The 65,921-nt window shown below is 39.3% G+C and overlaps 3 protein-coding genes and 1 pseudogene across 5 annotated transcripts; 1 reads left to right on the plus strand and 3 right to left on the minus strand.

Moving 5' to 3' along the window:
• Positions 1–17,239: 17,239 nt before the first annotated feature.
• On the minus strand, positions 17,240–35,806 carry YEATS4 (YEATS domain containing 4). Of its 3 annotated transcripts, none has more exons than XM_020910073.2 (7): positions 35,521–35,806; positions 32,558–32,677; positions 30,154–30,220; positions 29,957–30,051; positions 25,834–25,926; positions 25,657–25,744; positions 17,240–17,887 (listed from the first exon to the last, which is right to left on the minus strand). In XM_020910073.2, exons 1-7 carry the CDS (start codon positions 35,569–35,571, stop codon positions 17,718–17,720), a joined length of 684 nt encoding a protein of 227 aa, XP_020765732.1. In that variant the 5' UTR covers positions 35,572–35,806; the 3' UTR covers positions 17,240–17,717. The 3 variants fall into 3 exon arrangements, with proteins under 3 accessions (XP_020765732.1, XP_020765730.2, XP_070310718.1); XM_020910071.2 differs by lacking the exon at positions 35,521–35,806 and adding an exon at positions 33,977–35,180; XM_070454617.1 differs by lacking the exons at positions 25,834–25,926; positions 35,521–35,806 and adding an exon at positions 33,977–35,408.
• Positions 35,807–45,653: 9,847 nt separating this feature from the next.
• LOC110148163 (lysozyme C, milk isozyme) lies at positions 45,654–50,605 on the minus strand. Its single transcript, XM_020910074.2, has 4 exons — positions 50,470–50,605; positions 48,854–49,018; positions 46,768–46,846; positions 45,654–45,789 (listed from the first exon to the last, which is right to left on the minus strand). Exons 1-4 carry the CDS (start codon positions 50,603–50,605, stop codon positions 45,723–45,725), a joined length of 447 nt encoding a protein of 148 aa, XP_020765733.2. The 3' UTR covers positions 45,654–45,722.
• A 3,341-nt stretch (positions 50,606–53,946) lies between these two features.
• LOC139030977 (U5 spliceosomal RNA) lies at positions 53,947–54,052 on the plus strand (annotated as a pseudogene).
• A 5,019-nt stretch (positions 54,053–59,071) lies between these two features.
• On the minus strand, positions 59,072–59,908 carry LOC139030894 (pituitary tumor-transforming gene 1 protein-interacting protein-like). The gene has a single exon (XM_070454852.1). It carries the CDS (start codon positions 59,906–59,908, stop codon positions 59,243–59,245), a length of 666 nt encoding a protein of 221 aa, XP_070310953.1. The 3' UTR covers positions 59,072–59,242.
• Positions 59,909–65,921: the final 6,013 nt, after the last annotated feature.

Consider the following 65,921-nt stretch of genomic DNA (forward strand, 5'->3'; position numbering starts at 1 on the left):
TTTAAAATTTAAACATAAAATTAATATTAAAATTTAAAACTTGGACCTAGCAATGTTATTTCTAACAATTTTACTTTGTCCCATAGAAATACATATATATGCAAAGATGTTCATAATAGCACTAATTGTAGTAGCAAAAAATTGAGCATTCAAAAAGTGAAACAAAGGTAGCCCTCAAAGTAAATGATTTAGAGTTCTATGTCCTTATTTGCAGAGATATTTACATTAGTTTTAAGGTACAGGCAGGAGCACAAAAGGTCACCTTAGATAACTCAATAGAGGGAATTTAACATAAGAATTAACTGCAAAATCAAGATTCAGTTCAGTTGAGTTCAGTCACTTAGTCAGGTCCGACTCTTTGCAACCCCATGGACTGCAGTACGCCAGGCTTCTCTGTCCATTACGAACTCCCGGAGCTTACTCAAACTCATGTCCATTGAGTTCGGGATGCCATCCAACCATCTCTTCCTCTGTTGTCCCCTTCTCCTGCCTTCAATCTTTCCCAACATCAGGGTCTTTTCAAATGAGTCAGCTCTTCGCATCAGGTGGCCAAAGTATTGGAGTCTCAGCTTCAGCATCAGTCCTTCCAATGAATATTCAGGACTGATTTCCTTTAGGATGGACTGGTTGGATCTCCTTGCAGTCCAAGGGACTCTCAAGAGTCTTCTCCAGCACCACAGTTCAAAAGCATCAATTCTTCAACACTCAGTTTTCTTTATAGTCCAACTCTCACAAACATACATGACTACTGGAAAAACTATAGCTTTGACTAGACGGACCATTATCAGCAAAGTAATATCTCTGCTTTTTAATATGTTATCTAGGTTGGTCATAGCTTTTCTTTCAAGGAGCAAGTGTCTTTTAATCTCATGACTGCAGTCACCATCTGCAGTGATTTTGGAGCCCAAAAAAAGGAGTCTGTCACTGTTTCCATTGTTTCCCCTTCTGTTGCCATGAAGTGATGGAACCGGATGCCATGATCTTGGCTTTCAGAATGCTGAGTTTTAAGCCAACTTTTTCACTCTCACTTTCATGAAGAGGCTCTTTAGTTCTTCTTCACTTTCTGCCATAAGTGTGGTGTCATCTCCATATTTGTGGTTATTGATATTTCTCCCGGCAATCTTGATTCCAGCTTGTGCTTCATCCAGTCCAGTGTTTCTGATGATGTACTCTGCATAAAAGTTAAATAAGCAGGGTGACAATATACAGCCTTGATGTACTCTTTTCCTGACTTGGAACCAGTCTGTTGTTTCATGTCCAGTTCTAACCGTTGCTTCTTGACATGAATATAGATTTCTCAGGAGGCAGGTCAGGGGGTCTGATATTCCCATCTCTTTCAGATTTTTCCAGTTTCTTGTGATCCACACAGTCAAAGGCTTTGGCATAGTCAATAAAACAGAAGTAGATGTTTTTCTGGAACTCTTGCTTTTTTAATGATCCAGCGGATGTTGGCAATTTGATCTCTGGTTCCTCTGCCTTTTCTATCTAGCTTGAACATCTGGAAGTTCTCAGTTCACATACTGTTGTAGCCTGGCTTGGAGAATTTTGAACATTACTTTACTAGCTTGTGAGATGAGTGCAATTGTGTGGTAGTTTGAGTATTCTTTGGCATTGCCTTTCTTTGGGATTGGAATGAAAACTGACCTTTTCCAGTCCTGTGGCCACTGCTGAGTTTTCCAAATTTGCTGGCATATTGAGTGCAGCACTTTCACAGCATCATCTTTCAGGATTTGAAATAGCTCAACTGGAATTCCATCACTTCCACTAGCTTTGTTCATAGTGATGCTTCCTAAGGCCCACTTGACTTCACATTCCAGGATGTCTGACTCTAGGTGAGTGATCATACCATCGTGATTATGTGGGTCATGAAGATCTTTTTTGTATAGTTCTTCTGTGTATTCTTGCCACCTCTTCTTAATATCTTCTGCTTCTGTTAGGTCCATACCATTTTTGTTCTTTATTGTGCCCATCTTTCCATGAAATATTCCCTTGGTATCTCTAATTTTCTTGAAGAGATCTCTAGTCTTTCCATTCTATTGTTTTCCTCTATTTCTTTGCACTGATCACTAAGGAGGGCTTTTTTATCTCTCCTTGTATTCTTGGAACTCTGCATTCAAATGGATATATCTTTCCTTATCTCATTTGCCTTTTGCTTCTCTTCTTTTCACAGCTATTTGTGAGGCCTCCTCAGACAAGCATTTTGCCGCCTTCTACTTGTTTTCCTTTGGGATGGTCTTGATCAAATCAAGAATATCTAAGCCATTTCTCCTACTCTTTCTGCTTTCCTTTGTGTATCAACTTCAACTTCTCTCTATAGACCAACTTTCAAATTCCTCTCCTTGCACATAGATGCACCAGCTATAGTTCAAGCACCAGTTAATGGTTGAAGATAATCCCAGAAGATAATCTGAGTCAGATAAAACCAATCATTTCTAGCCAGGGGCAAGGGCCACAGGACTCACCTCTGTAGTTCTCAACAGAGGAACCTGTCATGGGAAAAGCCTGTGTACCCTTAACAACATGGGAGACTAGACTGGTACTTAGGCTATCTATCAAAGCAGGGAATTCATGACGGGGTGAAGACCAGGATGGAAGGTGATAACTTCAATTTTGGACATGCTCAATAGAGGTGCTCACAGAACATCCAAATATACTTTAGGAAATAAATGAATGTAAAGTCTGGAGTTCAGCATGAGAATTTGGACTAGAAATCCAGGCTTAAGACAGTCAGCATAAAAAGTGTTTGAAGCCATGGGTAAGTGAGAAAAAAAAATGACTCTTTCAAGACAGAACTCCAGAGAATAGAAAATACAGAATAAACACAGTAAGAGGAAACTCTAAAAGAGACTGAAGCGCACTGCTGAAAGGGCTGGTGAAAAAAAAAGAAACAACACAGTAAAAATCGTGAAAGGAGAAAGATGTTTCAAGGAAAATAAAGTGGTCAATTCTACTGGACAAGATCAACTCTGAAAATCTCCCAGTTTGTTATGGCCCCAAGGCTCTGATGATGGACATCAGAGTGAAGGAAAACTCGAAATGACAATGAATTTAGGAGGTTAGGAAATGAATTCCTCATGATTTAATACCTCTGTAGCCACTCACGAAACAGCAAGGTGACAAGCATTGGTGAAAATAAATGGAAGGAACAAGTTCACATGCTTTTGCTTCACAATTCTTCCGCAAATCTGTACTGTATAGAGTACCTTGGACTAACTTAGTTAACTGGGGACATTTATAAAGGCCCAATCTCAGGTTTTTACTCTGAATTCGCAGAGCAAATCCTAGAGCTCCCTCTTGGGGTTGGCAACTCTTGTATATTCCTCATCTTGGAAATATTAAAAGGATCAGCAAACTGTGGCCCTGTGGCTGCATCTTTTCGTATAACCTGTGAACTAAGGATATTTTTTTCACATTTTTCAATGTTTGGGGGAAAAAAGGAAAGAATTCTGTGACATAAAATTTATATGACATTCAAATTTCAATGTCTTTCAACACATTTTCGTTGGAAGACAGTGCTCATCTGTTTCAAAATAAATGCTTTCATGCTACAACAGCAGACTGAGCAGCAGTGACAGAGGGTATATAGCCTGCAAAGCTTAAAATATTTACATCTCGTCTTTTTTAGAAAACATTGTGGAACCCTGTTCTAGAAGATTGGACAGGGTGGTCCTGGGACTTCATATTGCTCTTTAGAGATACAAAGATAGCTTAGTTTTTGGTCACCAAACCTCAATAAAAACATTGTATAAATTTGTCTAATCTTCAAAAGTTGTAAATATAGGAACAACCCTACCATAAGTGGACCCATGTAAATGTCTCCATGATATTATTTGTACTTTGTGAAATCTGGAAACAGAGCTGGGCAAGACTCTGTGCCTAGGCCTGGGACAGGCTAGAGTGAAAGTGAAAGTCGCTTAGTCGTGTCCAACTCTTTGCCACCCCATGGACAGTCCATGGAATTCTCCAGGCCAGAATACTGGAGTGGGTAGCCATTCCCTCCTCCAGGGGATCTTCCCAATCTGGGGATCAAACCCAGGTCTTCTGCGTTGCAACTGGATTCTTCACCAGCTGAGCCACAAAGGAAGCCCAAGAGTATTGGAGTGGGTAGCCTATCCCTTCTCCAGGGGGTCTCCCCAACCCAGGAACAGAACCGGGGTCTCCTGCATTGCAGGCAATTCTTTACCAGCTGAGCTATCAGGGAAACACCAGGACAGTTTAGAGTAGATGAAGGGAAAGCCAGGATCTGCAGTTAGACTTGTGCTTTAATGGGGGACAGATCCCATGCAGGCGCTGGAAATTAAGTGGAGACAGCAATAAAATGCCAGCAACCATGTATCGAGCACTTTCTGTACGGTAGTCACCCCAAGTGTTTTACATTCTGTTATCAAGACAAACAAAACTAACTGCCCCCCTCCCACTTTTTTTTTTAACCAGGAGTGAAGTCTGCAGGATGGTGATATAAGTATAGGGTTAACATGGAAACTACATATATATATATGTATATATATAGTTACATATATGTGTAGCAGGACCCAGGTGTTCATCAATTTCAGTTTTCCCTTTTCAGGGATATGAACTACAACACGAAAGAGAAGCAAGCAAGATGCTTATGGTAGTTCAGAGGAAGGTGAACTTACTTGAGAGTGGGAAAAGGAAATTTAAGTCTAGAAGAAAGAAAATATTTTAACAAAGGAAGATGGAGAGGGTGAAAGACAGAAGAGTGCAAGGTACATTTAAGGAACTGCACGAAGATCCTACAGGTTGAAAAGGAAGGTTTTTAGAAACTAACTTTTTAACTTACAAATTTATTTCCAATTTGCATACAGGCCCTTCCAACCATGCCCAACTGGTGAGGGCTGGAGGGGAGCAGTCTCCTTAGGTTCAACCACACATTAACTCAGAACTCGACTGTAAACCACTCCTGGATACTCCAAAAGGTAAAGTGCAGGAACCACCGATCGCAGAGTCCTGAGTGTGCGGCTTAGGTTCAGGGAAGCGAGCGTGGAAGCTGCCTTGGTTTATAGGCTTCACTCTCTACAGTAGCTGACATCTCTTCTAACAACTTCACAGGCATAGCTTCCAGCTTCCTAATTACCAGAGTCACATCACACAGGGAAACCCAAATATAGGAATTCCTACTAGGGATGGAGAAGTTCTCTCACTCCGGATGCAGTTTACCAAACAGGAGTCATTCATTTATCCTACATGCAGTGTTGCCCAGCAGCATGGCTGATACATTATCCTTATCAAGTTGCCCGAGAAATAGAAATAGAAAGCTAACCAAGGGTCTAATTGTTAATCAGGAAGAGGAAAGATTTTGTTAACCCATCTTCCCCAACACCGAATCCAAAAGTAACTCCTGTTAATAACTTTTCTAAGAATTAACATGAAATTGTGTACATATATGTTGGCATTTCAGGCTTTCCTGGTGGCTTAGATAGTAAAGAACCCGCCTGTCAATGCAGGAGACATAAGGAGACATAAAGACATAAAGATCTTCCCTCGCTAGGGAAGATCCCCCGGAGATCTACTTAGCAAATAAAATGGCTTATTTGTTAAGTTAAACATTGGCTACCTACTCTGGTATTCTTGCATGGAGAATTCCATGGACAGAGGAGCCTGGTGGGCTACAATCCATGGGTGGCAAAGAATCAGGCACAACTCTGCAACTAACACTTTCCCTTTTTGGGAAGGCATTTAGTTTACATCCAATTTTTCACTATAAAAAGCAATGAATATCTTTATGTACATATGACAGTTTTTAGCAATGAAATTATTCAATTAAATGATAAAGCTAAAGTTCCTAATAGATTAAATTGTGGTTAATTTTACTGTATACCAAAATATCAACAACGTATACAATGTACTTTGCCAACAAAAGTCCATCTAGTCAAAGCTATGGTTTTTCCAGTAGTTCTGTATGGATGTAAAAGCTGGACTATAAAGAAAACTGAGCGCTGAAGAATTGATGCTTTTGAACTGTGGGGTTGGAGAAGACTCTTGAGAGTCCTTTGGACTTCAAGGAGATCCAACCAGTCCATCCTAAAGGAAATCAGTCCTGAATATTCATTGGAAGGACTGATGCTGAAGTTGAAACTCCCAATATTTTGGCCACCTGATGCAAAGAACTGACTCATTGGAAAAAACCCTGATACTGGGAAAGAGTGAAGGCAGGAGGAGAAGTGGACGACAGAAGATGGTTGGATGGCATCACTGACTCAATGGACATGAGTTTGAGTAAGCTCTGGGAGTCGGTGATGGACAGGGAAGCCTGGCGTGCTGCAGTCCATGGGGTTGCAAAGAGTGGGACATGACTGAGCAACTGAACTGAACTGAACTGAACTGAACAATGTATGAATACCAATTTCCCTTCATTCTCTGTGATATTGTATATTAAAAATCTTTAAATGTTGTCATTATAATAAAGGAGAACAATCTTAAATTAATCTGTATTTCTCTGAATACTAATGAGTTCACACATCTTTTCAAATGTTTAACCACCATTTGCACTTTTCCTTTTGTGAATTACTTGATCAGATTTTTTGCCCATTTTTCTATTGCATTGACTTGATTTTTTAAGATTGATTTGTGGGTAATAAATATTATATTATTATATAACATATATTATATACTACATATCAATATATACCTCATATAGTATAACAGTATACATGTTATTGCATATATATACTATCTCTATATTACTGCATATTTTCTATATATTGGTATGGCATATATCTACTGAAGTAATGTTTACATATATGCACACATATAAATATTCTCTTTGAGTATTATCCAATATGTAACAGGAACTATTTTTTTTTTTTTTGGTGAGTCACTGATTTTATTCGTTCCTTGTAATTATTTTTTTTTTAACTTTTTATTTTGTGTTGGGGTACAGCGAATTAACAATGTTGTGATAGTTTCAGGTGGAGAGTGAAGGGACTCAGCCACACTTATACATGTATCTATTCTCCTCCAAACTCCCTTCCCCTCCAGGCTGCCACTTGAGCAGAATTCTGTAATGGGAACTATTAATCTTTGCTTAGGGCAGCCTTGTGTTGGGTCTTCGGAATTAGACTTGAGTCTCGGCTCAGATCTCTCAGCTCAGGTGCTTCCTTGGCAAAGCACTTAATCTCCTTGAACTTAGGTTTTCTTATTAAGTAGGAACAAAGACATGCACTCACTAGGTTGTCTTCAGCTAAGTGTGGGGCCCTGAAGCATTCAGTAAGTGGTAACACTTAGCATTATTAGTTTTTTAAATTGAGATATAATTCACATACCATAAAGTGTACAGGTCAGTAGCTTTTATTCACAAGGTTGTACAACCATCACCATGATCTAATACCAGAACAGTTTCATCATCCCCAAAAGAAATCCTTTCTCTATCACTCCCCACTTCCCATACCCCTTCCCCTGGTAACCCCTAATCACTTTCTACTTCTGTGGATTTGCCTATTTTGGACATTTCATATAAGTGGAGTGGAGTGGTACAATATGATACAATATGTGGCCTGTGCCTGACATCTTTCATTTAGCATAATGTTAACAAGGTTCATCCATACTATAGAAGGTTTCAGCATTTTATTCATTTTTATTCTGAATAATAACCCATTATATTGATATACCACATTTGATTCATTCATTCATTAGCTGATAGACATTTGGGATGTTTCCACTTTTGGCTATTATGAATCATGCTGCTATAAATAATCAGGTTCAAGTTTTTGTGTGGACCTGTATTTACAATTCTTTTAGGTATATACCAAGGAGTAGAACTGCTAGGTCATATAGGAACACTATGTTTAATTTTCTGGAACTCCCAAAGTGTTTTCCTGAGCAGCTGCACCATTTAACATTCTCATCAACGGTATATGAGTGTTTCAATTTCTTCACATCCTTGCAAACACTTGTTGTTGCCTGCTTTTTTATTACAGTGATTCTAGTGACTATGAACTGATATATCATCTTGATTCTGATTTCCCTAATGATAAATGATTAATATATATTATCCACAAAAGCACACCTTTTCATGTGCTTATTGGCCATCTATATTTCTTCTTTAGAGATATGCCTATTCAAATATTTTTCCCAATCTTTAATTGGTGTCTTTTTCAGATATATAGTTTGCAAGTATTTTCTCCCAGAAAAGAGTTGTCTTTTTATTTTCTTGATAGTGTCCTTTAAAGTATAGAAGTTTTTAATGATACAGTCCAATCGATCTATTTTTTTTTCTTTAGTTAGTTAAGCTTTAGGTATCATATTCCTAAGTGTTTCAATCTTTTTGATGCTATTATAAATGGAATTGTTTTCTTAATTTTATTTCCAGTTCATCACTAGTATATCGAAATATAACTGATTTTTGTATATTGATCTTGTGTTTTGCAACCTTGCTAAACCCATTTACTAGCTCTAATACCATGTGTGTATGTGTATTTCTTAGGATTTTCTAGGTACGAGAACATGTTATCTGCAGATAGAGGTAGCTTTACCTCTTCCTTTCTCATCTAGATGCCTATTCTTTCATTTTCTTACCTGACTGCCTCAGCTAGAATCTCCAGTAGTACAATGTTGCAGGGATATGGGGAAAGCAAAGATCATTGTTTTGATTCTGATCTTACGGGGAAAGCATCCAGTCTTTCACAATGATTTATAATATTAACTGTGGTTTTTTTCATACATTTCCTTTATCAGGTTGAGGAACTTTTCTTATATCCTTAGTTTGCTGAAAGTTTTTATCTTAGGAAGGTATTTTATTTTGTCAAATGCTCCTTCTGCATCTATAGAGATGATCATATGTGGCTTTTGTCTTTTATTTTATTAATATGCTGTATATATTAGTTGGCTAGGGCTGCCATAACAAATTACCATGGACTGAGGGACTTACAAAACAGAAATTTTTCTCATACTTCTGGAGGCTAGGCATCTGAGACCAAGGTGTTGACAGGGTTGGTTTCTTCTGAGGCTTCTCTCCCTGGCTTGCAGATGGTCATCTTCTCCCTGTGTCTTCACATGGTCTTCCTAATCTCTTTATACAAGAACCCAGTCATATTGGATTAGGATCCGACCTAATCACCTTATTTTAATTTAATTACCCCACTCAGAGACCTGATCTCCAAATACAGTCACATACTGAAGTCCTAGGGGTTAAGACTTCAATATATGAACTTCGAGTTCATATACCATTCAACCCATAACAGTGTATTACACAGACTGACTTTTTTGGGGAGGAGGGGGTTAAGGTTTTTTTCTTTCTCTAAACAGCCTGGTCCCTGATGGGGGCCTCTCCATCTCCCCTCTCCAGTTTGGCTACAGTTCTGAACATCGCTGGATTTTGAGCAGCTCCACCTGGAACATCAAGGTTGCACCACTTGGAATCTTTGGGGGAGCTCCCCATGCTCCATACCCCAGCTCTGACGGAATCACCAGCTTCTGCTTTCCCCCTCACACATCCCTAGCAGCCCCTGGTCCCAGCCCGTGATGAGCTGGCCCGTGCCCAGAGAGAAGGCAAACGGCTGGTTCTGGGGCAGGGTGCTGTCCGACTCCGTTCCGTCTTCTAGCTTCCCCGTGCAGTGCCTGTGCAGGACATACCCTCTGCGCTGCTTGATGCGACAGTGGTCTACTCGATTCTTGACTCTGATCTGCAGCTTCTGGGGTGCGGCCACCTCAGCCGGGGTGCGGCCCCTCTGCTCACCGCCTGCCCTTCTGACCCTGCCGGTCCTCAGCTCTGTTCGTCAATTCCCACCCACCCACTTCCGCAAAGTCCAGACCCTATCTGGCTGCAGAACGGCTGCCCCAACAAGGGGTTGTGGGGGGGGACGGGGGAGGACTCCCATTCGCACCACGTCCAGTTGCTTCCCGCTCAGCACACCCACGTATCTGCGGCCGTCGCAGGGAATCGGCCCTGAGGCATCGCCACTAGGTGGTTCCGGGGAGCCCGGGTCTTCCAGGACTACACGCCAGGCTGGCTCTCTGCCTCCTCCCCAATCGCCGCCCCAACTTGGCGCCCTCTGGGGCCTGCGGGACACCCGGACGGGTCCCCTGTTGGCCACAGACTGATTTTTATATGCTGAGCCAACTTTGTATTCCTGGAATAAATTCCACTTGATCATGAGATCACTTAATTCTTCTATATGTTGCTGGATTTAGTTTGCTAGTATTTTGTTGAGGATTTCTATGAGCAGCTACTAAGATTACTATAGTCTTTATTCCCACCATTCGAAGTCTGTTTATATGTGCTATTTCACTTAGAATTGCATGAGGTGAGTAGTCCAGTCATATTCACACTAAAATAAACTGAGGCTCGGGCAAGTGAAGTGATTTCCCCCTAATTATAAATTTGCAGTAGTACATAGTACAAATTGAAACCAAAACTATAGATGAGAAGAACGTTAGGGAGATGAAAGAAAGGAGTTGGTGATTACAAAGAGAAATTTTGTATGGCTAGAAGTTTACGGTGTCAATTTGAATGGCATCCATGATCTCGATGACATAAGAATTGAGGTCATCTGCTGATGGGCACAATAAGAACTAAATAGACTTGTGGTTTCAATTCATGCATATTATTAAACCAAGTAGGGTGGCAATTCTCATTAATTTTGAGATCATGATTTGACCAGATAAACTGGAAGGGGAATAAACCAAAAATTTGATGATAGGGCTTTGACTGTATCAATATCAGTGTATACTGCAACTTAGATTCCTTCTTTCTTGGAAAGCTTTTCTCCAAGTCAACTATCAATTCATACCCTCTCCTCTAAGCCTTAGTGGAGGTGTACAGTGATGTACCATCACTCCTTAGTCTCTGGATACTGAGTTCAAATTCCACCTCTGGCCCCAGTGGATCGTGTGACTTTGCAAGTCATTTAATATCTGCAAGACTTTCAGTTCAGCTCAGTCCCTCAGTGGTGTCCGACTCTTTGAGATTCTATGGACTGCAGCACACCAGGCTTCCCTGTCCATCACCAACTCCCAGAGCTTACTCAAACTCATGTCCATCGAGGTAGTGATGCCATCCAACTATCTTATCTTCTATCATCCCCTTCTCCTGCCTTCACTCTTTCCCAGCATCAGGGTCTTTTCCACTGAGTCAGTTCTTCACATGAGGTCGCCAAAGTATTGGGAGTTTCAACTTCAGCATCAGTCCTTCCAATGAATATTCAGGACTGATTTCTCCTAGGATGGACTGATTTGATCTTCTTGTTGTCCAAGGGACTCTCAAGAGTCTTCCTCAACACCACAGTTCAGAAGCAACAATTCTTCAGTGCTCAGCTTGCTTTATAGTCCAACTCTCACATCCATACAGGACTACTGGAAAAACTATAGCTTTGACTAGATGGACCCTTGTTGGCAAAGTAATGTCTTTGCTTTTTAATATGCTGTCTAGGTTGGTCATAACTTTTCTTCCAAGGAGCGTCTTTTAATTTCATGGCTGCAGTCACCATCTGCAGTGATTTTGGAGCCTAAAAAAATAAAGTCTGTCACTGTTTCCATTATTTCCCCATCTATTTGCCATGAAGTGATAGGACTGGATGCCATGATCTTCTTTTTCTAAATGTTGAGTTTTAAGCCAGTTTTTCTCTTTCACTAAATGAGGGAATTGAATTAGATGTTCTCTAAGCTACCTTTCCAGTTTTATGACTCTATTAATTTAGTGAAAAGGGGAGTGGTGATTCAGTTGACTGAAAATTTTCAAACAGCATGGATGAGGAATTCACTAGGGGTAGATAAGGAATTACTGAAGAGCAATGAAGCCTGGTGGAAAACAGAGAGCAGGTAAGCTAGGAGGGTAGACAGTGAAAGTGAGAAAGTAAACATATTGGGGTGGGGGAGGCTACCCAGAGTTGGGGATGTCATGGGGCATATTACACAGACTACTGGAATCTAGGTAGTTAATTCATTAAAAATTGTTTTAATTAAAAATAACTAAAGAAGGACTTCCCTGGTGGTCCAGTGGCTAAGACTCCATGCTCTCAATGCAGGGTACTGGGTTCAATCCCTGGTCAGGGAACTAGATTCCACAGGCCACAACTAAGAGTTTGCACGCTGCAATTAAGACCTGGTGAGCCAAATAAATTAAATAAATAAATACATTTTAAATATAACTAAAGAAATTAAAAATCCACATCAGAGAGTCCAGGCTGGGACAGAAGACAGATAAACCCCACTACCTATTTTTACATCAGGATCACAATGTTATTTATCTCATTTACTGGATGATGTACTGAAGATCAAGGACCTTACCCATAAGCTCCTTCAGCAAAGTTCCACAAGAAGCCTTGCCCCAAGAGCTTCTTGCTTCATTCACAGGCAGGTCACATTTCATTTCTCTGGATGTCACCTGATGCTTCATAATAATCTGGTTCATAGGAAGCAATGTTCTGATAATGAAAAGAAAATGGTTTCTGTACAGCAGAAAGTAACACAACATTGTAAATCAATAAAAAATTTTAAAACACATCAATTTTTCCTTTTCATATGTTATGAACTATTTTAAAATTCTCTTTAATGCAAATAAAATGTACTGTTATTGTAAAAAATTCTAACATGCACACACATAATATAGATAGTGACAATCTCATTCCTTTTCCTGTTGTCTCCCCAAGTCAAGCTTTCTCTCTATACACTAATGTAACATTATTTACAAAAAATGGAATCATGAACACTGTTTTGCAAATTGTCTTTTTGTTTTTCTTTTAAATTAATTAATTTATTTTAATTGGAGGATAATTACTTTATGATACTGTGGCGGTTTTCGCCATACATTGACATGAGTTTTTGCTAACCAACCACTATAATCCAGGTATTTTTTCATGTCACAGCATACACATGTGTTTATCCATTTTGACAGCTACAGGGGAGTCCATTATATCACAATATCATAATTTATGCCACTCCTATTGATGGGCATTTACCTTGTTTCCAATTTTTTGATATGTAAACAATACTGCAGTGAACATCCTTGTATATATCTTGCATATTTGGGTAAATGTTTCTAAATAATACATTCTTAAAACTAACTGCTTCAAAAAAAGTTAAGTGTACAAATGTAAATCTTAAAAGAGATTTGAGATTGAGATTGCTGGCTCAAAGAGTATTTTAGTAGACACTGCCAAATTATCCTCCAAACTGTCAAACCAGTTTATAATCTCACCAGTGTATGAAAGCAGATGTTTCCTCACTCTCTAGCTAGCACTGGGCAGTCTTTCTGTTTTTTAAAAAAATCTTTCTCATCTTATGTAGATGGAGAGTTCTCAGATTGAGCAAGTAAAAAGTAGAATGTCTAGATAAATTTGAATTCAGATAAAAAGATCAACCATCTTCATCTGTGAACTGGCTTCCATGTCTGGTCTCTCCTTTGGTATCACCAGTGAAGATCAGTGATCTTCTCTGATAATCAACACTTATTGTAGACATTTTTTTCATCCTAAATGGATGAGAAATACTTGCTATTTAAATTTGCATATTCTTAAGACTTAGTGGGATCAAGGGAACTTGCCTGGCAGTCCAGCAATTAAAACTGCTTTTCAATGCATGGGACTCAGGTTTGATTGCTGGTCTTCTCTTCTATATCCATCTTTTCTTTTTTCCTTCTTCCTTACTTCCTACCCATCCTTCCAGACTCCTATTTAGTGATCAAGAGTAAAAAATTTGCTAGAATTATTAAAATTGAAATATAGAGGTAAACATGCAAACAATGTGATTGGAAGCTATATCTTCTGAGAGAGTGCATTGTGATTAAAATGACTATTCTTTATCAGTTCTTAACTTTAGGGAGAAGAAAAAAATTTTTAACTTGTTTCCTCCTAACATTAAAGAAGTCCTCTTTATTACAGAAAATTTTAAGCTCTTATAAAAGTAGAGAGAGTAATTCTCACGTCCCATTGCCCAACCTCGGAAATTATCAACATAGGGTCTATCTTGCTTTATCTATGTGCCCTATTTTCCTCTACCATCTCCCATTTCCCCAGATTCAAAGCACATCCCAGGAGATTGCTAAATTCATTTGAGATCCAGAACTTTAGGATTTTGGGTTTCTGATTGTGTTTTACAACTTATTTCCAGAAAAATATTTACTCATGTTTTTTCTAGCTAGTCCCCATATAATCTCATTTTCTCTGGTTTCAACCTTAAGAATTTGAAGTCTATAATTTTTTTTTTTTAAACCAAAGACAAAAATCAGCTGGGGACATTTGGGATAATGCTAAGGAGTAACTACCTAAAATGTCCTCTACTAGAAATTTCAAATACCTTTTCAATATTCCATCAAACAGGACTTAATACCATAATTTTCTTAGATTTTCTTACATGTTACTAATTTTAAACACCTGTTTCTTATTTCAGTTTCACATTCATGCCACCTGATGTTCATAAAGTCTTACTCTATTTAGTTAAAGGAGATTTGAGGAATATTTAGGCATGAGCATCAGACAATTATAAATACTGAGACTTTGAATATGAGAAGTATTATTGAGGCAGAAAGATGGTCTGAGTTACATTGTTCGTCGACTCAGCATCTAGCTACAGTCCCTTAATCTCCTACCTATAAAATACGGATAGCAGTGCCGACTACACTGCTTAGAAAAATGAGACTTATACTTTGATCTTTAAAGGAGTGAGTTGCCTAATTAGATGAGTTTCCTTTAATTATTCTTCATGTTTATCTCAATGAATTAATCTTTGGTGGGCTTCCCTGATAGCTTGGTTGGTAAAGAATCTGCCTGCAAGGCAGGAGACACTGGTTCGATTCCTGGGTTGGGAAGATCCCCTGGAGAAGGGGATAGGCTACCCGCTCCAGTATTTTTGGGCTTCCCCTGTGACTCAGTTGGTAAAGAACCCATCTGCAATTCCGGAGACCTGGGTTTGATACCTGGGTTGGGAAGATTCCCTGGAGAAGAGAAAGGCTACCCACTCCAGTATTCTGGTCTGGAGAATTCCACGGACTGTATAGCCCATGGGGTCCCAAAGAGTTGGACAGGACTGAGTGACTTTCACTTTAATCTTTGGTAAATATTCTATTTGTAGAAGAATGAGGAAGTAGAAATCAAGACATGGTAGAATATTTTTAAAGTTTTTATCATTCTAAACAGAATTCGCCACTTAAATGTTTAAAAAATATTTTGAAATAAAATTCACCTAGTACTCATCAAAATCATTGTAAAAATGTACAATTGAATGTTTTTAATATATGCACAAGATTGCACAATCATCATGACTAATTCCGGAAAACTTCATCACCCCAAATTGAAAATCCCCTTCACATCACCTAGCAACAACAAATCAACTGTTTTTTGTTTAACAGATTTGCCTGTTCTGGACATTTCATATCAATGGAATCATACAGTATGTGGCTTCTGTGTCTGGCTTCTTTCACTTGGCATATGTTTTCAAGATTCGTTCATTCTGTAGCACAATCAGTAGTTATTTCCTTCTTCTGAATGAATACTATTTCATTGTTTAGATAATACGTTTACTCATTCATTCATCAGTTGATGAATATATGGGTTGTTTCCTTTTTGACTATCATGCATAATGCTGCCATGAACATACACGTACATTCAAGTTTTCATGTGAATGTTTTCATTTCTCTTTGGTACACATCTAGGAGTGTAATTGCTGGATCATTAGAGTAACCAATCTTAACTCTTTGAGGTATAGCCAAACTTTTTTTCAAAGTGGCTGCACCATTTTACATTACTGTCAGCAATGTATGAGGTTCACAATTTCTTCATATCCTCACCAACTTACTTTTGGTTTTGTTTAAAATTATATGCATCCTGGGGTGTCATATAGTCTCTTGTTGCTGTTCTGCTTTGCATTTACATAATGGCCAATGATGTTGGACATCCCTTCATGTACTTACTGGCCATTTGTATTTCTTTGGATAAATGTCAATTCAATCCTTTGCTCATTCAAAAACTGGGTTGTTATTTTGATTATAAGGATTCTTTGCATACTTATGGGAGATCTTACTTAAAATCAACACAGAAATAAGACCTGACAAAAGGCTAGATTGACTCATGATTATGTATTTTAAACTCTTGTATTTATCCATGCATGAAGTCAGAATTACCTCTATGAACTTTAGCTTTACGAATACATTCTTAGGGGCTAATCTAATGGAATAATGGAGGAATCATCTCCCATGTCAGGGTTCAAGTAGAATGGGACTTCCCCCTCATTCTTTTTTCTGATCTATCCCCAAGCCTATTCCTAGTCTACACTGTGGCCACTGGGCTAGAGGTAGGGTAAAGCTGAATGATGCCTGGCATAACTAGAAGTGCCATCTCCAACACCCCCAACCAGATCCCCTGGCAGAAATTTCAGACCATAGAGAGTTTTGCATACCTCCATGTTTACAAATGTCACAACCTAAAAAAATAAAGCAACAAAGTAAAAATTAACCAATCCACCAGGCAGGTAGATTAAAAGTATCTTAAAGTACTAGTGGCTAGTTATCACTTTCCAGAAGGTATAGAATCTGCATCAGGCACAGGCATGGTTTCCATTTTTAGGAACTTGTAACATATTAGTATTATGTTTTCAAAATACTTTCCTACTTACTGTTGTTCCTAGGTTGCCAAGATGGTTTAGCCAACAAGGCCTTAAAAATTAAGTACCACAAATGGCACCCCACTCCAGTGTTCTTGCCTGGAGAACCCTGGGGACGGAGGAGCCCCGTGGGCTGCCGTCTATGGGGTTGCATAGAGTCGGACACGACTGAAGCGACTTAGCAGCAGCAGCAGTGTTCAAATTAGATGACTCAAAAGTAGAGGGCTGGGATGTCCCTGGTGATCCAGTGGCTAAGACTCTGTGCTTCCAATGCTGGGGCCTTGGGTTCGATCCACGGTCAGGAAACTAGATCCCTCATGCTAAAACTAAGATCCAGCACAGTCAGGGAAAAAAAAAGTAGAGGGCTCACCATGTGGATTTGAACAAGACAGCCTGAGGGAGACTGTAGAGAAATCGGGAGTAGTGTGCAAAACTGCTGCAAACATGCATCCTCTATGTGTCTTTGGAACATGCACAAGGGATTGAACATTGTTCTATGTGAAAACTAACGACACTGTGGTAGTTAGGCAGAACAATACTTCAGATACGATCTTGGCCATCTGACAGCTTTGGTATGTTCAATGACTGCAAATCAGAGGTCCATGGTCACAATACTATGGAGATACATTAATTGTAATGAGAGAGTTCCAGGGGCTTCAAGACAAAGAAACCCATCAAGAGGCAGAAACAGCATATGCAGACTACATTTATTCAGTGCTTACTGGACACTGGGCACATCAGATACAAAAGAGCTGGGTTGGGGGAGGTAAAAATTTAATATACACATTAATTTTACAATTCTAACTACTAGGGGAAGTACAAAATTTGTACAAGTTATACTTTATAATGAAATTTCAATGCCTGTCAAAAGGGTAGGCTATACATACAATGCAATAAAAATGTTTTAAAATTGTGCTTAACATCACAGAACTATTCCGAAATGGGTTGGTAAAATACCTATACACCATTCATTCTTATTATACACATATATTTCACATTAAAGATTGCTGGTAAAGTACAAATACTTTGACCCCATTGCTGAAAAATCCATGCTCGACAACTATATACAAAGTTCCTCTTAGAAACAGTGCATTTGTAGTCCATCTCTCCTTTAAAGTCCACCTTATTTTCAGCTTAGCTTACTATCAAGTTGTCTTCAGAACTGTTTATATTTCTTTTGTCTGATCATCTTCTTCAAGTTTCCTGATTTCATTTTTTAAACAATTTATAGTTTCACGACTTGCTTTTAATCTCTCTTTAAGCTCTGCAATTTCAAAGCTTGTTTTTTTTTTGGCAGCTTCTAATTTTTCTCTGGTTTTCACTTCAAGTTCTGCAACTAAAGAAAACAGACTGTTACAAATTTATTGCATTTTTCTCATATGTCCGAGATATGTCACAGAGTAATAAATGTGACATTCCATTAGGTCAACGTTTCCATGATGAAATGCAAACAACTTAAGATATGTAACTTTAAACACAGGAGGGTGGGTGAGAAAGTCTGAACTCTCAAGAGAGGATCTAAGATGTTTTCTATCACAAAGAATAAAATTCGAGCCACTAGTATTTTAATTCACACTTAAGATTTTAAGACATAATGTCCTTGTTTTTCTCCATTTACATATTAATTTGGAAATTAGGGAGTATATAGTCCAAGAGACTTCCAATTAATAAGACTTCACTAAAAAGAGTATTCTTAAATTTATGTACAGGTAAAACTTACATGAACAAAATCACACTGGTAAACCTGTATCTTTTTTTCAAAACAGAGTAGTAACTGTCTAGGCTTGAATTCTAGCTCTACTAGTTGTGCCACTCTGAATAAGCTATTTTTTTAATCTCCATGCTCATTTCCTCACTTCTAAAATACAATTATAATTGCAAACACCTTGTGATATTATTTGCTTAAAAGATTTAAAATTAGTATCATCTGGCACATAAAAAACATATTAAATACTATTATGACAGAGGAACATTAAACATTCTAGCAGGCTACATAACAAATTACTAAAGAAAAATATCATTACTGCAAAATAGACTGTATTTATTTAAATATTCCACTTGGATAGTGTAGTACCACGTTTTATAGAGAAAAAAACGTCTACTATCACCCAACATTTCCACCTTGTAGACATTTCAGGTAATTGCTGCTGATGACTGTTAAGGCACAGTTGTACTTTTGTTAATGTAAAATGATCACTAGCTGGAAGCAGCATGGATTGAAGGGAAAAAACCCCAAACCCTTTGAAATCAGAAAGACTTGAGTTCAAATACACCCCTGGTGCCTTACTAGCTGAATGCTGATATCTCTCTCACTTAATTTCTTCTTTCTATATAATACAGTTAAAACTCTGTATTTCACAGAGGATTTAGGATTAAGTAATACATGTAAAAAGCATCCAGCATGTTAATAAATATAAAATATATATAAAATATATAAATAATTTATAAATATAGTAAAATATAAAATAAATAAAACTAAAGAACACAATGTGTTCTTATTGTACTCACTGCTGGCGACTTTCCCTTTGTAACACATTTTGTAACAGAGCTAAACTTTTACACTGCCAAAACAATCCACATTTTTCTTTGTAATTTTTCATTGCTTTTATTTTTAAAATTATTTTTGAAAATAGTACACCTGATACAAAATTAAAAGGCTGAAAACTGTGTGATAATTTCCTGTAAATAGTAATTGTTAGGTTGAAGAATAATTGTGCTTGTAATTTTGGAAGAATGGCAAGTGACTCTTAGAGGTTCTATTATTAATTTATAATCTCACTGGCACAGTATGTCTGCATCAACTTTTAGGTCTTAAATAATCTAGAAGGTTAAAAATTATATTTCAGAATAATTTTAATTTGCACTTCTATTACTTCTGAGATTGATAATCTTTTAATATGTTTAGGGGATATTTCTCCCTTTCTTTTTATCAACTGCCTATTTATCCGTTCCTCTGTTTTCTATTAGGTTACTGGCCCCTGCCTCTTTAAAAACTGAGGTATAATTGACATACAACATATTAGCTTCAGGTGTACAACATAATGAGTCAATACTTGTATATACTGCAAAATGATCATCACAGTAAGTCTGAAGTTAACATCTGTTACCATATATAGTTACGGATTTTTTTTTCTTGTAAGGAGAAATTTTAAAATCTACTCTCTCAGCAACTGTCAAACATGCAATATAATATTATTAACTATAGTCACCATGCTGTAAATCACATCACCACTTATTTATAACTAGAAGTTTGCACCTTTTTGGCCACACCCCCTCCAACCCCAACCTCTGGCAACCACTAATCTGTTATTTTTGAGTTTTTTTTTTAAGAGTCTACATATAAATAAGATTACACTATATTTGTTTTTCTCTGATTTATTTCTCTTAGCATAATGCCCTTGAGGTCCATCCATGTTGATGCAAATGGAAAGATTTCTTCTTTTTAATGGCTGATTATTCCATTGTGTGTGTGTGTGTGTGTGTGCATGTGTATATATGTATGTATGTACGTATGTGTGTGTATAAAAACACTTCTTTATCCAGTCATCTATTGATGGACACTTATGTTGTTTTCCTATCTTGGTTATTGTAAATAATGCTGTAATGAACATGGGATGTATATATCTTTTCTAGTGTGTTTTTTTTTTTCTGAAGAGCCATATCCAGAAGTGGAATTATTGGATCATATGGTAGTTCTACTTTTATTTTTTTGAGGACACTCCACACTGTTTTCCATAGTGGCTGCACCAATCAATACTGAATAAGGGTTTCCTTTTCTTCACATCCTTGCCAATACTTGTTATTTCCAGTCTTCTTGATAACAGCCATTCTAACAGACATGGGATAATATCTTTGTGGTTTTGATCTGCATTTCCCTGATGATAAGTGATACTGAGCATATTTTGATATCTGTTAGCCATCTGCATGTCTTCCTTGAAAAAATATCTATTTAGCTCTTCTGTCCAGTTTTAATTGAATTGTATGCTTTTTTGGGCCATTGAGCTGTATGAGTTTTGTATATATTTTTGAAATTAACTCTTTATCAGATACATGATTTGCAAATATTTTCTCCCATTCAGTAGGTTTCCTTTTAATTTTGTTGATGTTTTCTTTTGCTCTGAAGCTTTTTAATTACTGGTTATTGGCCTTTTAAAATGATGTGCAGGAGCTCTTTACATAGAAAAGAAACAAGTCATTTGTGATAGAAGTACAACATTTCTTTTCACGGCTTGTCTGTCTTTAGACTTGGTTGACAATGCAGAAATGTTTCCCCCTTTGCTCCCCTACTCTCTCCAGATCAGTTAAAAGACACACACAGAGAGAAAGCAGGCTTCCCCGGAGGCTCCGTGTAAAGGCTCTGTCTGCAATGCAGCAGATGAAAGACAGGGAGGCTCAGTCCCTGGGCTGGGAAGATCCCCTGGAGAAGGAAATGGCAACCCACTCCAATATTCCTGCCTGTGAAATCCCATGGACTTCTGGGCTTCCCTGGTGGCTCAGATGGCAAAGAATCTGCGTGCAATGAGGGAGAGCTGGGTTCTATCCCTGCGTTGGGAAGATCCTCTGGAGGAGGGCATGGCAACTCACTCCAGTATTCCTGCCGAGAGAACCCCCATGGACAGAAAAGCCTGGTGGGCTACAGTCCACAGAGCCACGAAGAGTTGGACACGACTGAGTGACTAAACACCAGCAGCGTGAGAGGCACATTGATGGAGGCTGGGACACAGACGTGGGAGACAGACAAGAAAGAAAAATGCAGGACAGTGTCATGAGGTAATCAGGGAGCTATAAAGCAGACCGGATTCATACCAAGGGGAAGGAATGTGTATATATATATATCAAGGAATGCTTCTTGGCAGAAGTAAAATCTGAACTGAGTTTTAAAGAGTAAGATAGGAATTAGATGAAGTGGGACACAGCAGGCCTTAGAGACAGTATAGAAAGATTTGGGAAACAACAGGACTTTAAGACTGTAACAGGTAGTTTTAAATCTAGTCAGAAAGACTTACTTTAACTCATCTGTCAGAGCACAGTGTTCATTGTAGATATAGATCTTTGTTCTTTGATTTAGTCATCATACTCTATTTTTGACAAATCATAAAACTGCCAAGAGTACCATATACTGGAGAAATGGGTTAATTAATGATGAGATCCTAGAACATTTAAAAACTTGTTCTAGTTTTCTGCTTCCTATATATGTTTACACATACATTTAAGATGTGTGTGTCTGTGTATGTATGTACGTACACATGTGTATGTATGTATGTACGTGTGTGTGTTCAGTCATGTCCGATTCTTTGAAATTCCATGGGCTGTAGCATATATAAATATATATAAAATTTCTATTTAAACTCTAAATGAAGCCTCAATTTATAGTAAATCAATCCAAAGAAGAATTATTAGTTTTGCAAAGCGAATGTAACACACTGGTTAGAAGCACAGATTGTAAGACTTTTTACAAAGAGAAACAACAGCTTATTGGTTAAGAGCACAGACTGTGTGGGTTTAAATCCTGGTTCTGCTGAGTGATTTGGGGCAAGATCAAAACTCTATGCAAAACGGGGTTAAGGGTGGTACCTCCCTCTGAGGGCTATTAAGGGAATTCCTAAGGGCTTCCCTTGAGGCTCAGCTGGGAAAGAATCTGCCTGCAATGCAGGAGAGCTGGGTTCAATCCCTGGGTTGGGAAGATCCCCTGGAGAAGGGAAAGGCTACCCACTCCATTATTCTGGCCTGGAGAATTCCATGGATTATATAGTCCAGGGGGTTACAAAGAGTCAGACACGACTGAGCAACTTTCACTTCACTTAAGAAATATAAAGCACTTATCTAGTACATATAAGCTCTATTAAGTGTTCAATATCAGTTTAGTTATTCCCTGTAGAAGCAACTTCTATTTAAAGCTAGACCATTAGTGCTTAAGTCAATTTCTGCAGGTTTACCAGTATAAATATCTTTATAAACTTTGAGTGTGCTTTATAATGAGCAACCTCTATCCTATTACTCTATCTAAAAATATTACAATGCTTTCAGACCCTAAGTTCTGAGGACTGCCTAGGAGACTGGGCTGTACCACTAACTCGTATTAATGCGGGCAAGTTTCTTACCAATGTGTGCCTCAGTTTCCTTTTCTAAACGGATTACCTAAAAAAGTTATTATAAATATAAATGAGCTTATACATGTACAGATTAGAAAAGTACAAATGGCAAGTACTCAACAAATCTGATATTACCAAATATTGAGTATAATGTTCTCAAACTGGTAAAAGTGCATCTATCTTTTTTTACACCTTTGATTAGTATTCCCAAATTGCTTTTCTAAAAGGCCTATTCACATAAACAATCCGTGAGAACACAGTGTTCACCACATCCTTACTAGGTGGGGGGAGGTGGGGGTTGGAGCAGATCGTGCCTGGGGCCTGGGGGTAGGTTTTAGGTCACGCCAGTCGGCGAAGCGAGTGCACACGGTGAGCAGTGATAATGTCGGCCACCCACCTGCCTTGAAAAAATAAACTAAAAAAAAACCCAAAAAACAAAAAACAACTTTCCAAGGTCATAAAGCTCCACATATAAGCTTTAATACAGCAAAAGTAGTTTGTGGAAAAGTCTTTTTATAAAACACATTTGTTTTTACTATTACACATATACGAATTAATGATATTAGTCTTGTTGAAAACATAGAAATGCAGGCACTTGAATTTTAAAAGAGAATTTTCCTCTATGAATATGAAGTGGGAGAAAGATTTATAATGAAGACAAAATGACCAGTAACAAATTGAAACAGCATATTACTAGTGCTTTCTACCTTTTTGAAGTGATCATATACATTTCTGTTTTATGTTCACAACAAAGTAGGCCATATTTTCATATGTAGAAAATGAAGCATAAATCCTTTTAATGAGTGTGATTTGAAATTTTAAATGACTACCAAGTGGCAATTTTAATCAGTATTCAGATCATTTAACTCCCAGTCATGAGTTTCACGAAAACACAAACACAACACTACTGGAACCATTAATAGTTAGACAGTGCTCTCTGTCCCCCTGCATTCTCATCCCCTCACCCCTTTCTCTTACTGGATCACTTCTTTCAGCCTACACCTACACTTCCGGGGAGAACGCTGGGCCCTGGACCCCAGACCCTGCTCCCCCTACAGCTTCAGGAGCTACCTTCCCTTTACAGGCCACACTCCAGGACAGGCTTATCCACAGCACCTGGCTCCAGTGTCTCATCTCTCGCTCTCTAGATCCACTTCAACTGATGTTCTGTCCTTACTATTATCCTTCAACTGACCCATTAAGGTCACCAAGGAATTTCATGTTGGTATCGCCTATTTCCTGGCTCTTATCTTACTTGCCCAAGAAGAGGTACACAGCTAACGACTACTTCCTGATGAACCTTCTTCCCTTGGCTCTAGGGTATTATGTGCACCTAGCTTTACTCCCTCCACACTCACATCTTTTTTTTTTTTTTTTAACTAATTTCCTTAGCCAGTCATCTCCTTAATCTCTAAATTTGGGAAAGCCCAGGGCTCAATCCTTGAACCTCTGTTTATCTTCACTTACTCTATTGATACCATATGGCCTCACAATTTATAAGTCCATCTATAGGCCAAGACCCCTCCTTGAATACCAGACTTTGAGTACAATTCCCTTCTCAACATCTCCACTTACATGTCTTTAGAGGAATTTCACACCCATCACTACAAACTTTACGCCTAACCTTTCCCCTCAGAGCTGCCCCTCCCAGACTTCCCATCTCTATGAAAAAACTTTTTCTTCGTTTCCTTCTTTGGGCTCCAAACCTTAAGAGTCATGCTGTGTACTAATACACCTCCTCCTCTCACATCTTATTAAACCATCAGCCACTGGCACTACTCACAGCTCTGTCACACCTGGGCGACTGCAGCGCCCCCTAACCTCTCCCCTTTTGTTCTTCTGGTCTATAATCTGCTCTCAACACAGCCACCAGGGGACTGGGCTTTTGAAAATGTTACTCTTATAATGTCACTCTGCTGCTCAAAACCCACAGAAAACCTTCACACCTCCTTCAGTTTAAAACTCTAATGTCCTATGGTTACCCATACGCCCCTGTCTGACCTGGTCCTCTATTAACTTCTGACTTCTTTGGCCTCGCCTCCCACTCCGTGTTCCCTCGACTCCAGTCTCGCTGGCCGTTCTGTTGTTCCTCGGGTATGCCAAGCCTGCGCTTACCTCAGGGCCCCGGCCCTTGCTGCTCCTCTACACAGAGCATCCCTCCCTCATGCAGCTGCAGGCCTCATTTCCCCACTCCTTTTGGTATTTGCTCAAACGCCACAACTTCAGGAAGCATGCTCCGACCTGATATGTAAAACTCTAACCACCTCCCTGCACCAGCAGCACGCCCTCACCTGCTCTGGGTTTCTCCGTGCCATCCAGTCACCACCTAACGTTTTTTTGTTCTATTTATTGAACATTTCTCTTCCTTCCACTAGAATGTAAGCTCCATGAAGACCGGGCTTTTGTCTGGTTTAGACACTGCTTTATCTTCTGAACATAGAACAATGCTTGGGGTAGTACTGGTGCTCAATATATATTGTAAGCAAATAAATGAAAGATCAAAGGAACAACTGAATAAATGGTGACATAAATGTCAACATGGGGTTGGTAAATAGGTTTCATCTTGAATGACAAATACAAATGATTGATACAGCTGCATGAAATGTTGTGTAGAGAGACAGAGATGCTAATCACAGTACACTAAACTATAATATCCTGCAAGGTTCTTCAGACTAATCATTAGCAAAGACTAGTACACACAGAAAATGACTGAGTGATAGGTTAAGCAAGATTAATGACAAGCTACACTTAAATGGAATTAGTGAATAAAAGACAAACAGTATTTCAGAGTGTGTGAGCAGCTATCTTTTACCTTTATGAAAGTTGGCCTATTCTGAGAACTATTTAAAGCATCCTTCTTATCTGTTCTTTAGTAATACTAATTTTGTTTTCTAACTCCTAAAAATTTTACCTATACATAATAAAAAAATTTAATAGTCACTTATCATACAATCCTTTCACCATCACTGAATACATTATTATTCAGGATTAATTATAAACTCAAGGCACTTACATTCTGTTTCATGCTTATAGGCTCCTAAGGTAAGTTGACGAGACGTTGTCAATAATTGTTGCATCATTGCTGTTGGGTCTTGAAATATCTAATGAGATAGAATGGAAAAAAAAGCCCTGTAACTTCAAAATCCAAATTGAAAATTCTTTAAAAATTCTCATTATAAAATCTTCTTACCATTTCATCATAAAACTCTGAAACCACTGTTTTTTTCCCCAGCATTGCATTGGTGTCTGACTGAAACAGCTTTAATAAATGATACAGTGTTACCTGTGAAATAAAAACAGATATGACATCCGTGGATGGTTTTTATCATCATCATGTGAGATTATCATTTCTCTAACTGATTTACAGTTACAGAAGTAACTACTAAAGTAAAGCAGTAAATCTATCAAATTCAGGATCTTGTCTCAACTACAACTTACAGTGGCAGATCATCCGAACTGTCTGTACTTCTATTTTCCTATTAGGTATTAACATGTATCCATATCTATTCACTATGTATGCTACAAAGAGGATAAGAAAAGACTGGCTACAAAGCATTCCAGAGAGTGACTATATATAAAAATAACACAAAATACAGCTATGCAAATTAAACTGGGAAATCACTAAGACAAAAAATCTTTTACTTATACAAATGAAATTTGCTTAACTGTGACAGGTAAAGTTTACAAATTCACTTTAAGGAAAAAAGATTTGATTTCAAAAGGAATGATCAATACTAAAATGCTCAAGTTTTAAAGGACAAGTTAATTTCTCTAGTGTAATATTAAGATTATAACATAAGTAGCATAATAAATGAAAAGTTAGCCACTGATAATTCACTTCAGCAAGAGCAACCTCTCTTCAAAATACTTGGAAACAGATATAATAAGACATCAATGGAAAAGCTGTGTAGCACAATGTATGATTATTTGAACAAAACAAAATCTAGCAGGTAAAACATCAGGAGTTCATGCTGAAGTTGGAGAACCAATTGAGATGCCTTGAAGAATTTTCCTAAAAGTCAGCTAAAATCATCATAAAAAGCGGGCATCATATTTAAAGCAGATAATTTCACAAATTTCTGAGATGACAGAAAGCAGATGAGACTACACCAATTGATAACCCATAGTGGGGAAATCCACAGCCTAAAAACTTAGGGAAGAAAACGGCATCAGAGGTGAGAGACAGTGGCCCCAGTGGAGCCCGAGAGAGACTGGAAGCCCAAAATTGGCAGGTGTAGAAATCAAGAATGCTTTGGGTGGCTGGATTGGTTAATCTTCCTTTTCCTTTTACTCACAGACAAGAGAGCATATCCTCCTGTGGATCCTAGAATTCCTCACCCAATCAATCACGTATGAAGTAAAAATAAAGATATTTTTAGAGAGCAAAATAAAAATTTTGCTCTGGAAATTTCTCAGGCATCCTTTCTGAAGAAATTCCTCCAGCAAAATGAAAAAAGAAATATGAAGATAAAGGATTATGTGTCATCCTCAGAAGTTGAGACACTATCTAAAATTGAAAAATCTGAACTTAGGGATTTAAATACATCAGATACATGGGAGTTAATTCCCAGAGGAACTGAAAACAGTAACTGTCGTTCTCCTGAAGAAAGGGTCAGAAATGGGGTAACTTCTATGTTATGGAGTTAAATTATATCCCCCCAAAGATAGTGAAGTATCTATACTTATCCTCAATACCTGTGAATGTGACCATATTTGCAAACAGAGTCTTTGCAGATGTAATCAAGATGAAGCCTTGCGGGGGCCCTAGTCCAATATGACTGATGTCCCCATAAAAACGGGAGAGACACAGAGATGGGGAGGGAGAGACGGCCATGTGACAATGGAGGCAGAGACTGGAGTTACGCTGCCACAGCCAAGGAACGGCTGTGGCTACCAAAAACTAGAGGAGGCAGGAAAAGGTCCTCCCCAGAGGCTCTGGAGAGAGCATGGCCAACACCTTGAAACTGGACTTCTAGTCTCCAGAACCAAGAGAACAAGCTGCTGTTTTTACCCATTCAGTTTGTGATACTGTTATGGCAGCCATAGGAACCTAATACAGGAAGCTTGCACATTTTATTTTTTAATCTTTTAAAAACTATGTATTATGTGTTTTATAATTTGAGCAGTATTGAAAACTACATTATAAAACTGCCCTTTCCCAAACTTATTCAGATTTTGCGAGGCATTCATGCAGATACAAACAATGAAAAATTTCAAGACAGATGTCTCTAATTTACACTGATGCTTGAAGACTCTTAGAGCAATGAAAATGCCTATATCTGCTGGCAATATTTCTAGGAATAAAACCCTAATATTAGTATTTTTGCTTTTAGAAACAACCATTCCTTTTACATAGTGGCTTGATCTGTAATAGGTTACTGGATAACGGAAGCAAATCACAAGTTACCCATGTCTTTCTTTTATAATTTAAATAAATCTTCATATGACTTATTTTCTATAAGAGTCAACTGAAAAACTATAATAGTTTCATTATACTAAAAGAACACGAGAACAGTTTGGAGTGGATAAAATTCAGGTCCATGTAGATCTACATGAAAACTTATCAATAAATTAATCACTCCAGAAGTGCAAGAGAATGTATTGCCTTCCCTTCCCAAGAGTGGACTTTGACAGCTGTCTCATAATGAGGTTACATGATGGAGGGGCAGGGAGATGAGATGGGGGAAACAGATGAGGAAGCAGACAGGTAAAGCAGCACATTCTCAAAATAACATGAATTCAAAGCAACCTTACGTTAACAAGAATCTCAGCTCTAACAACATTAACAACTTCTCCCTCTCCCATCTCTCAATATCTGCCATATTCTGTGCTCTACATTCCCAAACAGACTATTTTGATCAAGGATAGGTGCAGTGTCTGATCTTTGTATCCTGCCCCATGAGAAGTATCTTGCAAATATATTTAACAATTTTTTGCCAAATAGAGTATCTGTGAGAGTATCTCAGAAAGACAAGAATGGTAGGAGATACCGAAACGTTACCACATGGAAGATATTTAAATAACCATTTAGATGGATCTTCAGGAGGAAAATAAAAACAAACTAATCTATGAATAGTTATCAGGAAAAAGTTCAAGGAAGCTTAATATAAAGTAGAACTTTCTGAAAGCTAGAACTTCTCCAAATCTGAACAGGATGTTTCACTTCATGATGGAAGTCAGTCTTCTTTTCTTACTATACTGGAGCGGCTAAAGGAAACTTCTATGTAGTGGTCTATGTCAACTGGTCCTAAAGCTTACTGTGCATCAAAATTACCTGCTGGCCCTTCTCCAAACCTATGAATCACCATCCAGAGAATGGGGACTAGGTGTCTGAACTTCTAAAAAACACCTCAGGCATTTCTGGTGTAGTTAGTTACAGCTCTATCACTGGCCCAGGTGCTATTCAACTTCTTTAAAAGCACACAGTTTTACAAATATAATTGGATAATCCAAGTGTAAATGGTGCTGAAGGAGTGAATTCAATCTATCAAGATGAAAAGTGATGATGATGAATGTTAAAACCCTGAAAGTGGAGTTAAACACCGGCCATACAAATGTGCAATGAAATAGCCTGACTTGTAACTCTTTGTGTTTAACAATAAAACAGTCTTAGTGGTTTTAGTCAAAAGAATAAAGGAAAGAGTATGACATCTGAATGCAAATACACAGGTTCAAAAACTAGCTCTACCACAATTAACTGTATTTTTGAGCACAAGACTTTATCTCTGAGCCTTAGTATCCTCATCTCTAAAACAAGGATCTCACCAACCTCACCAAGTTGCTAAGGGCTCAAAGTGAAAACTTTGGGGACTTTTTACATTATCTAGCAACAACCTGAAGAAAGGAGCAAATGATGAAAGGAATCATGAATAAGATAAAGCTGCTAGTACTGATGACAGTTTGAAAAAGTAAAAAGGCATTCTAGGGTTTTTAACTAAAAAACTGGACACTCCCATTTCAGAGAGTATATGGACTCAACTTGTTTATTACTAATAACCAAAAAAGTACTAATGAATTTAAGACATTTTTCTTGGCTGTAATAATCGTATAATTCCTATGAATTCTTTCAAATAACTGTTTGTACCATATTCCTTCTTTTTATACTTGGAAAATAAAAGATTTTTGAAAGGCATTTCATTTAAAAAAGAAAAACCTTAATGCATGGCAAGATATAACAAGACATAAACTTATATAAAGTATACCTCAATAAATAAATGTCAACATACAGCTTGTATATGTTGTGTAATATACTATTACCTTTTCACAATTACTAAAAAATCCATTTTATATCTACAAAGAGTAACATTACTCACAGGTCTTTCATTAGGATCAATGAAAAATATTTTGATGATTATTTCGAATTCACCCCATCCTGTTTCAGTAATCTCATATGGAGGCTTAGTAACAACTAAAAGAAAGAAGAAAGAAAACAATTCAGAATTTTAAACTGCTGATACCGTTTCCTAGTGCTTTTAAATTTTGTATATTATGAATCACAGAACTACTGTACCTCTTAAAGGATTGCCATAGCTTTCATGTAATTTAAATTGGATTTTCTTTACATATGCTGACATATCCTAAAATACAGAGGAATTAATTAGTTCTGCCATCTACATACAAAAATTAGGAGGGAAATACATTGAGCATATGTACTAATTTTATAGATAAGAAATGCCTAAGAAATATGAATTACAACCTGGAGGTTTGTTATTTTAAACAAAGGAAGCTTGTGCCGGATTCTTTCATAATTCATCATATACATAAACATATATGCCTCCATTCATTGTGCTGCAAATCCTATGTTTATGTACCTTTGAGTATTATTTGATATATCTCTGTTGACAATACTCAAAATTGATTTTTATTTTCCCATAAAAACAAGTACATTTCTTCCATGTGGTAGTAGAATGTATCATTACTTCATTTTATTGCTTAATAATATTTCACTGTATGAATACACCATATTTTATTTATCCACTTATCAGTTTGGAGACATTTGGAAAATTATGAATAATGTCACAATGAATATTTACATACAAGTTTTTGAGTGGACTTTGAAAGTTTTTTGTCTTTTAATTTTAATACAGGACAGTATAAATGCTAAAGAAGAAACATTATCAAGCTTAGTTGGTTTCACTATTTTAATTTAGTCTTTTGGTGAAATATACCAAGAAAAGATAAACAGAAATCAAAGGTCAACTAGAATCTTCTTTGCCCTTGAAATTAAGATAACTTTGGGTTGCATCACTACTTGTTGTGCTGTATTTTGCTCAATTTCAACTCAGGAGGCCTACATTCAACGAGTCACCTTTAAATTGTGGCTGCACTGAGTTCTATGTGGGAGTCCCTGGTGGCGCTAGTGGTAAAGAACCTGCCTGCCAGTGCAGGAGATAAGAGATGTGGGTTCGATCCCTGTGTGGAAGATCCCCTGGAGAAGGACATGGCAACCCACTCCGGTATTCTTGCCTGAAGAATCCCACGGACAGAGGAGCCTGGAGGGCTACAGTCCATAGGGCTGCAAAGAGTTGGACATGACAGAAGCAAGTTAGCATGCACGTACTGAGCTGAGTCACTATAAACTGTCCTATATGGCAGTTTAATGTGTGGCATATTGTGTTTTATTTACCTCTAAATTGATCATCTCTTAATTTATTAAACATGACTGAACACAGTGTGGGGTTACTGGGAAGACGATCCTTAAAACTGACACTATAAAGTTATTTTGAATAGTTACTAAATTCCTTCACAAAATGTGCCCCCTCCTTGATAAAGTATAAGTCCAAAATTCTTCTCTCTTACATGTGGTAAAAGTATCTGAAGCAGGATACCTTTATCACTATCAAGCTATGAATCTATCCTGTGGTATTTGGCACCATTTTCAACTTTTCAGAAGTTAACATCTCTTCATGACGCCTCTAAACGCTTTTTCAGATGTTTCCAGAAGGTGACAAATGATTACAATGATAACATAAATTCTCACTTGCCTTATTGCTTCCACTATATTGGATCAAAAACAGCGGACATACAGAATGAAGGGTTTTAAACAGAGGAATACTTATTCATTCAGTACCTGCTGAATACCTACTACGTACTGACAGCATTCCAGGCAGTAGAGATTCAGCAAAAAACCAAACTACCAGCAGCCAGATTATGCAGCAGTTTTGTCTTTCATCTTCTCTGATTATCAAATTATAACTTAAATTTATCATTCCTGAAACACGTGATTACATACTAGGCTACTTTAAGGGGTGGTGATTAGAAGACATACTATGTATACAGGATAGTTCTTGTTACCATCGTTGTTGTTTAGTCACTAAGTTGTGTCTAGCTCTTTTGCGACCCCACAGACCATAGCCTGCCAGGCTCGTCTGTCCATGGGCTTTCCTATGCAAGAATATTGGAGTGGGTTTCAATTCTTTCCCAGGGAATCTTCCTGACCCAGGGACCGAACCCACCTTCTCTGCATTAGCAGGTGAATTCTTAACCACTGAGCCTCCAGTGACGCTCATAACTTAATTTTAATTAGAAAACAGTTTTGGAAAATTGATTTCTACTAACAAGCGTACAAAGATGACAGCTCTTAACTTTATTCTTTCAACTTATGGGGTAACATTTCTACAATGGGCAATTTCTATTTTAACAAAATGTTTTATTCTGTACTGCAGTAAAGCTGATTAACAATGCTATGATAGTTTCAGGTGAACAGTGAAAGGACTCGGCCTTACATATACATGGACCCATTCTCCCCTCCCAACAACATTCAGCAGGGTTCCAAGGACTACACAGTAGGACCTTGTTGATTATCCTACAATGGGACAATTTTATTATCAGTTACTAGAAAATGATATTACAATTTATCTTCAAGCAAAACAAACCATAGTTTCAAAAAGGTTTTAGGAAAAAGAAATATTCACCTCATTTCGATATGGTTTTACATATACTGTCCACTGATGGGTGTGCCCATCTTCTTCTCTTTTCTTTCCAAAATATCGAGCAACATTACCATAAACTATTGGTTTAACGATAGTAACACCCTAAAAGAAAAACAATTTCAACATAAATTAATATTGTATCATTACCCAAATAAACAGAAGGAAAGCTTTGAAAGCCTGATTAAAGAAGCGGCAGGCAGCCTAACAACCTAGGTTTGCATAGACCATGGATTTCCCTTAATAAAATCAATTCCAGACAATTAGCCTCATTTTATATTACCACAAATAACTAAACATCACAGTAATTATAATGTTCCCACTTTGAAAACGTCTATTTAAATCATATAAAGTACTTTGAGAATTTCTATTTTTGCTCTGGTTTTTTTTTTTTAAATAAAGAAACAGAAAAGGTTCTTTATTTACAAACTTTAAAGACCAACCAGGAATTAATAGTCACTAACTTTGATTGTCATCACCTGATGGTAATGTCCTTATTAATCAGCTTACAGCAGGGTTTTCCAAAGCACAGTACAAAAATTAAAGGCAGTCTGGAAGATAATTTTTTGGTAGAATAAGGGAAGCATTTTCATTTTATTACTTGTGCTTACTTTAATCTGTATTAGAAAAACCACAACTACAACTAGCAATTCAAATCACAATTTCAAGAATAGTAATGCTTAGGAAAGGACTTTAAAAATTAGATTTAAACAAACAAGTTAAATATTACATTTGAATTCAGATAATGGCAGAGGCACTTGGAGGATTCAAGCTTGATAAACACTTGACTAACGGCATGTTTGCTGCCTTTGTGCTCAGTTCTGTGATGCATGTACCTGTTCCTGTGCACATTTCAGAACTGTAAAGGCAGATTATGATGAAAAGGAGAGAGAAAAAAAATTTCAAGAGAAAATGCTGAATGTTGCACATGAACTTGAGACTAACTGCTCAATAGTAAGAATGTACCTGAAGGTCAAGACCAAGATATATCATATGTAAAAAGTGCTGGGCCAATGTAATCAAGTAATAAGAAGAGGAAAAGCGGTGAACAAATAGAAAAACTTTTTCTTTCCTTTTTTTTTATACTTGTTATTCTGTATTGGGGTATAGCCGATTAACAATGTTGTGATAGTTTCAGGCGAACAGCAAAGGGACTCAGCCATACGTACACATGTATCCATTCTCCCCCAAACTCTCCTCCCATCAAGGCTGGGAGACTTGCACCTGCTATACAGTAGGTTGATCATAAAGGGAAAAACTTCATTGTGACTAGGCAATCCTCAAATAAATTCAATACCTATTAGCCTAAAGTTAACTTAGAAGAAGGCAAGCAGTTTGCATGGGAATTAAAAAAAAAAAATCACAGCAAGTGCACTTTTGGGGCACACAAAGATAGGGCCTCACCTTTAAGGACTGAATGAATAAACACAAAGGAGCACTGACAAGGTGAGTAAATAATAGATTCCACTGCTCCAGTGTTGACAGGACCTTGTAGAGTTCTCCAAATATTGACAGGGCATTCATTTGTCAGCGGGCTTTCTACTAGGATGAAATTTATCTAAATTGGAAAAAGGTGCTTACAAGATCAGGTAACAATCAGCAAGGAGAAGAGATAGGTCCCTAATTTTAAGTTTTAAATGACTAACTCACATCCATTTTTGGAGAAAAAGCATTTGAGGACTACAAGCCTAATCTCACTTCATTCTCGACTTACAAGACTTTTAGAACCTAACATGATTACAAATTGAGAAAGCTCTGTTAAGTTCTTCTCTGAAAGCCAATCTTATAATCCTCTTTTCTGTTTTTTTTCCCTTATTTTTTTAAATTATTTTTCAATCTTTTTATAATCCTCTTTTCTGTAGTACTTTCTTATCATTCCAAAATCTGGCCCCCAAAGCAGAGGGAAAATATGTTTATGAAACTCTTGCTATTAATTTTACCTGGCCATCTTCTTTCCCCTTCCATTTAATTTCAGTAACTTTTGAAACTTTCAAAGTGCTCTCACGTTAAAGCATCAAAGCATTGTGTATGACAACTGCATATACAGCATAAATTTATGTGAACAATATGACATGGAGAAGGGTTCTTAAAACCTAGAGCAACTAGATTGGTGCAAAAATTGGGTGATTTCTTTTTGAAAAAATTTTTCTTTCTGTGGTACATAAAAATCTGAAGGGGGTAAAAACCAATGTTATATCACGAAGCAGTGGTCGTGACATAAAAAATTAATGTGCCAGGTAACGTATTAAAGTGGGAGGGAAATTTGTCACGGTGTCAAACATCACGTTAGGCTCGATTATAACTTTAATTACAAACTAAGAAACTAACGTGAACTGACTGTTGTCTATATGCCAGGCATCTTCTTTGCCTTGATTAATTAGTATCCTGGCCGTAGCCTTGAGGCTTTATGAACATTACGAACTTGGGGAAGTCTTCGGAACTTTTGTTTCCGCCAGCTCTATCGGTACCACAGTTGTAAATACTGGGAGTAACACTGCCTTTGTAAGGCTGCAATAGGGGCTGAGAGAATCCGGTAAAGCATTCACCCACGTGCTTCCCTAGCGCGGAATCGGCTGTTGTTATCCCACAACAGGTGGGTGCCCCGCGACCCCGATTTACAGGTGACCTGGGTTAGCAGCGGAGGAACACCAAGCCAGATCTGCCAGCCCTCCAAGTGGCTTCTTCCTTGGCGACGACGTCCATCTCACCCCCAGGCACCACGGATTATGTCAGTTTATTTTGGCTGGGATGGAAGGGAGGGGGGTGACACCTGAGGTTGGGGCCCAGTGAAACCACAATTTTTCCTTTGGGGCTCTGAGTCGCCGCCCTCCTAGAAAACCCGGGCAACAAGGAGCGAGAGGGAACAAGCTGACCCTGCCCAGGCCGCGCTAGAAAGAGCCAGGACGAGAAAGACACTCCGTGAGAGCAGACACCGGCCGCGCACTGACCTTCACTCTCCCGCCGGAGTCAGGCCCAAATTCGGCCATTCTCTTGAACATATTGTCTTACGGTAGAAGCCGCCGCAGCCAGGGAAAGAGACCGGGGCCGGCGGGCTCGCCGCTCCCTCAGAGACCCCACTCCTCCCGCGCGGGCCCAGGAGGAGGGTTTCTGGCCGAAGGAGGACGAGTCAGCGGGGTTCCGGTCGCCTAGGAAGCGCCAACTGCTCGCCGCGGACGGCGTCCCGGAAGCCCATTCAGCTTCGCTGTCGGTGAGGTCGGATCCGGAGTGGGCGGCAGCGGCGACGTTGTGCGCAGGCGCAACGAACTCTCACACTGCGCACGCGCAGGGCCGTGGCGGTGGGGTGTCGTTGGACCAATCTCGGTCGGCAGGGTCCGAGGAAGCCGGGACTTTTCAGTCAGCTTGTCGCCAGCCCAGACCACCTGGCTTCGCAATGACCGAGAAACTGGCTGTTGGAGGTGATGCGTTGCCATCGCCAAAGCGTTACAGTTCTGAAATTATGTTCATGAAATCTCGTCTACTCACCGCTTTTCTTTGCGTTCACCTAGCCGTCTCAGGGGATGACAGAGGATGAGATGGTTGGATAGCATCACTGACTCAATGGATATTTGAGTAAACTCCTGGAGTTGGTGATGGACAGGGAGGCCTGGCGTACTGCATTCCGTGGGGTCGCAAGGAGCCGGACGCGGCTGAGCGAGTGAACTGAGCAGTCTCAGACTTACATGGTTGCAATGATAATTTATTATTATATATTTTTATTATTTATTTTAAAATTTATTTATTAAAATGTATTTATTATAATTTATTTACTGACTTCTTCATCTCTTTCCTTCCTTTTTCTGCTCAGTTTCGATTCTAAGATCCCTAACGTGACAACAAACCTCCCCTCCTTTGCCCCTTCTGTGGTACTAACTACTTTGCAAGTTTTCTTGTTTGTTGTTCAATTGCTCAGTCCTGTCTGACTATGCCACCGCATGGGCTGGAATATACCAGGTTTCCCTGTCCTTCACTATCTCCTGGAGTTTGCTCAAACTTCTGTCCATTGAGTGGATGATGCCATCCAACTATCTTATTCTCTGTTGCCCACCCCACCCCTTTCCTCCTGCCTTCAGTCTTTCCCAGCATTAGGGTCTTTTCCAGTGAGTCAGTTCTTTGCATCACGTGGCCAAAATATTGGGCTTCAGCTTCCGCATCAGTCCTTCCAATGAATATTCAGGGTTGATTTCCTTTAGGATTGACTGGTTTGATTTCCCTGCTGGAGAAGGGACTCTCAAGAGTCTTCTCCAGCACCACAGTTCAAAAGCATCTGTTCTTTGGTGCTTAGATTTCTTTATGGTCCAATTCTCAACGTCTGTACATGACTACTGGAAAAACCATACCTTTGACTAGGCGTACCTTTGTCAGCCCATTTCATGCAAAAATGGGCTCAATAAAGGACAGAAATGGTATGGACCTAACAGAAGCAGAAGATATTAAGAAGAGGTGGCAAGAATACACAGAAGAACTGTACGAAAAAGATCTTCACGACCCACATAATCACAATGGTGTGATCACTCACCTAGAGCCAGACATCCTGGAATGTGAAGTCAAGTGGGCCTTAGGAAGCATCACTATGAACAAAGCTAGTGGAAGTGATGGAATTCCAGTTGAGCTATTTCAAATCCTGAAAGATGATGCTGTGAAAGTGCTGCACTCAATATGCCAGCAAATTTGGAAAACTCAGCAGTGGTCTCAGGACTGGAAAAGGTCAGTTTTCATTGCAATCCCTAAGAAAGGCAATCCCAAAGAATGCTCAAACTGCCGCACAATTGCACTCATCTCACACGCTAGTAAAGTAATGCTCAAAATTCTCCAAGCCAGGCTTCAGCAATGGTGAACTGAGAACTTCCAGATGTTCAAGCTGGTTTTAGAAAAGGCAGAGGAACCAGAGATCAAATTGCCAATATCCACTGGATCATCAAAAAATCGAGAGAGTTTCAGGAAAACATCATTTCTGCTTTATTGACTACGCCAAAGCATTTGACTGTGTGGATTGCAATAAACTGGAAAATTCTGAAGGAGATGGGAATACCAGACCACCTGACCTGCCTCTTGAGAAACCTGTATGCTGGTCGGGAAGCAACAGTTAGAACTGGACATGGAACAACAGACTGGTTCCAAATAGGAAAAGGAGTATGTCAAGGCTGTAGATTGTCACCCTGCTTATTTAACTTCTATGCAGAGTACATCATCAGAAACACTGGGCTGGATGAAGCACAAGCTGGAATCAAGATTGCCGGGAGAAATATCAATAACCACAAATATGCAGATGACACCACCCTTATGGCAGAAAGTGAAGAGGAACTAAAAAGCCTCTTGATGAAAGTGAAAGAGGAGAGTGAAAAAGTTGGCTTAAAGCTCAACACTCAGAAAACTAAGATCATGGCATCTGGTTTCATCACCTCATGGGAAATAGATGGGGAGACAGTGGAAACAGTGTCAGACTTTATTTTTTTGGGCTCCAAAATCACTGCAGATGGTGATTGTAGCCATGAAATTAAAAAATGCTTACTCCTTGGAAGGAAAGTTGTGACCAACCTAGATAGCATATTAAAAAGCAGAGACATTACTTTGCCAACAAAGGTCCATCTAGTCAAGGCTATGGTTTTTCCAGTGGTCATGTTTGAGTTGGACTGTGAAGAAAGCTGAGCGCCGAAAAATTGATGCTTTTGAACCGTGGTGTTGGAGAAGACTCTTGAGAGTCCCTTGGACTGCAAGGAGATCCAACCAGTCCATCCTGAAGGAGATAAGTCCTGGGTGCTCATTGGAAGGACTGATGCTGAAGCTGAAACTCCAATACTTTGGCCATCTCATGTGAAGAGTTGATTCGCTGGAAAAGACCCTGATGCTGGGAGGGATTGGGGGCAGGAGGAGAAGGGGACGACAGGATGAGATGGCTGGATGGCATCACCGACTCGATGGGCATGAGTTTGAGTAAACTCCGGGAGTTAGTGATGGACAGGGAGGCCTGGTGTGCTGCGATTCATGGGGTCACAAAGAGTCGGACATGACTGAGCGACTGAACTGAACTGAACTGAACCTTTGTCAGCAAAGTTATGTCTCTGCTTTTTAATATGCTGTCTAGCTTTGTCCTAGCTTTTCTTCCAAGGAGCAAGCATCTTTAATTCATGCCTGCCGTCACCATCCACAGTGATTTTGGAGTCCAAGAAAATAAAGTCTGTTAGTGTTTCCATTTTTTCCCCATCTATTTGCCATGAAGTGACAGACCTGATGCCATGTTCGTAGTTTTTTAAATGTTGAGTTTTAAGCCTTCTCTTTCACTCTCTTCATCAAGAAAGTCTTTAGTTCCTCTTCACTTTCTGCCTTAAGGGTGGTATCTGCATATCTGAGGTTATTGATATTTCTCCCTGCAATATTGATTTCAGCTTGAATTTCACCCAATCCGGCATTTCATATCATGTATTCTGCCTATAAGTTAAATAAGCAGGGTGACAATATACATCCTTGATGTACTCTTTTCCCAATTTTGAACTAGTCCATTGTTCCATGTCTAATTCTATCTGTTGTTTCTTGACCTGAGAAATACCCTACAGAAAATAGGCAGTTTAACTAAACACATGCCTGGTACCAAGACTTCATCTGTCACTTAACTCTAAAATACTGGCAACCAGGCCCTTTTTTTCTAGTAAAGAATAGGAAGAGGCTTCCCTGGGGAATGTGACCAGTCTAAGAGGAGAGATCGAAGGAGCCTCAGTGAAACTGACTCAACCAACCAGGTCATCCTTCAGTGAAGTACACAGGGTCAAAGTACATAGGCCCTTGCAACTTCAAATGACTTTTAAAGTTTCCCAATCCTAAGTTTTAAGAAGATAACCAAGGATTGCCAAATAACAGAAACACCTCTAGTGTGAAAGCTATAATCCAAAGTAAACAAACAAAATGGCAGATTAGAGAAAACAGAGAAGTCAACTAAAACCAAAATCAATCAAATTGTTAATATGCTGTGGGCTATGCTTAGTTGCTCAGTCATGTCCAACTCTGTGACCACATGGACTGTGGCCCACTAGGCTCCTCTGCTCATGGGGATTCTCCAGGCAAGAATATTGGAGAGGGTTGCCATGCTCTCCTCCAGGGGATCTTCCCAACCCAGGGATCGAACCCAGGTCTTCCACATTGCAGGCAGATTCTTTACCATCCAGGCCACCAGGGAAGCCCAAGAATACTGGAGTGGGTAGCCTATCCCTTCTCCAGGAGATCGTCCTGACTCAGGAATCAAACTGGGGTCTCCTGCATTGCAGGTGGATTCTTTACCAGCTGAGCTTCCAGGGAAACCCTTATTATACTGTATCCAAAATATAGTAAATATAGCCCTTATTAATACTATATACAGAATAAGAAATAGCAAGCATGACACAAAACAAGGAGAAAAGAGTATTCAAAAATGAAAAGGAGTTATTGGAAATTAAAACTATGATAACAGAAATGAAAAAAAACTCAGAGCAAGGTTAGACTAATGACATTCTAGCTGCCTCTGAAGACCTGAGAGGAGATTTGAATGGAAGACATAGATAGCACTAGGGATTGTGAGGTACAAACTAGCATGTATAAAATACACTGAGACTTCCTTGGCCAGTGGTTAGGACTCATCACTTCTACTGCAGGGTGCATGTGTTTGATCCCTGCTTTGGGAACTAAAATCTTACAAGCCATGCAGCACAGTCCAAAACAAATAAGTTACAAGGATATATTGTACCGTACAGGGAATATACCCAATATTTTATAATAACTAAATAAAATATAACCTATGAAAATGTGAATCACTATGCCGTACACCTCAAACTTAGTAATATTGTACATGAACACTATCTCAATAAAGAAAAAAGAGACCTAGAGTTTGGGAGTTGAGCTAATGATAGATACAAATAAAGGTAAGCCAATATAACAATTATGCAGTTACTGGCTCTAGGGAAAATAAAATCTTGCATAAGAGAAGAAAGTAATTGTATTTATGGCTATGCAAATACTGAGTATTGAACTTAAAAAGTATATGTAATTACATTGAAAGGATGGGTTTTAGGGAAAGTTGCCATGTGTGATGAAATACAGGAGAAGGAAATAGAACTTAATCCTTAATTTCCACTGTGGAAAACAACATCAGGAACAATACAAGCCTGACACTTTAAACCATGGGAGAAAATATCAATTCTTTTTTTTTGGTCATATCTCACAGCTTCTGAGATCTCAGTTCCCAGACTAGGGATTGAATCCAGGCAATGGCACTGAAAGTACCAACCTAACAGGTAGGCTACCAGGGAACTTCCTAGGATTGGTTTTTAAATTTAATTAAATTATGTATTGGCTGCGCTGGGTCTTTGTGCTGCGCAGGGGCTTTCTCTAGTTGCAGCAAGCGGGGGCTACAGTCCAGCTGTGCTCAGGCTTCTCATTTCAGTGGCTTCTACGTTGGAGAGCTTGGGCTCTACGGCACGTGGGCTTCAGTGTTTACAGCCGCGGCTTTCAGTAGTTGTGGTGCCTGCTGCCTAGGATTCCTAACATTAACCTAAAAAAGTAGAAAACTGCTGCCTGTGAAGAGGGAAAAATGGGGAGTTACATAAAAATCTTGTAGAAGTATCTGAGTGTAAACATTGAGAATTTATAACCTCGTAAAAATTTTAAATGATTTAAAATTAATTTTTTATAATAAACATGTATTTAAATGAAAAATATTTTATCTATGAATGATATTAGTCACTCATGACTGTAACTTTTTGTAATTCCCTTTGTGCCTGCTAAGTCGCTTCAGTCATGTCCGACTCTCTGCGACACTATGGACTGTAGCCTGCCAGGCTTCTCTGTCCATGAGGTTCTCTGGGCAAGAATACTGGAGTGGGTTGTCATGCTCTCCTCCGGGGGATCTTCCCAATCCAGGGATTGAACCCACATCTCTTACATCTCCTGCACTGGCAGACAGGTTCTTAAGCACTAGTGCCATCTGGGATGCCCCTTAGCAACTTAAAAAGAAATACTTTTAAAGTCAGTCTGCTAAATACAAAAGGAATAAATGTGCTCAGGACTCAGTTACGATTAGTGCCACACAAAAGTCCAGTGTTAATCTGGAATATCACTCTGCGTTTCAAATAATATCTTGATATGAAGGTAAGCAATGTTGGAATTGAGTTTCTTTTAAAAATGATGAAACTTTCATATTGATTTTTACTTTGTTCTCTGAATAAGGGTGAAAATTTGGTTTGGGAACTTGATTGTATTAAAATAACAGGTATAAGCAAGACATGACATTTATCAAAAACACTAAGCAAAATCTCCAACAAGAATTGTTTTCTCTCTTAGTCCAACTTTTGCTAATCTCTGGTTGTTTCTTCTGTCAGCCATTGTTATGGGTCAGTCCTGCTGTTTCTTAGATATATCCTGTCTCTGCATCTGAGTTCTTACTCTGCAAGCCACTCTCCCCTACCTTAACTCATTCTTTGTGCACCTCTGGATATCCTGTTCCCATGTTCTTTCCTGTTGATTTATATCAAAATGGTCCCAGAATCTTGAAACCTGAGATGCACCTGAGTTGGACCCCTCTGCTAGCCTCCAGGGGTCTGGTCACATAGATTTGAGACCTGACCCTTGGAGCTGCAGAAGCTGCTGTTATTAGAATTATGTGAGATTGGAGAGTAAAAAACTCTCAGAATGCCCAGCATGGGGGAATATACTAAATCATCAGGGAGATTCATTCAAGCAGCTGGTTTTTATTGAGCATGTATCATGTTGAAGGTACTGTTCTAGGTATTGGGAATGTGGGCATAAACAAGAGGAAAAACTTTCTGCCCTCCTTGCTGTAAAAACAGTGTCCCATCATGGTATGTCAGGGATGAAATGCAGTAAAGACGTCCCAATGTGGAAGAAGGGGTGACTCCATGAGGAGTCTCAAAGCTTGAGTGGAGACCATCTACTCCATTGTGTGACAGTGTTGGGAGATTGGTTGCATACAGGCAAACTGATTAAATATGTGCATGTGCTCAGGATACATTTTAAGAATATTAAGGAAAATGGGTACCTGCTTTCTGACTATGTAACAAGGAAGTTATCAACATAAGAAAAGAAAAAAAACCTACAGTTAACCTTGTGATATGGGATTGGAATTGGAGGTATTCTATGAATTCAATTTGAGTAGATAAATGTAGATACATACATCCTCTAGCTCTGTCCTTTGATGGGGTATGGGAACAGTGCCACTCTACTGCCCAGAATAGTTTTTTTAAATACTGTTATCCACTGTGAGGGCTAAGAGCTTTTGGAGAAATAGCCGATTCTAGGCTGAAGCAGAAGAAGAACAAGGTGAGCATTAGGACAGCTTGTGCCAGAAAACAAAAAAGTGCCCAGAGAATGATGAGGTCATGTCAAGATGACACAGACGTTAGCTTGCAGAGTCTCTCTGAAAGGAGAAAAATCAGACAATGAGAACATAAAAATAAATGATAGCAATGAATTATGACTCATTATAATTGAAATAAAGCAGGAAGCCAGGGGTCCACACTGATATAATAAGTACACGCAAAAACTGACATTTTGATTAGGAAGAACATTTCTCAAAGTACCTCATCCTCTCCCAAATACCTCACAGTGGAGGTGACTTACAGACAGCACCTTAATCAAATGATCAATGTGAACATTATCTGTAACAGAACATTTCAAAACTGCATGTCACCTGAAAGGATGCAATAAGAAGAGGACAATATCACGTCTGTGGCATCCCTGCCAGAGATGCATAACCCAATCTACTCCAGAGAATATCAGAAAAACCTTAGGCTATTTTATATCATAGCTGGTTGAGATCTTCAAATGGGTTAAAGTCGTAGAAGTCATGGAAAACATGAAGAAGTTATCCAGATTGAAGGAAACTGGAAAACGTTAATAAGCAAATATAATGTGATTCTGAATTAGACCTTTTCATTAAGGATTAATTGATGAAATTGCATAGATCTGATGCTTAGATGGTCCTAATTTTGTCAGTGTTCACCTCCTGATATGGATGATGTTTTCAGGTTCTATAGAAATTACACACAGAAGGATTCAGAGCCACAGGCACCGTGTTGACAGTATATTCTCAAACTGTTCAAAAAACATAAAAGGCTGTACTGTCCTTACATATTTGGGGAAATATTGAGATTATTTCAATCTATTTATCTCTTTAAAAAGTGGGGAAAACTCTATTCTTTTGAAAGTTATACTTCATCAAAAAGAATAAATAAAAGAAGTAAAACATGCCTATCAAATGTTTGATAAAAACATTGTCTATCCCAGGTTTGAGTCCTGGGATACTCCAGCACTTAAAAATCAATCAGCAGAGAAACAGTCAGCCAAGAAGGACTGAGAAGGAGCCATCAGTGAGACAATATAAAGGAGGAGAGCTGAGGAAGAAAAAGTTTCCAGAAGTAGCAAGTGGTTCACTCTGTCAAATGCTGCTGAGAGATCAAGTAGATTGAACAGAAATCAGGTGATCACTAGAACTGGCCCCAGTGCATGCTGGGAGGAGTCGTGTTTGAGCGTTTTCAGCTGAGTGAGGACAGCAGTCAGATTAAGAAGAGGTGAAAACACAAAGGGAGGTGAGGACGTGGAGTGGGTGAATACAGATATCTCATCCCAGAAGTGTTACTGGAAAAGGGAGCAGAGAATGATGCTGTGGTTGGAGGGTTATGTAGCGCCCACGGAGAGTTCTGTGTAACAAGCAAGGTTACCGGGGCAGTATGGTGATGGACTGCATGTGGGGACACTGCCATCGGCAGGGGCAGAGGCCCTTCATCCTAGTAATAAAGGGGAAGGAAGGGAAGGTGGGCCCAGGGAAAGACGTGAACTCTGTTATGGTGGCCGGGAGGGTCAAAATGTGTATGAGTTGCTTCTGTTCTGTCGGTGTAAAATGAGGTTAGATCATCTAGTGAGTGCAGGTGTAGAAGGCCAGTGGTGTGTGCTGGGACTTTGAAAAGAGAGAGAGTGGGGACTCCAATACAGAAGGATTGGAGAGAAGTGACTAAGATGATTAGGCTGACTTGAGGGCCCATTTGAGATTTGTGTTTATGAAATTAAAGTGAGGGGAACTCCTTGGTGGTTCCATGGTTAGGACTCGACGCTTTCACTGTTTAGAGTAAGAATTCAAGCCCTCTTGGGGAACTAAGGTCTCAGAAGCTGTGTGGCACAGCCAAAAAACAATAAAAACTTAAAGCACTGGGATATCAGCATGCTTATGGATTTCTCTAGCAGTATCCACCTGTTTCAGTACAGGTGAGGATGTAGGAAATACTAAGTGCCAGATCATTGTTTCCCAAATATATGCATATGTATTTCTTCAGAGACATTAAATGTCTCTAAACAAAGGAAGACAAGGGATGAATTGCAAAGCTTTTAATGAAAATGTTTGTTTTTCTTTTACAACATGCATCATTTCACATCGGTTTAATAGCAATTAATTCAATGCTTGCAAACTTATCTGCCTCTGAATTTAGTCATAATGCATGAATTCAAGCTAATGAAACTGAGGAAAATCAACAGCTCATCTAATCCTTCTTTATATTCCTTCAGGATCAGCAAGATGCATAAGTGAGTTCTTTGCAAAGGCTAAAATAAGCTGATGTATAAATTGTGAGTTTATTTTTAAAAAGCTGTGTAAATGCAACATTTCTACTAAAACATTTAAACCAAAGGTCACACTTACGAAAACAGAATTCTTGACTGGGCTGTTTTCATTTTTAGCCATTTGACGTTCTGCTCTTTTTGACTGAACAGATGAGAGTTCACATGCCTACACATGTGGGACTTTGCCTAAGATCAATTTGCTTAAAGACATTCTTTTGTTATATTTTTGTTGAATATTGGGGAGTACTTATATCATTCAAGATTAAGTCTGGGTTATCTCTTTGAAGAACTAAATGTACCAGAGATACGTTTGACAATGAAGATTTTAGACAAATATTCACCAGCATTAGTTCTGTTAGCAAGCTGAAAATTGTCGTAGGCCTAATATCAAACAATAAACATGTGAGGTAAACATCAAGCCTCTTAGAAGAAAGACCACATGCTCCTGCTTCTGTAAAAACATTATTTGTTTGAAAGAATGAGAGTATAACCTTTCTCTCAACGATTACTTCGTTAATATGAAAAAGAGACAAAATGAGCTGAAGACGAAACTCCACAGTTACACTCCGCAACCCTGAACATAACTCCTGAGATCTCGGTTTTGACAGTGTTTTCTCCATGCCACCCTGTAGAAAAAGATGAAACAAATGATAGTAAGATGGAAACATATCTTCATTATGTTATCCATACTTCAAATCCTTTGCGAAAACAAAAGAGTTTATCAGTACATGAAATACAAGCTACAGACAGATCCAAATATTGCCATTTATTAACTGGAGATATGTATACTGGGGATGTCACATCTCCACAAACCTACACTGTAGCACAGAATGCCGAACACAAGTGTTGAGTCTTGTGACGTCCACAACAGCACTGCAAAGTGCTTTCCACATTTACTTAAATCCAAAAATAATTTCAAGGTATTGTGTAGAGAATCTTACAACCTCTAGAAATTCCCTAAAATAAACTGAGTAGTAAAAGAGTAAAAGATTCTTAATCAGGTAAAATAGGTTGTTTCTGTGTAATACACTGTTTAGCCTAAATCTAAAGCTGCAATTTTCAATTCTCAGGAGCATGCTACAGTCTTTGGAGTATTCTCTCACTTCTCTCACATAAGCAGGATAAATCAGCTCTCCTCTTTAATGCTTAAAACAGAAACTAAAGATTCATAAGATGAGTCTTATCCTAAAGGCTAATCTATACCTGTTGTAGGTCCATTATACTTCAAACACAAACATACAAACAACCTCATAGGAAAGTGGTCAGATTTGTGGTTACCTAGTGTGGGGCTTGTAAGTGGGGTGAAGGGTAAGGAACTGGACAAAGGATATACAACATAATAAATATAATTAACATTGCTATATGTTATACATATACAAAGGATGCTGAGATTAAATTTTAAGACTTTTCATTCCACACAAAATTTTTTTCTTCTCTTTCTGTAATTTTGTATCTATGTGAGATACAGGATGCTTACTAAACTTATTGTGATAATCATTTCATGATGAATATAAATCAAATCATTATGCTGTACACCCTAAACTTTTACTGTGCTCTATGTCAATTACATCTCAGTAAAACTGGAAGGGGGAAAAAAAACATACCATGCTCTAATGCCTTGTGGATCTCTGACAACCCTCTTTGCACATGCTACAGCTTGAGTGATGTCATCTTTCAGCAAAGCTGAAAAAGAAGTGGTGAGAAATGAAAACAATCTTCATAGAAATTTCATTTTAAGTTTAGGTTCAGTCAGCTTTATTCTCGTAGACTGAGGAAAGAACAACTAATATTATTTTTTAAGAGTCCTTGTATCTGTGTGAATGTTGGAGGAAAAGTCTTTCTTCATTCCATCCCATTTGGTATGAAATAAAGCATTCTGTTTCTCATTTACCAAAGTCATTTTATGTTCAGGAACTATTAACTAATGTGATACAAGGGGCTCTTTTTACTAGGCAGTGTAAAAACAAAACGAACAAGCAGAAACAGTCTAGCAGTTTTTTACTTAGCAATTTTCCTAATGGAAATTTATCCTAAAGAAGTCATGGTATGTACCCAAAGACGTGTGTAGAAAATGTTTCATAGCAGTTAATATAAAAGGAGAAAATGGAAACAGCCCAAGTGCTTAACAGTAAGAGATAGACTGAGGGACTCTCTGGCGGCCCAGTGGTTAAGAGTGCACTTTCCAGAGCCGGGGATGCTGCTTCAATCCCTGGTGGGGGAAGGAAGATGTCAAATGCTGCAGGGCAACTAAGCCTACACATCCCAACCAGAGAGAAGCCTGCGTGGGGCAATGAAGATCCTGCCTGTGGCAACTAAGACTTCACATGGCCAAAAATAAGCAAAAAAATGTTAAAGAAGAAGTGGATTGATAAATTATAGAGTATCTACACAGTATAACTCTATTCATCTTAAAAAGTAATAGACTGGTATTTGTTAACAAAAATAATTTTGTGTTGTAATAAAGAGCAAATTGTATAGCTGTAAGTTTAGTAACAATTTCTTTTATGTTTAAACACATTGCTTTTATGTTCTCATGTGGATAAAAATGTGCATAATATAGCCTTAATTCATTCACATGAGTGATGTAGCTTCTGAAAGATGTGGATACTAAAAGTTACCAGTGATCATGCATCTCTCAATATTAAAAATTTCTATTCAACTACCACAGGTTATTCTATAATGTGAAAAATATTATACATATTATTTTTTATTTTTAAATATTTTATTTTTAAAATATTTTTTAAAATATTTTTAAAAATAAATTAACTGGGTACAAAATAATAGTCTAAAGACATCTTTTTATTAGGATTTTGAATGTTTAAAAATATAACTCAGTTTTGCAATATTTTTTCAATATTTTATGCACTAAAGATTCATATGTTATCTCTACTTTAAAAGGAAGTCAATAGATTATTTATTTCATCCCAATTAAACAAATCTGTAAATTAGCTTGTTAGAATGATTATGCTTATAAAGGCACTGTATTGTTTGGAGATGCAAACCAAAGAATTTAGAAATGAAATGTCATAATGTTTCTAAATCAGTTTAAAATCACTCAGCAAAAAAACTCCCATATACATAAAAGAAATAAATATGACAAAATGTAAATAACTGTTAAAGTACTGGTGTATTGATGTTTATTATGCTAATGTTTCTAATTTTCCATATATTAAAACATTTCATAATAAAAAGTAAAAGTTATATTTTAAAAAGACCACACATATTCCTCTTCTTTGGTTAACCACTAATCCTTTCATTTTCCAATAAAGGAGTGTAGATTTAAAAAAAAGAAAAACCCCTATAATCAAATTACCCCTAAACCTTCACAAACAAGGAAGGTAGGAGGAATGGCATTGTTCTTTACAAAGCATCAACATGTCCAGCTATGATAGGTCACTCCAGAAACTCTTGTATGTTAGCAAACAGCAAACTTATGATACAAGCTCTTTAATTTCTTACTTGAGGAATTATGAGGAGCAATATCAGGAGTTTTAGGAAGTTAAGATGGAATTTTCCAAGGTCCCTGATGAGCCCTTCAAGACCTTTTTATTTCTATTGACTCTTGACCTAAAGGATCATTCCAGTTTTCCCATAAGATGTTTACAGAAAAACCTGAACGGACTTTTTGGATAACCCAACAGGTATAGCCAGAGGGGTCCTGTGCCATCACTCCACATTATCTTGTCTTACCGCTGCAGGGTATACGGCAGGCGTTAACTGCTTTTGGGGTTTTGCCATCATTACACCACCAGCGGCTATTGATTTGAAATATCCCATAATCAGTGCTTTTGTTTCCACTATTGTAGTTTGTTGCACGTGTGTTGTAATTGCTTTCCCATCTGGCCAAACACATCCCTGAAAAAAAATTAGTAATAAACAGCAACATGACATAACTTATACGTCACAGCATAATTAGTTCTATTTAATTCTACTTTACTAACAACTTGTTTTATAAGTATAAAGGTGTATTTTACTTGTAAAATATTTAAACACTTTCGTGTTAAAGGGCCCTTAAAAGAATGCTTTTGTTAGCAAAACATTTGTTAATACTAATGAAACAAGTAACATTTTAAAAAATATTAAAATAGATGTTTCCTCCATTGCTATTACCTTTCCCCTGCTCCCATCCCTCACATAAGATTCAGCCTAGAATAGAAAAATCAACAGAGTTGAGTGGATTCAGTCATTAGCGGCATATGTGTGAGGTAAGTCGCTTCAGTCATGTCCGACTCTATGCAACGCCATGGACTGTAGCCCGCCTGGCTCTCCTGTCCATGGGATTTTCCCACACAAGAATACTGGAGTGGGTAGCTATGCCCTCCTCCAGGGGATCTTCTCAACCCAGATCTTAAATCCATGTCCCTTGCATCTCCTGCATCAGCAGTTGGATTCTTCACTACTGCACCACCTGGGAAGCCCAATTAGTATTATATGCATATGCTAATGGAAAAATACTTTTATCAGGAAAAATAGGAGTTTTTGAGAGAAAAAAATATTTCTTATGATACTGAAGTTGAATTTGGATATCAAATTAGAATCCAGAAAAGAGTCGTAGAATAGGAAAGACTATGTTATCCATCCATCCATCTAGCCAGTTACTCATTCATTCAAAAATAGTTATGGAGGGGAAATGCCTGAATTCAATCTGAAAAATACAGTGATGACATTGACAAATATAGACTAAAATACACAGTCACTTTTCCTTAGGACACATCTTGAATTTTGTGGAAGAAAATGAAAAATAATTAATCAATTGGAGTCAGGATAATAAAATATCTTTCAGGCTGCATTTCAGGGATCCTTATATAGATATTGATTGAGGGGTAATAGGTTCCTTCTGTCCCTGTTTTAAGACTTCAATGAAATCTATAAAAACTTTGCCCAACGTCATGGTAGGGGGACTAAAGATGAGAAAACACTGCCTTACTCAGGCTTGCAGAGCTCAAGTTCCGAACTGGAAATGGCTAGAGTCAGACACCAAGGGCTTGACATACATACCCCAGGTGCTGAAATATATTTTATAGTCAGCCTCCATATGTCAGCCAGCAAATTTAGTGACATTAAAGGAGTACGGTGCGACCTGGCATGCTTCTAATTGTATAGAATTTAACCCTCCCATGCTTCAGTCCTTTACCCAGTACATCTGATTCTAAAGGAACCATTGATGTTTTAACCATTGTAAATGTACAAACCTGCCAAGAAATAAGAAAAGTCCGTTCACACAATATCCCTTACTATTCATCCTCTATTAGTATCTGTTCCATAGCTGGCTAACTATTTGGAAGGAGGAAGAATAGTTAACTTACAGTTTGCCAGGCTGACTCCCTGATAGCCAGCCAATCCAAGTCTTTTCAGAGTTCTGGCAAGCTCACACCTCTGAAATTTCTTGCCCTGAACAGTGGCAGAAAGGAGGAGAAGCCCCAGAATTAGGAGAGCTTTCATGTTGACTGACAAGCCAGAAGTCCAGGCTGACCAGGGTGAGTTGGACTTGGTATTTAACATCTTTTCACTTCCCCCTTCTCTGACCAGTTTGGGGGGCTCCACCCTTGGTGACATGTGGAAAGCAGGGCCTGTGTTTTGGTCCACTGACTTTAAAAGTTTTCTTCCTTATGTTTAAAGGAATATGCTGATATCCTAAGTATTAGCCTGCAGGAAAATAATAAAATGAGATTGCTTAACGACCTTGCTCAGGAAGAACTGGGATTGGCACTAAAGCCCAAAGAGGAACTTCCTCCCATTTAAACATAAATTTGAGCAACTATAAAGAAGAAAAAAAACCCTGAATATTTTACACAACTGAAAATGAGCTCAAATCTTTCACTGTTTTTTTTTTCATTATGTTGTTTTATGTGCTTTCACTCTGTTGTCTTCATCTTTTTCACTTGAAATTATTATATATATATATATTTTCCACAGAACAACATGACATCCTGCCCGGTGTTCTGATAAGCATGTAACGCCACATCATATTGTTCAACCAGATTCCTCTACTAACTTTTTTGGTGTCTATTGTAAATTCTTACTTTATGAATCAGTGATTTACTATGATAAGTAAGCTCATGAGAACAAGATTCCTAATTCCTTTCTGACAATGCCTTACTTCACATTTCCATATTAGAACATAAAAGGTCATTGCAAAGCAAAAGAAAACAGTAAAACCTGCAGAGGGATAACAGAATATGCCACCCAAAATCTTTCCCTTTGGCATAAGGATTATTTTGAGCTGAAGGCAATTGAGAGGCAGCAGATCCAAGAAAAATTCTCTGCCCTCCCCCAGTTTCCTAAAAGCAGAACATAAATTTGCACAGATATTAATCACCAACAACTATTGATACTTATCAGCCCCAAGAGAGCACTAGAGGGCTGACAAAACAACCTTTACTGAGTAGCTAGTATCTTCCATTAGCGTTTAATGTATTTATCATCCCACAATCTGCCACCCTTGGAGCTAGAACTCTTTTCCAGTGTCTTGTTGCTACTCTAAAAAGGTATTGTTTTTTGATTAAGATAATCTGTAAATCCTGGTTCTAGCCATGTTTTTGAGTTACTGCTGCCTGTATTTCTCATAAGTATATATGAAATGTACATGTTAACAAACATGTTTGCTTTTCTCTTAATTTTTTGTCACAGAGCCTCAGCCAGAAACCCTAAAAGGGTAAAAGGAAGCAAATGTTTCTTCTTGTACAGTTTCTAGTGATGAGGATGAGACAGTGAAAGACTAGAACACTCCACTCTCCCGGGAGACTGCAGTTGAGATATGAGATAACTGACAACAGACCAGCAGAAAGTAAGAATTCTTACCATGTCAGTCTCCTGGACATGTTTTGAACAGCGGACTGGTTCAAAACTGGTAAAGGAGTACGTCAAGGCTGTATACTGTCACCCTGTTTATTTAACTTATATGCACAATACATCATATGAAATGCCGGGCTGGATGAAGCACAAGCTGGAATCAAGATTGAAGGGAGAAATATCAATAACTGCAGATATGCAGATGACACCACCCTAATGGCAGAAAGTGAAGAGGAACTAAAGAGCCTTTTGATGAAGGTTAAAGAGGACAGTGAAAAAGCTGGCTTAAAACAACATTCTAAAAACTAAGATCATGGCATCTGGTCCCATCACTTCATGGCAAATAGATGGGGAAACAATGGAAACAGTGACTGACTTTATTTTCTTGGGATCCAAAATCACTCTTGATGCAGTGTGTGACTGAAGCCATTAAATTAAAAGATGCTTGCTCCTTGGAAGAAAAGCAAGACAAACCTAGATAACGTATTACAAAGCAGAGACATAACTTTGCCTACAAAGGTCCTTATAGTCAAAGCTATGGTTTTTCCAGTAGTCATGTATGGATGTGAGAGATGGACAATAAAAAAGGCTGAGTACCAAAGAACTGATGCCTTTGAACTAAGCTGGAGAAGACACTTGAGAGTCACTTAGACAGCAGAGAGATCAACACTCAATCTTAAAGGAAATCAACCCTGAATATTCATTGGAAGGACTGATGCTGAAGCTGAAGCTCCAATACTTTGGCCACCTGATGCATAGAGCCGATTCCTTGGTAAAGACCCTGATGCTGAGAAAGATTGGAGAAGGGGATGACAGAGGATGAGATGGTTGGATGGCATCACCAACTCACTGGACATGAGTTTGAGCAAACTCCAGGAGTTGGTGATGGACAGGGAAGCCTGGCATGCTGCAGGCCATAAATAGTCACAGGGAGTCAGACATGCTGAGCTATTGAACAACAACAGTACTAACAGTCTCCCAGCTCTCTGCCTGTAGTGCAGAGTCAAGAGAAGAGGATAACATTTCTCCTTGTCCCTTCCTTTACAAATTCACAGTGGCAGGAGAAAAACATTTGTGAAAACAGATCTTGAATTGTGACTCTTGTGAATTTGTTTCTGGTCATCAACACCTATGGTTATCGATTCTTAGCCTCCCAGAAAGAGTCATGCTTTCCTTTGTCTCTCTCATGTGTCATAAGGATGAAAAACCATAAGAAGAGAATCTCGATTTGTCTTGTTTTATATACTGAGAACTTTTGTAACGAGTGAGAATATTCCCTCTGGTTTCTGCCACTTGGGTGATGCAGGTTGTCTGTCAGGCTTGTATTAGCAGCTAGCCAGCCAGCTAGAAGCCTAAGACCTGAAGTTACAGGCAAGCTCCTCTTTGTCCAACCAGGCCAGCTGTCAGGGGAGTTTGTCTTAATAAAGTCATAAGGGGCCTTTATCACTTCTACAAGATTGGGAGGGGAAGATAAGAGAACAAATGTCAAGAACTACAGATGGCACTCAGCCAGTGTAAAACTTATGTAAATACTGATAGCCAGGAAACTGCTTTAACAGAAGTCCAGAAAATTTACAAAAAAGCTTGATTTATTGTCCCTTACTCTATAAGCAGAACCTACCAGGTCCAGACCTTTGTGTATTTGGGGATGGCATTTCACATACAAAAAATACTGAACTAATCTACCTACCATTAAAGAAAAGAAAAAGATTATAGCAGTTATCTTGGATTTCTGCTAACAGGCAAATATGTCCCTGACTTACTCCTTAGATAAAATCTACAATTCCTAATCCCTTGAAATATTGATCTTATATCTTTGAAATGTAGGCATTTAAAAAGATAATTGTTGGCTAAAGCAACCTTAGGACTGGAAAAAAAAACAAAAATAGAGAGAAATTTTAAAAAGCAAAATGCTATTTAATATTTCCATAACTCCGGTGCCATAAACTCCCTTGCCAGGTCCCCGATAAGATATCTATTAAAAACAAGTAATACTCTGGTTTCTCTTCCTATCATATAAATCTTTCTCTTTTTACTAAAGATTTCTGTGGAGAAGAATAATTCTGAGATCAAGAGGGAGATGATATATGTATAATTATGGCTGATTTGCATTGCTGTACAACAGAAACCAACACAACATTGTAAAGCAATTTTCCCCCATTTAAAAATAAATTTTATAAAAGACAAGTAAAAATCTTAAAAAGTCTTCCCAGAAATATTGGTAAAAGGCTTCAGCCATCTGAGTGGACAAACTTAGCTTGTTCCATCTGCCAGAAACAGCATTATATCCAACTATTCTTAGTTACCTAGAGAAGGAAATGGGAACTCACTCTATATTCTTGCTGGGAGAATAAGGACAGAGGAGCTACAGTCAGTGGCATTGCAGAGCCAGACACAACTTAGTTACTGAAAAACAACAACAAATTCTTGCTTAATAGTTATAAGAATATAACTTTTCTCTTCAGTATCTTTAAAAACTATTCTAAGTTTGGCCTAAGGTGCAGTGGGAATGTTTTAGGGTTTTTAATCCCTTAAAGGGAGTTTGCTTCCTGCCCTAGGAATTTGCTACCAGTTGATAATTGTCTAAATGAATATTCTTATGTTTCAAAATTAGTTCTCATGAATTTACACTATTCTGGGCCTCTGCCAGGTGATTTTTTTTTTTTTTTTTTTTGGCCAGGTGATTTTTATCAGGAGTTTTGAGCTTCCCTGGTGGCTCAGAGGGTAAAGCATCTGCCTGCAATGCGGGAGACCCGCGTTCGATCCCTGGGTTGGGAAGATCCCCTGGAGAAGGAAATGGCAATCCACTCGAGTATTCTTGCCTGGAGAATCCCATGGACAGAGCAGCCTGGTAGGCTACAGTTCATGGAATCACAAAGATTTGGACACGACTGAGCAACTTCACTTTCACTTTTGTGTTTTTGAAAGAAGAGGGGAGTCTATATACAGATCTTCCTTGATTTACTGTGGATAACATTCTAATATTGGACTTCCCTGAAGGTAAAGTAAAGAATCTGCCTGCAACAAGGAGACCCAGGTTCAATCCCTGAGTGGGAAAGATCCCCTGGAGAAATGGCAATCCACTCCAGTATTCTTGCCTGGAGAATTCCATGGACAGAGGAGCCTGGTGGGCTACAGTCCATGGGTTCACAAAGAGTCAGACATAAGGCCATCATAAATTAGAAATAAAGTAAAAAATGCATTCTATACACCTGACCTACCAAACATCATAGTTCTGATCAGCATACATTAAACTTTCCTGGGACACATACATTAGCCTACAGTCAGGCAAAATCATCTGACACAAAACCTATTTTATAATAAAGTGTTGAATATCTCATGTAATATATTGAATATGCTCCCAAAAATGGAAAACAGAAAGGCAGTCTGGGTACAGAATGGTTATAAGTATATTGGTTGTTTACCCTCATAAAAAATGTCACTAGTCTGGGACAAGATCACATTTCAAACTCCAAGTATATTCTGTACTGAATGCATACCACTTCCACACCATTGTAAAGCTGAAAAACCTTAAGCCATTGTGAAGTTGGGGACTTTCTGTATTGTAATATCAAATTCAGACACAGGGCATGCCATGTTCCAGGCATTATGCTAAAAAGCTTAATATGTATTTAACTCACTTTCTCCCCTTGAAAAAGGTATTGTCAACATCCCCATTTTACAGATGAGGAAACAGAAACCCACTGAAATTCAGCAACTTGCCCATGGCCCCTCTGGGAGTGAGTAAAAGGCCACCCTGCTCGTGCACCGCTATTTCTGTAAGCTCTACCCAATTTTTCAGTAAACTGCCTAATAAGTGCCCATCTGAATACCTCTAGTGGGCAGTTCATCTGAAGCAGTTGGGATCTGTGGGAAGTGGAAGTACAGGCTTGATGTCAGAGTGCTCTATCATCCTTCCTTTTATTGTTGCAGAACATTTAGCATTCCATTTAAGTGGTTATACTAAGTTCGATAGAAGGAGACGCCTACCTACGTTTTTGTTTATAGGTTCTGTTGCGTGCAAAATGCTGACAGGCAGATAATCAAACGCTGTGCTCATTGTGCTCATTGTTAGTAGGGGAATTACTTGGATCCAGGAGAAGAATAGCTCCAGGGGGAAGTCACAGTTCCCAGGATCCACCAAATAATTTCTTCCTCATCAAGAATGAGCCTCTCCAAAGAAAAACAGGAAACTGAGTATGCAAATTCTAGAAAGTATACCCTTGTCTGGAGTGAGTCACTACTTGCTTAATTCAGGGCTTAATTAAGAAAACAGCTGTATAAGGTAAGGATTGGGGGAAAAGGGGGGCCGGGGTGGTGGTGATGGATATGGTGCTGGAAAGAAGTGGGCAGGATAAATAACTGTCAAGTGAACTGTATAAATTCCATCTATAGGTTTTTTGTGTTTTTTTAATTTTTGTTGGTTTTGGATTTGGGGGAGTTTTGGGGTTTTGGTTTCATTTTGGTTTGTTTTTTGGCAGATCTTTCTCTTTAATTCTACAAGGTGAGAATGACCAGGTAGACGACAGACCTTCTGATCTTAGTTAAAGTTTCCAAAGTTATTTGTTCCTCACTTGGTGGCTGTTGAACTCAGAAAGCTCCTCTTCTTCTTTCTGAGAAAGGTGAGTATTTGGCATTTTTAGAAGTTTGCACACAAACAGAAAACATCAGGATTCTGTAAATTTCAGAAGCAGCTGAGTTTTGGCTTTGTGTCTGGGAGAGAGTTCCTTTACCCAGGAGAGTTGCTTTTATTCTTTTTAAGCTAGGAGGCTTACCGTGGATGCTCCCCTGTCTTCAGCAGCCACAGGTCTGCTTGTTGCCTAGTGTGTGCCTCCTCCTCTCGCTTTAGCCACCCTGTGTGGACACGGGAGATTAATTAAACCCTGTGCAGTTCCTTTTCTCTGAAGCGAAGTTCTAGGAGACTCTAATTAAGAGGATGTTCTGATTTTCAAGTGAGAAATTTGCTAAAGTTCTAGTCATTCTGGAGCAGCACCCTGAGGCATCTTGCCACAAGTTAGAATCCTTGAATTATGGGAGGCAACAACTTAAATTCAAATCTTTTTCTTGCATAAGTGATCTCTCAAGGAAAATGTTCCTAGTCCACCACTTTTAGGTAAAACTGAGCATGTTATTACCTGTGTGATTGATAAAAGATGCTTATCTGAGAATACACAAGAAAATACTTCTGAGATACTTAGAAACTGAGAACTTGTCTGTCAGCCTTCAGGAAAGCCCAAACCTCATTGCCTTTGTTCCAGATAAACTTTCTGTGGGATTTTGTGTGCTGGGGAAGGGTATGTGCTTCAAGGAAGACAAAGAGTTAGTGTGCAGGGTGTGGATGAGGCCGGGAATGATGAGGCTCTGTGTCATGTCTGTGTCACCCTCCACCCACATCTTGCTTTTAAAAGTTTTGTTCTTTTGCAAGTAAGGTGATCCAAGCAGAGGCATAGTAGGTCTCAGGAGAAAAGTTGCTATGAAGCTAGTAGTTGGAAAAGGACAGTGTCTAAGATTTGTTGGATGATATTTCAAGACTGAAATGAAGCTATTACTCTGTTTCTTTATGGACCACCTGCAGAATTACTAGAGGTGATTTTTATTTTATTTTATTTTATTTTTTATTTTTATTTTTTTTTTTAGTCAACAAAAGCATGTATTAATCAGCTGATTGGAAACTGGTTAAAGATTAAGGCACTCAGACTCGTGGTTTCCTTGAGGTTACAACCTCTGGCTGCTCTTGGTGCTGCTTCAGAAGAACATGAGACGGCAGAGCCGCTCCCGGGAGGGCTCTGTGCTGTGTGGGAGGGTGGCACGTGCACCAGCAACCCCGCTCTAATAACCCATTTTATCTACAACCCGGCTTGGCTTTCAGCTCAGCAGCCTCAAGTCAAGAAAGAGTGATTTTACATTCATACTAACTACCATGTTAATACAACGTTCATTAGTCTACTACAAAGTTTATGAACAAACAGCATAAAGTAAAAATTTGCAGACTGTTATATTTAGGAATGTTTCCTAATACTTTCATTGCTATCAAATGCCCAAGAAATCAGAGAAATAAGACAAAGGATTTTGTTAAAGGTTGTTTCTGGTCTGTGAAATGTGAGGGTGGAACTGTGAGGTCAAACACAGATCCGTGCGGCTAACCAAGCATGTGTGACCCCTGGATCCGCATGAACCCCACTTATTGTGCACTTTCACCTTCCTTCTCAAAGCTCAATGTTTTCCTCATTTAAAACAATTTGCCAACTAGGACTGTTTTCAGATTTTTTTAAAGAAAGGCTGTTCACAGTGACTTTACCATCTGCTGTCCCTGCCAGGAAGCGCAAGGGCTACTGACCGCAGGCCTGCATCTTAAAGTGGAAGAAAGGAACCCCAAGGGCGGCACCACACGCACCCAACCCCGCTTCGAGAAGCCGCCTCTGTGGGAGATTCCCAGGACAGGCCGAGACAGAGGACGGGGAGGGAGCTCGGGTCCGTGGACAAGCGGGACAGCCTCCAGTGCCTATGTGTGGAGACCCCATCAGCGGCCCCCTCCTCTTGAGGGAGGGCCCGTGGTCACCTGCAAGCCCTGAGTGACCACCAGAGACAGAAGGGAGGGTCTGACTCGGGAGCCCCCGACCCCGAGGCTGATGCTCAGTGGGGCTGAAAAGGCAGCCAGAGCCTCAGGAGGCCCTCCCACCCCCAGGACACAACAGCACCTGACCGACGACCGCCCGTCGGAGGTTTTATATTCAGATGAACACTAGAAAAATATCTTGATGTACCAGTAAAGACACAAACTTGAAAAATGACCCTATAAGTGGTCTGAACTTCGACAATAAAGCTTTTTGGGAGAATCTTTTGGGTAGGAGAATAAAATCCAATTAAAAAAAAAAAGGTTTATGGCTCAATGCTACTCGGTGTGGGCAAGGTCAGACTGCATCCTGGGCCCCGAGATGCAGCGGAAGCGACAGGGGTTGGGGGAGGTCCCAGGACGGACTGCACCGCTCTGCTTCCTGCACGTGGGCCTCGCGGGCCCGAGTGTAGGGCCCTCCGCACTGGCTCACAGACGACCGGAGGCCTGAGGTACGCCGCATCCTCCCCAGGCGGACAACAGAACAACAGAGAAGCAAGCCCTGACAGCCTTCGCGTCTCAAGTGACTAGATACAGAAACGAGAGAAGAGGAAACAGAAGCTCCCAGGCCTCGGCCCGAGGCAGCTTCCTTCCCCAGGGTGGGAGGCGGACGGGCAGCAGGATCCCTGCTGACTAGAGGCCTGGAGACTGCTCGCCGCGCCACCAAGTGCGTCTTAGTTGTTTTCGAATCTGGCATCTGGGTTTTCTTCTTTAAACAAAGCATATTTTTTCCTGATTTCATCATGTCTCAACTTCATCTCCGCTCTCCGCTCCTCCTGCCGGACCCGGCGCTCCTCTCGCTCCCGGATGGCCTTCTCCTCGCTCTTGTCCGGCCGTCGGCTCCGGCTCCTCCTGCAGCAGCAGCAGCAGCAGCAGATGGCAACCCGCAGGAGCAGGGAGCCCGCGATCACTGACATGGCGATGATCAAGGCCTCAAAGTTCACCCAGCACACGCCCCAGCGTGCAGAGCTCAGCCGGCAGAGGCAGCTGGGCGGCAGGACTTCGGTCACTGGGTAGTCCAGGCGCATCTTGTTCGTGTTGCACCAAAGGCACGAGACATTTTTCAGGCACTCTTCACAGGCTCTGCTTGTGTTCTGAGAACAACCCTGCGCGGCGGCCGCCGAGAGGAGCAGCAGGATCAGCGCAGCGCCGCCGAGTGTCAGTCCCCAGCGCGGCGTCGGCCCGCGGACTCCGCCGGACGCCGTGGCGGCTGCGGCCTTGACGGTCGACGGTCGTCTCCTTCCTCGTCTAGAGGTGATTTTTAAAAGGAAGATTTTTCTATACTCCACTCCAAAGCTACTCCTAAGCCCTGAGAATCTGCTGCCTAAGAAGCACCCCATGATTTTTCAAACATTAACTGTAAATCTTAGAGCTCTGCAGAGTATTTGATAGATTGAAAGGATATATCCTTGTGCACAGTTCTCTCTCTTTAAACAAATTACTTCCACATTGAGAGTAATGGCCAGGCTGCAGAGAGACTCCCTGCCTGTTTCATTTATCCCTGGAAAGGACCCTGTGCCTTGACCATGGCTAATTGGATTTTAGTTAGACTTGGATACAAGGCTGTTGTTGATCAATTTATATGATCGACTTTCTTAAAATTTCAAGTTAAGAAACAAAGCAATTGCAGTTAGTCCATGAGGGGTACTCATATACCAGAGGACTGAATACACCAATGGGCCTTGTATCAGGGGCAGAGAGAGAGACGGCAAAGACAAGTTGAGCCTCTACCACTGGACAGCTTTGCCCTGTGAAGGTACATAAAATTGGATAGGTTTTGGCAAAAAGCTTGTCCCAGTTTCTCTTGGTAAACCAGGTTTGGTCGTTTTATTAGTCACACATTGCCATACCTAGTTACAAAATTTTTTTCTTGTGTTTAGGACATTAAACATGTACTCTTAGCAAATTTAAACATGTGATAGAGTATTGTTAACTACAGTCACTGTGCTGTATGTCACATCCCCATGACTTGTTTTGTAACTGGAAGTTGATACCTTTGGAGCCCCTTCACCTATTTCTCCCTCTCCCCATCCCCTTCCCCCCTTCTGGCAACCATCCATCTGTTCTCCAAACCTATAAGCTTGGTTTTCTTTCCTGTTGTTGTTGTTTGTTTATTAGGCCATGCTGGTCTTTGTTGTGGCCCTTGGGATCTTCGATCTTCACTGGGGCATCTTTAGTTGCAACATTTGGGATCTTTTTTTTTTTAATTGCATCATGTGGGATCTAATTTCCAGACCAAGGATCGAACCTGGACCCTTGCAGTGGGATCATGGACTCTTAACCACTTGACCACCAGGGAAGTCCCTGTTGGTTCGTAAAGTATTTGTCTTTCTCTCATTAGTTTCACTTAACATAATGCCCTCAGTTCAGTTCGTTCAGTTGCTCAGTCGTGTCCGACTCTTTGTGATCCCATGAACTGCAGCATGCCAGGCCTCCCTGTCCATCACCACCTCCTAGAGTTTACCCAAACTCAGGTCCATTGAGTCGGTGATGCCATTGAACCACCTCATCCTCTGTTGTCCCCTTCTCCTCCTGCCCTCAATCTTTCCCAGCATCAGGGTCTTTTCAAATGAGTCAGCTCTTCGCATCAGGTGGCCAAAGTATTGGAGTTTCAGCTTCAACATCAGTCCTTCCAATGAACAACCAGGACTGATCTCCTTTAGGATGGACTGATTGAATCTCCTTGCAGTCCAAGGGACTCTCAAGAGTCTTCTCCAACACCACAGTTCAAAAGCATCAGTTCTTTGGTTCTCAGCTTTCTTTATAGTTCAACTCTCATACCCATACATGCCCTCAAGGTCTATCCATATTTTCACAAGTGCGAGATTTCTTTTTTTTAAATGGCAGAATAGTATTCCATTGTGTATATATATACATATATAATACTACATCTTCTCTATCCATTCATCCATTGATGGATACATAGATTGTTTCCACACCTTGGCTATTATAAATAACGTTGCAATGAAAATGGGATGTCAAATAAGGATTTTTTTTCAGATAAATATCCAGCAGTAGGATTGCTGGATCATATGGTAGTTGTATTTTTAATTTTTTGAGGAACTCCATACTGTTTTCCATAATGACTTTACCAATTTACATTCCCACCAATAGTGCACAAGTGTTTCCTTTTCTTCATATTCTGGTCTCTCTCTCTCTCTCTTTTTTTCTCCTGCCGTGATGTACAGCAGGATTTTAGTTTCCCAACTTTGAATTGAATCTGGGCCATGACTGTAAATGCACCGAGTCTTAACCAGCAAGAGTTGTCATCTTTGTCTTGTTCCTCATCTTAGTGGGGAAAGCTTTCAATGTTTCATCATTTAAGAGGATGGTGGCTTTGGACTTGTCATCTATGACTTTTTATGTTGAGGTACACTGTTTCCTCTATACCCACAATGAGAATTTTTATCATAAAGGATGTTTAATTTTATCAAATTCTTTTTATGCATCAATTGAAATGATCATGTTTTTCACCCTTCATTTTGTTAATGTAGTATATCACAATTGATTTGTGTATATTGAACCATTTTTACATCCTTATACTAAGAATCATGGATTATGTACCTTTTAATGTGTTGCTGAATTCAATTTGCTAATATGTTGTTGAGGATTTTTCCTCTATATTTATCAGGGATTTTGGCCTGTAATTTCCTTTTCTTGTGGTATACTTGTTTGGTTTTGGTATGAGGATAATGCTGGCCTCATAAAATGAGCTTGGAAGTGTTTCTTCCTCTTCTACATTTGGAAGAGCGTGAGAAAGATGGTATTAGTTCCACTTTGAATGCTTGGTAGAATTCACCAGTGAGGCTTCCTGGTCCTAGACTTCTGTTCATTGGGAAGCTTTTTTATTTCAATCTCCTTACTTCCCAGGTACCGCTAATGGTTAAGAACCTGCCTGCCAATATAGGAGACTTAAGAGATGTAGGTTCAATCCCTGGGTTGGAAAGATCCCCTGGAGGAGGGCGTGGCAACCCATTCCTGTATTCTTGTCTGGAGAATCCCATGGACAGAGGAGCCTGGCAGGCTATGGTTCATAGGGTCGCAAAGAATCGGGCACGACTGAAGCAACTTAGCACACATGCAATCTCCTTATTAGTGATCAGACTGTTCATATTTTCTATTTGTTCATGATTCACTCCTGGGAAGTTGTATGTTTCTAAGAATTTATCCATTTTTTTCTGAGTTATCCAATTTGTTGACATCTAATGGTTTGTGGTCCTCTCTTATGATCCATTGCATATCTGTTGTATTAGTTGTAATGTCGCCCCATTCATCTCTGATTTTATTTGAGCCCCTCTTATTCTTGGTGAGTCTAGTTAAAGGTTCGTCAGAGATCTTTTCCACTTTGTTTTCAAAAGTCAGGCTGTGGAGCAGGACAAGAAATCATTTGAATGGTAGTGTCAGCTCCCCTTCGTAGTCTGAAACTGTGTTTTCCCTGTAAACACAGATATCAGGGACAAGTTTTCTTTTCATTCTACATGATAATGTCTTGGAGGTCAGAAAGAAAATAATTCCTTCATAACCCAGCTCACTTCCAGGCAGAGTAGGCACTCAGATATATGAGGGAGGGTAAAGTCCTTAGATCACAAAGACAACAGTTTAGTAGAAAGATGTCTTCAAAACCAGATCTTTGAAATCTTGACTTTTTGACTAATTAGCTTTGTGAGCTTGAATAAAGGAAGCTGAGGAAAAAAACCTAGGCTACAGGGCCCTTTTTATTACAATAAATGCTAATCACAACCATTCTTTGTATTTCACTGCCCTTTGAAGACCTGTCAGCATGTCACAAAGATCTAGATCTCAGGTCTCACCAGCTGAAGGTGTCACGAAAGCTTCCTCTCAAAGACTGAGATTTAGAACTGTCATCTGTTCTGTGGTCCTTCTGAAGCCAGCTCCCGTGTCCCAGATGTAAATCTTGTCTTATGTAGGAATCCCTAGGCCGTCAGTAAAGATCTCTGCATCAAATTTTCAGCTTGGGGCCTTAGGCTGCTCTTGCCACAACAGCCTTCAAGGTATACATATGACTATCCCATTAAACCCATGGTGGGTAGAGAAAGATGAAACAAATACTAAATCTGTGTGGTCTTTGGTTCCACAGGGCAGGGTACAGTCTCAGTGGGAACAGAGAGGGTGCAAGTTAGAAAAAATGGATGAAATAGTCTGTACTTACTCTCACTTTAAGTCTATGCAAATAAGCATTCTCCTCTCCCCTGGTGACTTGATATTGTGATGAACCCAAGTACTTGTTTTTCTGATGGTAGTCTGGAAACTTAATGGGTGTCTTTTTACCTCCTGTTTCTCTGCTTGGTGTTCAGAACTTCTAAGAGGCAACATAGTAGGTCTGGGGTTGGCAAATTGTGGTTTTTTTCTTTTTTTTTTTGGTAAAGTTTTGTTGGAACATAGTTGTGCATATTCATTTGTGTGTTGTCTGTGGCTACTTTTGTACTGAAAGAGCCGAATTAAGTATCTGCAATAGAGACATGGCCTGCAAACCGAAAATACTAACTGTTCTTTTAAGAAAAAGTGTGTCAACTCCAGTAGGACTTCACTTCTCATTTAGGGCAATGGATTATGTGACTGGACATCAAGGCAAGACATCACCTCTGAAGGTGAGCTTCAGTTCAGTTCAGTTGCTCAGTCGTGTCTGACTCTTTGTGATCCCATGGACTGCAGCACGCCAGGCCTCCCTGTCCATCACCAACTCCCAGAGCTTACTCAAACTCATGTCCATTGAGTCGGGGATGCCACCCAACCATCTCATCCTCTGTTGTCCCTTTCTCCTCCCGCCTTCAATCTTTCTCAGCATCAGGGTCTTTTCCAAGGAGTCAGTTCTTCACATCAGGTGGCCAAAATATTGCAGTTTCAACTTCCATCATTCTTCCAATGAATATTCAGGACTCATTTCCTTTAGGATTGACTGGGACTCTCAAGTCCAAGGGACTCTCAAGAGTCTTCTCCAGCACCACAGTTCAAAAGCATCAATTCCTCAGTGCTCAGCTTTCTTTATAGTCCAACTCTCACATCCATACATGACTACTGGAAAAACCATAGCCTTGACTAGATGGACCTTGCTTGGCAATGTAATGTCTCTACTTTTTAATACACTGTCTAGGTTGGTCATAGTTTTTCTTCCAAGGAGCAAGCATCTTTTAATTTCATGGCTGCAGTCACCATCTGCAGTGATTTTGGATCCCCCCAAAATAGTCTGTCACTATTTCCATTTTCTTCCCATTTATTTGCCATGAAGTGATGGGACTGGATGCCATGATCTTAGTTTTTTGAATGCTGAGTTTTACACCAACTTTTTCACTTTCACTTGCATCAAGAGGGTCTTTAGTTCTTCTTCACTTTCGGCCATAAGGGTGGTGTCATCTGCATATGTGAGGTTATTGACAATTCTCCTGGCAGTCTTGATTCCAGCTTGTGCTTCTTCCAGCTCATCGTTTCTCATGATGTACTCTGCATATAAGTTAAAGAAGCAGGGTGACAATATACAGCCTTGGCATACTTCTTTCCAGATGTGGTACCAGTCTGTTGTTCCATGTCCCGTTCTAACTGTTGCTTCTTGACATGCATACAGATTTCTCAGGAGGCAGGTCAGGTTCTCTGGTATTCCTGTCTTTTTAAGAATTTTCCACAGTTTGTTGCGATCCACACAAAGGCTTTGGTGTAGTCAATAGAGCAGAAGTAGATGTTTTTCTGGAAGTCTCAATGATCCAATGGATGTTGTCTATTTGATCTCTGGTTCCTCTGCCTTTACTAAAACCAGCTTGAACATCTGGAAATTCATGGTTCACATACTGCTGAAGCTTGGCTTGGAGAATTTTGAGCATTACTTTGCTAGCATGTGAGATGAGTGCAATTGTGCAGTAGCTTGAGCATTCTTTGGCATTGCCTTTCTTTGGGATTGGAATGAAAACTGACCTTTTCCAGTCCTGTGGCCACTGCTGAGTTTTCCAAATTTGCTGGCATATTTCACAGCATCATCTTTCAGGATTTGAAATAGCTCAACTGGAATCCATCGCCTCCACTAGATTTGTTCATAGTGATGCTTCCTAAGGTCCACTTGACTTCACATTCCAGGATGTCTGACTCTAGGTGGGTGATCACACCATTGTGTTTATCTGGGTTATGAAGATCTTTTTTGTATAGTTCTTCTGTGTATTCTTGCCACCTCTTCTTAATATCTTCTACTTCTGTTAGGTCCATACCATTTCTGTCCTTTATTGTGCCCATCTTTGCATGAAATATTCCCTTGGTATCTTTAATTTTCTTGAAAAGATCTCTAGTCTTCCCCATTCTGTTGTTTTCCTCTATTTCTTTGCATTGATCCCTGAGGAAGGCTTTCTTATC

This window comes from Odocoileus virginianus, chromosome 24, assembly GCF_023699985.2.
Source record: "Odocoileus virginianus isolate 20LAN1187 ecotype Illinois chromosome 24, Ovbor_1.2, whole genome shotgun sequence".
NCBI lineage: Eukaryota > Metazoa > Chordata > Mammalia > Artiodactyla > Cervidae > Odocoileus > Odocoileus virginianus.

Bases quoted from the DNA above. Each gene is read 5' to 3' on its own strand.
- YEATS4 (XM_020910071.2), bottom strand. From the start codon at position 34,096: ATGAATGCCCTGTCAATATTTGGAGAACTCTACAAGGTCCTGTCAACA. The intron at 32,678-33,976 runs GTGAGGCCCTAT...TTTTTCTTTTAG, and splicing joins TATTCATTCAGTCCTTAAAG to GGTGTTACTATCGTTAAACC. The intron at 25,927-29,956 runs GTGAGTAATGTT...TTTATTTCACAG, and splicing joins TTGATCCTAATGAAAGACCT to GTAACACTGTATCATTTATT.
- LOC139030894 (XM_070454852.1), bottom strand. From the start codon at position 59,908: ATGGGGTGCTTCTTAGGCAGCAGATTCTCAGGGCTTAGGAGTAGCTTT.
- LOC110148163 (XM_020910074.2), bottom strand. From the start codon at position 50,605: ATGAAAGCTCTCCTAATTCTGGGGCTTCTCCTCCTTTCTGCCACTGTT. The intron at 46,847-48,853 runs GTAAGACAAGAT...CTTCTTTTTCAG, and splicing joins CTGCCGTATACCCTGCAGCG to CTTTGCTGAAAGATGACATC. The intron at 45,790-46,767 runs GTATGTTTTTTT...CTTTTTCTACAG, and splicing joins CCACAAGGCATTAGAGCATG to GGTGGCATGGAGAAAACACT.